Source organism: Aythya marila (assembly GCF_965140915.1).
Source record: "Aythya marila genome assembly, chromosome: Z".
NCBI classification, from domain to species: domain Eukaryota; kingdom Metazoa; phylum Chordata; class Aves; order Anseriformes; family Anatidae; genus Aythya; species Aythya marila.
In genome coordinates, this window is record NC_139080.1 from 64,978,404 (window position 1) to 65,050,492 (window position 72,089).

The 72,089-nt window shown below is 37.3% G+C and overlaps 1 protein-coding gene across 4 annotated transcripts; it reads left to right on the top strand.

Moving 5' to 3' along the window:
* Nucleotides 1-1,656: 1,656 nt before the first annotated feature.
* On the top strand, nucleotides 1,657-41,803 carry CEP120 (centrosomal protein 120). 4 transcript variants are annotated; one of them, XM_082783523.1, is made up of 21 exons: nucleotides 1,657-1,803; nucleotides 3,610-3,766; nucleotides 4,697-4,811; nucleotides 5,758-5,899; nucleotides 8,952-9,100; nucleotides 10,849-11,046; nucleotides 12,727-12,954; nucleotides 13,170-13,386; nucleotides 14,658-14,771; nucleotides 16,012-16,189; nucleotides 18,324-18,473; nucleotides 19,291-19,473; nucleotides 22,304-22,400; nucleotides 22,484-22,636; nucleotides 23,118-23,207; nucleotides 23,772-23,864; nucleotides 25,520-25,681; nucleotides 28,609-28,731; nucleotides 30,187-30,285; nucleotides 38,929-39,074; nucleotides 39,727-41,803. In XM_082783523.1, exons 1-21 carry the CDS (start codon nucleotides 1,752-1,754, stop codon nucleotides 39,965-39,967), a joined length of 3,087 nt encoding a protein of 1,028 aa, XP_082639649.1. In that variant the 5' UTR covers nucleotides 1,657-1,751; the 3' UTR covers nucleotides 39,968-41,803. The 4 variants fall into 4 exon arrangements, with proteins under 4 accessions (XP_082639649.1, XP_082639646.1, XP_082639648.1 ...); XM_082783520.1 differs by lacking the exon at nucleotides 14,658-14,771 and having other exon boundaries at nucleotides 39,727-41,802; XM_082783521.1 differs by lacking the exons at nucleotides 1,657-1,803; nucleotides 14,658-14,771 and adding an exon at nucleotides 3,058-3,107 and having other exon boundaries at nucleotides 39,727-41,802.
* The last annotated feature ends 30,286 nt before the right edge of the window (nucleotides 41,804-72,089 follow it).

Sequence of the window (72,089 nt, forward strand, 5' to 3'; positions counted from 1 at the left end):
GGGAAACCTTATTGCCCTCTACAAGTACCTCCAAGGAGGTTGTAGAAGGGTGGGGTTGGCCTTTTCTCCCAAGCAACAAGACATAGGACAAAAGGAAATGTCCTCAAGTTTAGGTTGGATATTAGGAAAAATTTCTTTACTGAAAGGGTTGTGAGGCATTGGACCAGGCTCCCAAGAGAAGTGTTTGTGCTACCATCCCTTGAGGTATTCAGATGTGTAGATGTGGTACTTAGGGACATGGTTTAGTAGTAGACTTGGCAGTGCGAAGTCCATCCATTGGTTGGACTTGATGGTGTTAAGTGTCTTTTCCAACCAGAATGATTCTATGATTGGACTGAAGAGAAGGTAAGAATGAAAGTGGAAAAGTCTCTCACAGGATTAGGAAGGTTAGAGAGACAAAATACAGAAAAGTATGAATTAGTGAAGGAAGACCACAACTTGAAGTGAAAAAAAAAAATTGATGAAATATAGTTGAACATTATGAGGAAATGGAGACACCTTTTCCTGATTAGAAAGAAACCTTAAGTAGCTGTTTCACCTAGAAAAAGCACTAGTGCCTTTAATTTCAAGAGCAAACGTTATTTAAAAAAATAAATAAATCTTTGTTTACTGACACTAGTTTATTTTGACTACAAGCTGAAGCACTTTGATATGGAATAAGCTCATGTAAATCACCAGAAGATGACGTTATTTCCAGGAATCACTCCAAGAGAAATCAATTTTCAAATGAAAGAGGCTGCCAGGTAAATTGTACATTTTGTCAGCTTCTGTAAACATGTCCCCTCTATAGCCAAAGCTACTCACTTTTCAGCAGTCTGCCTCCAGGCGTTTTTTTTTTGTTTGTTTGTTTGTTTGGTTTGGTTTTTTTCCCAAAATATTTAGGACCTAATTTTCAGAAGCTTATATAATGTTAAGAATATAAGAACCATGACTGCAAACGTGAGGTAGAGGGCTGTAGTATCAAATGCAGTGCTGTACAACAGAAGGTGCCATGACAGAAAGCACCAGACTCATACATTCCATTCAGAATTATGAAAATTCATTGAACAGTGCTTCAGTACTAGAATCAACCGCAGCTAAAAGAAGGTGGTTCTCCATCTCCTTATAATTGCAACTCGTGGAATATTTGTAGTATTTAAATTGAAGTTGTACTTAAGTGTTATTTATGTTAAGTATGTTTTAAATTGAAGGTTTTTGTGTCAGGACAGAGTTATTACTACAGTCTGTCATGTGAAAATAATAATAAAAAATCAACATGAAGGTTTTCTTTTGCATTATAAAGTCAAAAGAAAAAGGTATATGTGTAAGTTAAGATACTGGTGGCATGCACTCCTGTTATTACTGCTGAATTACTACTTCACATTAAAGATTCAACACCTTAGAAACGACGCAGGAGCGACAACGTTGCGTTTTGCTAGAATTTATTCAGACTGCCCTGCCACAGAATGCAAGGAAAAGGGCCGTAACGCCTCAGCGTTACCACAGGAAGATTATAACGTGAGGGCTGCGAGGGACCCAGCCCCGCCATGGCCGCCCCCCGTCCCCTCCCCGCCATCACCGGGCGGGAAGAAGCTGCCGGAAGTGCGGGCGGAGCGGCGGGCGGGGCGCGCCGTTGCCAGGCGGAAGTGCGCCGGGAGGCGGCGGTTGGCGTTTAAAAGGCCGTGAGGCGGCGGCCGTTGTCCCGCCGGCTGCGGTCGAGCCCCGCGGCACCCCGAGGGCGGAGCGGATCCGGATCCGATCGGAGCGGGGCGATGGTGCCCAGGGCCGCCGACCGGCTGCTGATCGTCGTCTCCATCCTGGAAGGTGAGCGGGGCGGCGGGGGCTCTCCGTAGGGTTCTCCATCCGCTGCCAGCGGTCTGCGAATGAGTTTGTGAGTGCTGGCGTCTGTGCCTGACTGTGCCAGTGAGGGCTTGTTGTTGCTGTTGGGGGCGTGTCTGTGCTTTCTGTTTGTAACGTGCTCTAATTCTACCTAATTTTATGACCTACTTCACACAATTATTTTTTTATCAGGCAGTGTAGCAATAAGATAAGGAGTGACAGATATAAACTAAAAGAGGGTAGACTTAGATTAGACAGTGGGAGGAAATTCTTCCCTCAGAGGGCAATGAGGCGTTGGCACAGGCTGCCCAGAGGAGCTGTGGATGCCCTATCCCTGGAGGTGTTCAAGGCCAGGCTGGATGGGGCTTTGGACAACCTGGGCTGGTGGGAGGCGCCACAGAATCACAGAATTTCTAGGTTGGAAGAGACCTCAAGATCATCGAGTCCAACCTCTGACCTAACACTAACAGTCCCCACTAAACCACATCCCTAAGCTCTACATCTAAACGTCTTTTAAAGACCTCCAGGGATGGTGACTCCACCACTTCCCTGAGCAGCCTGTTCCAGTGCCTCACAACCCTTTCAGTAAAGAAGTTCTTCCTAAGATCCAACCTAAAACTCCCCTAGCACAACTTTAGCCCATTCCCCCTCGTCCTGTTACCAGGCACGTGGGAGAACAGGCCAGCCCCCACCTCGCTACAGCCTCCTTTAAGGTATCTGTAGAGAGCAATAAGGTCGCCCCTGAGCCTCCTTTTCTCTAGGAGGCTCCTCTTGCGTCCCTGCAAGAGGGCTGGAATCAGAAGGTCTTTAAGGTCTATTCCAACCCAAACCATTCTATGATTCTATTTCTCTGGCTACTTATGTTGTTTGCCAAGGTAATTTAACTTAAAGCTTAAGATTCTGTCTTCTGAAAGGCATGTAGCCCCTTCCCATTTGGTGAAATATGCAAATCTTAACAATTCATTTTGCCACTGAAATTATTAAGCAGAATATAGGATGGTGATGAATCCAGGACAAATCATAAAATCATTCATGTTGTAAAAGAACTCTAAGATTGTGCAGTCCAATCATTAACCTGATACTGACAAGTCTACTGAACCACTGAAAGATGTCTCTAAGCTCTACATCTACATGTCTTTTGAAGACTTTCAGGGATGGTGACTGGACTACTTCCCAGGGCAGCCTGTTTCAGTTCAGCAGAACCCTTTCAGTAAATAAATTTCTCCTAATATCTAACCTAAACCTCCCCTGGTGCAACTTGAGGCCGTTTCCCTTCATCTTGTCACATGGTATGACCTTAAACATTCTGTTAATCCAATAATGATTTTTTTTTTTTTTTTTGAAATCACAAGTAACTGGAAAAACACCTTTCACTATGCTCATGAGGTCATGTTCCCTGCTTCGATGTAAGACAGTGATCAAATCTTTAATGAAGGAAGGATGTTTAAACTTTCCTGTTTGTTACCTTTTGGCTTGATCTCTTCCTCGTCATAGATTTATCAAAATTAAATCATACTGGTTGCTGGGTTTATTAATTATAATTAATTGCAATTCTGAATTATGTTAATTATTATGTGTTACTTAATATCTCACTGTTTCTGCGTGCTTCACAAATGGTTTGTTTTAAACTTTTAAATAGTAAGAACACATTCTTAAAATCCAATCTTAGAGTATATCAGGGAAGATACGAGAAACATGGGAAATATTTTTATGTAATCATTTAAGATGAAAATATGAGCTCTCAATTTTTTTTTTTTAGTTATGATGTCTTGCTATTACACTCTGTTGCAGGGCGCTATTTTCCAAAACGACCAAAGTACATGCTTATAGTTGAAGCCAAGTTTGATGGTGAACAGCTGGCTACTGATCCTGTAGAGCATACTGATCAGCCAGAATTTGCCACTGAATTGGCTTGGGAACTTGATAGGAAAGCACTTCATCAGCACAGGTAACAGTGGAAAGTTAAATCTGAAATAAATTAAATTTGCTCTGGAGTTCAACTTATTTTTCTTGTGCTTACAGCTACTGAAATACAATGTTTGTATTATTTTCACTTGAGCTTTTTTGGATTTTTCCTTAGAAGCCTTCTTTTAGCTATATGTTGATCTACCGTTTTGTTTCCACAGCAAACTAAAGTCATGTGTGAAAGATAAGTGAGTTTAAAAGCTTCTAAAGCTTCCATTTATAGTACTTTTAAAAAAAAAAAAAAGTCAAATGAGAAAAGCTATAGTTTAAGCATTGGATTCAAGCTTCCCTTATGTATTGTATTCTATGACACAGAATTAAGTTAACTTTAAGCTTGAAAAGCCTATGTAAAATCTCTTTGAAGATTTCAAATAAAGCTGAGAAATTGGATTTGATTTCCATACATGTCATTGGTTTTGACTGAAAATATTGAGGTAGTACTTTTATGTGTCAAATAAGTTCAAAAGGCTATATAAACTTTGAGGAAAGAAAAATGGCTGAATGTATTTTATGCTAGACACTTCAGCTGTATTTTTAAGAACTTCTAGGTGCTTTGCAAAAATCTTTTTCTCACAAGTGTAATTGCAGTTTAATGCAAGTTGCATTACTTATTTCTTGCACATCGATAAGATTGGGTTTATTTAACATGACTGTTCTTATTAATAGCATTTGAGGCTTTGTGAGATTCCCAAGAAACTCTTCTTATAAAATTATTCATTTGCTCATTCTCTGTTGCTTCATGCTGAATTTTTGGAAGTTCAGTGTAAACTCAGTTGCTGACCTGTTAGAACTAGCTATGTTATGAATTTCAATAAATTGTTTTTGGTATGCTTGAAACTTGTGAAATACTTTTTGTGAGCTAACTGCAGAAATAACTTCAGCATCTTGGATTTCAACTGAAATGTTCTTACAGGCTGCAGCGTACACCTATCAAACTCCAGTGTTTTGCATTGGATCCTGTATCTTCAGCTAAAGAGAATATAGGCTATATTGTACTTGATTTAAGGGCTGTGCAGGAAAAGAAACAGGTATAAAGACTTTACAAATTGATGTTTTCACAACAGTGCTGCTACAGATAAAGTAGAATCTGAATCGAGGCAAAGACATAACTTTTGAGTCTTGTTTTGAAGGAGTATGAGTCCTACTTAAGATCTCTTTAAAAATAAAGTGCTATTGACTGTGTAAGAACATGGGCAAACAAAAGCAATTTTGTACTAATCTTAACAGAATGATCTACAATATGAGAAAGCTAAGTATGTATATTTAAAAAAAAATTGTGCACTTCTGAATTTGAGAATTTAAACACTTCTAAGCAACGTATTAAAGCATTGCTATCACTTACCAACTACTTCAATAAGTTTTTACAAGTTATTATTGAGCAAGTGAATTGAGTCTCCATCAAATCAAGACTTTAGAGCCTGAAGTTGTTTTTGGTGTGTGTGTTTGTTTTTTTTAATGTGTTTCTGTGCAAGATGTTGTAGGGGTTCTAGCCCCTTACATGGCAGGGGGGTTGGATGGGGAGGGACAGACATGGGACATTTATATTGTCTATATAAAAAGCATTCATGAAAATTCTGTGTTGTGCTTGATCAAAAAAATTCTGACGTAGATCATGACCTGACCCTGGTTTCTTATTTTAAATCACAATTCATAAGGATTTGTGATTCATATAATGCATTCTGCACCCTTGCAGCTGAAAACTTGAAAGTTTTCTCTTCTAAGTGAAGATTTATGGTGTATTTTGCTTGCTAACTTGTCTACTGTGCTGATCAGTTGAAAAGAATGTTCAACTCTTTTTCCATTCTATGGCATATTTAGTGTAGTAGTGTACTCAAAACAGACTCATTTTAGAAATGAATGCCAAGGTACATTTCTGTAAGTGACAAGGTAGAAATACTAGAGCACGTCTGTTCTCTGTGACCATATTTTAATTATCCTTCTGCTTTTAAAATGCCTTTGTTTTTGTTTATGCAGACACCAAAATGGTACCCTCTGCTTAGTAACAAGTACACTAAATTTAAATCCGAAATACAAGTAGGTGTGGTGTTGGAAACTGATACAAAAGCATTGGTGGATGGTTTTAAAGCAAAGGAGGCGCCCCCTAGAGAAGGGAGGGGTAAGTAACATGCTGTTATTGGCTTTGAATTAAAGGTGTTCCTGTGACACAGATCAACATATCACTTGTTGCAGACATGTTGTTTGAGCCTGAAGATATTTTTTTTGTATTGTAGCATTAACTAACACTACATGATACATACAGAAAACATGTCTTGTGATAATAACTCATAGGATTTCTTACTTTGGTAATAGTGTGATTTCAGGTGGACTGAGATGCAAATTAACTGGTCTTTCAAATCAGGATCAGGGACTCAGTACTAATGGCATTTCACTCTGGTTAGATTTCAGGGCTTTAGAAAGTTCTGTAAACATAGAAATAAGAAAGCTTCACAGAAAGCAGTTTCACTAGTTTGGACTTGAAATTGCAAGTCCTACAGTAGGGTACTGTACTGTTTGTTGGGTAGACTGCTTTTCTTTTCTGATTTTTTTTGTCAAGTTGAACCACTCACATTGTGTTCATTTACAAGAAATATTTGTAGCATCTACACTAAGTTAACTGTTGGGACTAGTTCTGATTCCTTTGTACTTTCAAAAAGTAATTAGTGAAATGTGTCAAGTCTGTTAGAACTTGAGTATTACTTGACAGTAATATAGTAGCCAGTGTCTTAATTTGTGCTGTGCTGATCAGTAAGTCTTGTGTCTGGGAATTTTTTGTGAGTTGTTTATTTTCTTTAAATCCCCTTAAAAGTTTGTGTTTAAAACAAAAAAGCATGTATTTACCTTCCCCCACCCAAAAATCTATTCCACTTAAAAACTGAGCCTTCGTTAGACTGGTGTATTTTCTCCTGCATTTGTTCTGATACGTTGTGTTCCTGCCCTGAAGGTAACTTTTTTGCAATTCTGCATTAGTAACTTGTTTATCATCATCATCTACATCAGTGGTTTTGTAAAAACAAAATACTCAGTTGCAGTGTTTTTCCAAGATTTCTGGCTCTGACTTTGTCTTCTCAGCCACATTGCAGGAGTAGCTAAGGAGTTCAGTTACTTAGCTTTCTCCTTTCATGTTCACAACAAAGCACCAGGAATTTTACGTACTCTTAAGTTTATAATAAATTAACAAATCATGTTCTTTTCCTCTACTACCTATTTTGTGACCTTTTGATCTACAAGCTGTCTAACCTGTCATGACACTGGTAGATGATATAGGAATTTCCTTCTCCTTTCGCCCCGCACTGTCTTCTACTTCTTGTTTTTTGTGGAGATAGAAGTCAAACAAGTTTGCAAGCCTCCTGTGTTTTTACCATCTAAAAATTAGTCAATGCCATACTTACACAATGGAGGAAAACAAGCATGTAGAATTTCACAGGTTTAAGGTTCATGTTCTAAGCATTGCATATGACAACACTAGACCACCCAGTTCTAGTTGTGTTGGATAGCTAATGGGATGTTCTTGTTTTTTGGATTCATGCACTTTGATTTTCACTTCACTGACCTGAGTGGTCTGATGTTTACAGTGTCTGAAACTGTGCCTTTTGGCTCATCAAAAGAGCTGTGCGATTATTAGTCTGCTGTAATCTGAGGTGCTTTGAAATGTATTGAATTACTGGTACTATGGAGTGGTAACTGGTAAACTAGAGTGGAAAGGGTTTATTCTTGAGTAGTCATTCTTTTTTTAAATCCCCGATTTTTATATCGTATCTTTTTTTAAAAAATGTAGGATGTGGAAACTAGAGATATGTATTTTAAGTAGTATTTTAAGTGTGCATTATGTACAACTACAAGCCCTGCATGCCCTGTCTTCTAAACATGCATAAAATACATTGTATAACATGTTTTTGTAAGTATTATTTTATTTAATTCAGTTCTGATTGCATCATTTTACTGTTTCAAAGTATGTGTAAACTATTTTGTTAAATACTGTCTCGCTGTAGCTCTACAAATAACTGTGGTTTCCCTGTTTCCTTGCTTTCAAGAGCTCTTCTGTTTATGTTTAGCTCTGAAGATGAGTTTCAAAATTACATTGGATCATAAGTGAATTCAATGATTTTAGATGTATCGAGGCTACTGGGCTACCTGGCTGGGGCATGCAGCAGATGTTAGAAATTCTGCCTGTCCCAGGAATTGAACTGGCTGTTACACTAAGTAAACTGTCTTTTTCAGTCTCAGCTGTTTAATAGTCTGTGGTTCTGAAGTCTGACCAAGAGTTCAGATTTCACTTGTTTCACTTTAGAGTTCGTTTTTAGAGGTTGAAAGCATATGGGCTGTCAGGATCTTACAATTGCAGGTGGAAAGCAGTGATCCATAGGCAGTAGATAGTGTTTTTCATATTGCATATTTGTTCAGTTTTTATTTTTCCTTCTGATAAAGAAATACAGGTGAGAAAATCAATGCTTCTTTTTGTTGTTCAGTGACTTGACCAGTCAGCTTGTAGTCCATGGTGTATATAAAGTGGCATGATTTTAACTCACACTAAAATAAGTTAACTACAGCTCTTTTTAACTGGCTTTACTTTAAATACCTCTATGTTGCTGGAGGCTAGCTCATTAGAAACAGTGACCATGGAGCTTGCACCCTGTAATCCCATTCACCTGTGTCTGAGTCCTGTTGTGACCATTTTCCTCTATTTTCTAGAGTATTATAAAAACCTCTAACGCAAGTCTCCACTATTTTATACACTGAAGACTTCATCTAAGTCTTCAAATGAGACATTCGAAAGCTCAGTGGAGTGAAACATCATGCTTCTGTCAACAGTTAGTCTGTCATATGCAATTACTGTCTTGCATTTTTTTTGACAAGTCAAAGAAGAAAGAGTGTGATGGACTCAGCCTATGAAATTAAGTTCTCATCATTGTAGCAATTAAACTAACATTCTTTATAGTAGTGTGCAAAACAATGTGTCCACTAAATAGAAATTATCTAAAAAAAATGTAGCTATTGTGAAGTATACTTAAACTTTTGCTTTGATGAAATGCTTTGAAAACAATCAAAAGATCTTCATTGCATGTGTGGTAAGAGAAATTACAGGTAAGTAAAGGTAAAATTATGATTATCAATTGCTGCAGGAATCTTGTATAACATCCTAAGTTAGTAATTTTTCTCTTCCCTATTAGTGTCTGCCTTTCTTTCTGGACTAGACCCTAAAAGTATTGTACCGGTCCTGATTGAAGAAGAGGGCTATCATCAGATTGGACCGGCAGAGTGTTGCAGAGACTACTTTGTTTTGTCTGTAACCATTGCATTTGCCACACAGTTGGAACAGGTTTGTTTCATGACCAGTTTAGTTTTGAAGAAGTACTATAGAAATATGCCTGTATTTTTGCCTTCCTATGCCTTATTTCTATTTCTAATTTCTAGGATATTTGAAGATACAACTTCATCTTGTTGCTTGTAATAAATAGCCTTGTCCCAATATTGAATTAATAAAAAATTGAATTTTGAAACATTTATGTAGTATTTATATGTCAAATTAGAGATGAAAGATCAGAATTGGGGGGGAGGCATTACAACTGTAATTTTAAACTATGCATTACATTAAAGTGCATAATTTATATTGTAACATTAAAAAAAAATGTGTATGGACCACAGCAGATTTACCTTATGAACTATTCTACAAAAATGTAAAAATGTCAATATAGCAAGTATGGTGGAATATTAAACTTCACCATCAGAGCTGCTTTCCCTAAAGGAAAGGGGCCAACTTCAAACCTTCCCAGACTGGCTCTTGAAAAGTTTGCCTAAAATTAGAACCAAAGGTGATCTTGAACTTAGGAATTGGCTTCAGTTTTCTGTTTGACATATATTCTTTTAAGAGTGCAACAATACAGGGTTTCAGGTCCCCGGTCACCCTGCATGTTAAATGATTCAAGCCCCTGCTATTTTGTCAAAAGGATTTGGTTGACTCAGACAAAAATAGTGTGCTTTGGGGAAGCTCTCAGGCATATTGTATACTTTGCTGTTTTTCAGAGAAAGTCCAGAGGACAGCAGCTAAATATAGTGACTGTTTCTTCCAGGCTAGTTGTATGGTAGGCTTAATTTTCTACTTGTACAGCTGTTAAAAACTGAACTCAAAGTAAAAGCCTATCTGAAAGCTGATAAATCTTAGTATTCGATAGAATGTAGTGGCCATATGCAAAAGTTCTGGAAAGATTAAATACCTTTTAAATTCAGTCTGTATGAAGTGGTAGAGTTTATATGTTGCTTAAGGGAAGGACTTAATAGCTTGGATAAAGTGTCAGGCTAATGTGATTAATTCAGCTTTAGACAGCTGCTGTGTCCAAGCTGTTCTGTACCACAACACTGATATGCTCTTCAGGTTTCTCTGCATTGTCTGATTTCAAAGTACAGGCTTGCCCAAGTTATGATGGCTGGAAGTTGTGACTTTCATAATGGTCTGGAATTATTGGTAGCTCAAAGTACATGACAAACTTTGCTTGGTCATATCCACTTCAGAGAAAATAATGTGACTTTAAATGCCAGAATTACAGGGGTGTGTGAAATAAATTCACTGATCACTCCAGAGCATTTGTGCCATTTGAACTCAACGGATGCAATGTCTAAAGAAGGGAGAAGCTCTGTTTTTGAATGTTCCAATGTTTTATTCAGTCATATAAGTTATGCTATAACAATGCAGATTGTTACATAGATACGGAATTTATTTATGCTATAAATACTTTGTGGAGGTGCTGTTATTCTTGAATATTTGTACAGGGCTTGCCATTATTGATTATATTGTATCATTTACAGCCCTTGGTTCTGGTATATGTTGCTAGTAGCTTGAAAGGGATCATTTTGAAAGTTTCTGGTGTCCTTGTTAACTGTTTTTGAATTCTATTTGAATGTTAACATGAAAATTTTCTTTTTAATTTTGTTGGAGCTGTAAACTGTGGTTCAGGATAGCTGCTCAGAAGTGTGAGATCACGATAAGCCCTTTAGTTTCCAAGGTAGTGCCTGAAGTTTGCTGTAGCTGTACAATAATGAAAGATTCCTTCTTTTCTGTTTCTCTCTTAGTTAGTTCCTAGTACTATGAAGCTTCCTGAACGACAGCCTGAGTTTTTTTTCTACTACTCGTTACTGGGAAATGACGTAACAAATGAAACTTTCACTGATTTAATTAATCCAAATTTTGAGCCAGAAAGAGCTTCAGTTCGAATACGTAGTACAGCTGATGTTCTTCAAGTTTATCTTTGTGCACAGTCAAAATTGCAGGTAAGTGTTTACTTTTCAAATGTGAATGGAAAACAAATTAAATGATGAAAATAAAAGAAACAGAATCTATCTCTGGTTGAAAGGGAAAATATTTTTTTCTGGAACAAGATTGTATTATAACTTGGTTTTCATACTAATGAGGGAAATGCTATAGCAGCAAGTTTTCTGTGTAGATGAAGTGCTTTTTTTTTTTTTTTTTTTTTTTTTTTTTTTTTTCTTAAATGATGGGTATATAGTGAACTGGGTTCCACATCATGATGTAAGGTAGAATGAATGAAACAGGACATTCTTGAGTGCTCTGAAGCCTCCTTGGAAATCAGATCATCTCAAACCCACAGCCCTGATTAGTGCTGCCTGTTAGAACCTCATCCATGCCAGCCATGGAGTGAACTCTTGAATAAGTTCTATAATCCATGCCATCAACAGGGCTTGTGAATAATAAGAGGTCTGGCTTTCTCCCAGTTCTCAGCCGAATGCTTTTTTACATACACTACAGCAATATTTGGGCTGTTAAGGGATGTGGCTTATCTTTAGCAACAACTTGTTGCTTTAACTTTGAATGTTATGTAATATGACAGACAGTGTTTATGATGATCTGCTTTGGCTTACACTTACGTGATCACAAAATTAGACAACTTTGCTGAGGATAGTACAGGGTTTCTAAACACAGCTGGTAAATAAGACAGTGACAGAATGTAATTCTGAGTATGGGCCCTCTGAAGTTGTCTTTTTCTTCTTCCTCCTCTGTACTGGATTATAGGATTTGAAGTTGTATAGACAACTTTAGTTTTGTTATCTAGGTTAGTTTAAAAATGTTACAGGAACTTTTATTTTTTTTGTTATCTTGAAATATTCTTCTAATGCTTGGAGAAACATGGGTACTGATGTGTTTGGGAATTTACCCTAGCCTATTGCCTTGAAACAAAGTATTTAATATATGTACACACTGTATTCTGATCTTTAATATAGTAATATATGTATATACACATAGTTTTACACCTCTTGGCATTAATGTATTCATTTTCTGGAAAAAAAGGTATGTTAAATGTTAAGGATCAGAATAGAATGCTGTGGTTTGCTTTTTAAAAAAGTTCGGACAAACGAACAAATTGGTGTGTAAGTTTCAATAATTAACTTTCACTGAGTGACTTCTAAAATTTTAAGATCCTTCCTTTACTTATATGGGCAAATATTATACTGCGGAAGGACGAAAGAGTTGAGACAAGGTTTGAGAAAGGAATAATGATCCTGATAAAGAATTAAGAATGTGGTGACTTAATTCCAAATATCCTTGCCATTTAAGTGGAGTCTAAATATAATAAAGACAGAGCTTTCAGAGAACTTGCTTTAATTGTTCTGTACATCATGGTTGTGCATCTCACATTAAGAGCAAGAGTTTGTAGTGTATTTAAAAAGCACAAGCTACTAAATTTGTCATCCAGAATGGATGACATGACAGGTCATCAGAGGGCAGCCAGCAATGATCTGTTGCTGTGCTAATACTTGACAAATCCTACCTGCTCAGCATTGAAATATACTCCTCAAAATATTTGTTGTCAGCATATAGGGACTAGACGAGGGATGAAGATATTTTTGTTGTATTTGCTGCCTCTAGCAGAGCTTTGACAGACAGTTCTGGTGGAAATGCATATGGCGGTTACATTCTGGTATGTCATACAGATCCATCTTTGCTGTGGTGACCAGTCTCTTGGAAGCACTGAAATACCCCTGTCTGGACTACTGAAGAAAGGAAGCGTGGAAATTGATCAGCACCCTGTGGCAATAGAAGGAGCATTTGTCCTTGTTCCACCAAATAGAGCTAAACAAAAGATGCCACAGTTGCCCTTGGATATGGCTCCTACCGTGGGTGTATCTGTAGTTCTGCAAAAGGAGAGCTTAAATGTACAGGTATAGGCTATTCATTATTTTTGATTTAGTTATTGTTGCAGTTTCATGTCTGAAGTTATTTCTAAGTCAGTTAAGTACCCATTTGAAAAAAACTTGCTTTTATGAGTAATCTTTTCATTGTTTAACTTCTCTGTCATAAAAAAAATCTCAAAGTTAAATGTTAAAAACAGACTATTTCCATGGAGCCATGATAAATGAGGACAATATCTCTTCAGCCTCTACAGCCTTTGATTCCCCTAAATGCTCCAACTGAACCTAAACAGCCACAGAAGAAAGTTCTTTCACCTGTTAGTGGAAAAACAGAGGGCCTGCAGCAGACATCCAAGGATGTCCCATCTCAGAATGACCACTCTTCCCCAACAGAAGATGAAGCAACAGAAAGTGAAGTGGAAAGTCTTAAGTTTGAAAAAGGCACAAACCTGAAAAAAACAAGTATGTGATACGATTTTTTTCTCCCTACTTGCTAAGTGCAGTCATTCTTGGATTATGTACTGCTCATTTGTTGTCATAATTCCTAAGCAAGTAAGAATTATGTATGTAGAATAAGTGATAGGATGAAAGTAAATGTAATTTGAACATGGTAGTTGTTGAAAGCACATGGAAGATCTGAACTGGAGATTTGATGTGTGGATTACAAGTGATACGGATGATCTTCAGCTTGAAAAATAATTCCAGATACACTTGAAATTACCTGAATTTGAAAATGCAAGTTTCAGTGCAAACCCGTGAAGAAACTGATTTCTTCAGGGAAGAGTAGCAGTGGTGTAAGGTTCAAGTATATTATTACATAAAACAGTAGGGGAAATGTAGGATTTTTAAGGGAAGCTCAAATTCTAAAGAAATGAATTGTACTGGGTCTGGCTGGGATGTTAACTTTCCCTGCAGCAGCCCATACAATGCTGTGCTCTGCACTTCTAGCTAGAACAGCAGTGGGTTTCACACCAGTGTTGTGTGTGCTGCTGAGCAGTGCTGGCACAGCATCAGGACTGTCTCTAACCCTCGTAGGGGGTGGGCAAAAAAATGAGAAAAGAAACATCATCAGGGCAGCTGACCTAAACCAACCAAAGGGTTGGTTTATATATACCATACCACATGATGTCACACTCAGCAATAAAAGACAGAAAAAGGAAGGGGGGGGTGGGCTCTCGTTCAGAAAATGTCTGTCCTCCCAAACACCGGTTACGTGAAATAAACGGTGAAAAAACTTTATTGTTACATACATGCTTTGCCCTGTTTTACTTAGCTTGTAGACTGACTGGGGGAGAAATTGAGAAGCAGAGACAGGAGGGGAAGAAAAACCATAATGAAAGCATAATACTCAAAACAATCCTTGTTTGCTAAATTTTACTGGATATGCATAGTCTTAAGAGATTGTATACAAATAAAGCCTAATAGTTATTTTCTAATAGCATTTGTATCACTGTTGTTTTGATGTTGGTCCTAAAGAGGTCCAGGTCTGCAGAGGAAAATCTGTGCCCTAGAACTTGTTCTCAGGATTTATCCACTATTTCAGACAAGTTTCTTTTAATTCTAACAGTTCCTATCTAAACATGGATTATCTTATATATAAAGTTTTGATACTTTCTATAAGCCCAGCAACCAGTTTGGGGGAGAAAATCCCAATTATGCTTTTTACTTATAGTAACTTTGCTACTGCTCATGCTTCTGGCAAAATGAATTGTCATTTTACAATTATCTTTCAGGGTTGGTGACTGAGTCTTGCAAAGAGGTTAACACAGAGTACACCGAAGAGATGCCAGTTATCACATTGCAGAGCAGAACAAAATCACCACTATTGTCAGATCTGCAAAATTCCAGTAATGCAAAATAACTTATCAAAATCAGTTAGTATGTTGAATGGAATCTTAAGTATAGCAGCAACTTAAATGAATTTTAACTGAAGACTATATGCAATTTTATGTTCTCTGTGAGAGCCTTAAAGCTCTACTCATCCATTTAATTGCACAAAGCAAAATTGTGACAAACTCTTACCTAAATGACTGAAAAGATTTAATTTCATTACTACACTATGCTGATTATCTGATACTGAAGTACTGAAACTTTCTTTTTTTGTGTTGATAATGTAAACAAAAGACTTCATAAAACATCAGGAAAACCGTCAATGCTAGTAGTGATATATTTTTTCCACAACAGTGGAAACATCTTAGATCAGAACAACTAGCAGTAGAAGGCAGAAGCTCTCCTCTGTCCATTCTTGCCTTTTTCTCTTCTTTAGTCTTACATGTTTCTGGGAGTTGCATTCTGGAGACATGTCTTTAAAACTTGTAGTTTGACATCTTGCTTTTTGAAACAGGTAGTGGGGAGGCTAAGACCCCAGTTTAAGTACATGAAAAATCTGCATTACTTCTGTGACTGACTTGATACAATTGAACAGGCTACTTATAGCATGGCTTCTGTTGCCCGAATTATAAAATGGGTATAACAGGAGCAATCCTGTCAAAGTGCATGCATGAGCAGATGTGCTTTGCAGACTTAGAGCAGTTCAGTTTTTATTTCAAATTAATCCTTAGCCTGGGAGCAGTAGTTGTGTATGCTTTCTTACACAAGTTCTATGGTTGACCAGGTGCTCTGTCCCTTTCAGTTCCAAACTAAATTGTTTAGTTAATTTGAAGAAAGCTAAATTACTATTTTTTTTTTTTTATAAGCCTGCCTCTTCTGTGTGCCCTTAATTTGGCAAGGAACAGTTAAGCATACTATTGAAACCGAAGCCTTATTCAGTTCTGCAGAATGATGCAGTATGTTAGATAATAGTTTTTTAATTTCTTGGAGTAAAATATACTTACATATTACAGAACTTCTAAGTTTTAAACTATTTTTATTTCTTCAAGAAGATTTAAAGTATATTTATTTAGAAGCAATAATTTAGAGTGGCTACTTTTCAATGTTATTTTAGTATTGGTTTATATTACAAGGAATTGAAATGTTTCAGGAAGTAACCTATTTGTACTTGCATACAAAATGAGATGTGTTTAATATATAATCTTTAATAATTTGTTATGCCCCAAGTAATATGCACGTTCTCTTCTGTGTTTTCAGCTGATGCTGCACCAGTAGCTGCATCTCAGTCCAACCCAGTGGGTGCATCCAGTTCTTCTGAGCCTGTGTCAGCACAGAAAATTGTCATTCCAGCAGCCTCTCACCATTTTTGTTTTTCAATAGACTTACGAAGTATACGTGGTCTGGAAGTTGGTTTTCCAATAAATTGCATTTTACGGTATGATTTATTTTTGTTTATCCTATTCTTGGTAATAAGTGTTTTTCTTCTCAAAACAGTATCTTTATAGTCAGTTTGCAGGCTAATGCCTTATTTTTATCATGAGTAGCTGAATGCTTTAGGATTTTCAACTAGTTCATCACTAAACTTCTGAGCACTGCAGTATTAAAGACAGCATATAACAGTTTGCCTGCAGTGTTGTTTTATTATATCTCTCACTTGAATATCAGAGCCCAGGAGGAACAGATCAATATTCAGTCTGTAGGAGATGAGTAATCCTCTTTAGGATTAAAGGAAGAATTCAAATCTTAGTAGAGAGAAGTAGCATCTTTTGGTTACACTGGTTCTTGGAGTTGAAAAAAAAAAAAAAATTTGTTTGGATACATGAATTTTGTGCCTTAGACAACAGTACAGAATTTCAGTGCTGGTTTGTAACAGCTTTATAGAAATAAGCTTGTTACTGCTGTTAATACAAAAGAAAAATTTGGGAGTATTTCTGTAGCATAAGCTCCAGAGAATATAAATTAGCAGGGAGGAAAATAAATTGAAGGAGTAAAGACTAAAAGATGTTAAAATTAAGGGCATTGAAGCCCCTATTTCTGTATTCATGTTGTGTATTTTTAGTTTAGTCTTTTTTTTTTTCCACTCTGCTAGTGAAGAGAGAGACTTTATCAGCTTCTTACTTTTCTTCCAGGTTTTCCATAGAATTTAGGGTCAAAAGTTCATAGATACTGGAATTATTATTATTATTATTATTTTTTTTTTTTTTTTAATGGAGAGGTGGGGAATAATTCCTGGTTGAATAATATTTAGCTCTTGACAGCATACATGTTGTTCATAGCAGTTAGTTTGTATTCTGGTTTTCATTAGGGCCACTTCAGTGTACATCTCTAATGTATGATTCTGTTTGAAGAAGTTAGATAATTGTAGCTGTAAAGGTCTGCATTTGCTTGCCACTTGTTTTAACAGTCTGGTTGAATATAGTTTTAGCTGGTCACTGGGAAATCTGTTCTTGATGATAAATTCTTGACGGAGTTTAAGCTTTTTTGAATGGGGCAAAAAGATGGTTGGAGGAATACTTTGAAACACAACTAATATAGATTTTTATCGTTAATGATTTTTCTGTTTAGGCTACATTATAAAGTGGTGTGCATGTAAAACAACATAAAATGGCTATGAATTTCACATAAAAGCAGATTCAGATAACACTTCAAAATTATTTTTTTCAAAATAGGGATAAGAAATAGGTTTTGTTCGTTTTTGCCCTTCAATTTTTAGTCTGATGTATGTGGCAATAAATTGAAAGGAAAAACATCACACTTAAAAACTACAATCAGCTGCAGGGTAAACAATTGCATTTAACAGCATGTTGGGAATGTTGTTTAATTCAGGTTTAAACAAGCTTTTAACAAATCTGCCTAAGCAGTTAAACTTTATAAGTGGCAGCTGTTGATACAGCATTTATTTTTATTTTTTTATTTTTTTTAGCAACTCAGCTTACAGCTAGCATTATCAGTTCAAGCAAATCAACGTTCAACAAGTTCTTGACTTCCCCTTTTTAATTTATCACAAACTCAATTTGCCAGTACAGTAGTTTTGGGTGACATTGTAGGTCTGTAAAAGGATGTGTCTTTCCTTTCAGTCAGTTGAACCGTGGACATTTAAAAACTAAATGCTTCAAATGTGACTCAGATTTTCAAGCGATTCTGGTATATATTTATACTTTGGTTCAACACCAGTAATTGATAAGTCTTAGTTGTAAATGGTTAAAAATGTTTTCAAATAACAATCCATATATGAGCACAATACTTCTTCCTTAAATTATTTTATAAAATGAGAGATACAATTTTAATTTGAAAAGAATAGTTCAAGTTTATAAACATCCATACAGATTACAAAAGCTTTTTTTTATCAAAGTAACAGTAAATATAAGTGAAGTTTGATGGGTATTGGTGTAAACGAAAACACATTATTTGAGAGATGAGTTCTACTATTAGGTACATTTGTGCAGTTTTTACTTTTATGTTACCTGTGTTTCAGTAAAAGGATTCTAAATTAGTCTTATTTTTGCAGAAGTCTATGCAGAAAATGTCTTAAAGTGTTACTTTACTGCTTTTGTTATTGCCTTTATTAGGTACTCGTATCCGTTTTTTGGCAGTGCAGCGCCTATTATGACAAGCCCACCCACAGAAATCAGGAAGAACATGGAAGTTTTTCTTCCACAGTCCTACTGTGCATTTGACTTTGCAACTACACCTCATCAACTTCAAGATACATTCTTCAGGTGATAATTTACATTCTTTTATCTTAATTAGCTTGAATGTTTTATCTTTCACTGTAAATACAGTCAGGTTCAAGTATTTTACTTAAGATCTTGAGTTTGAGAACTTAGGAATCAACATGAATATTTAATGCACTTCTCTTTTCACTCCTTCTTTATTTTGAAAGACGAGGACTCAAATTCCTGGTTTTATCTCTGAGTATTTATGCAGGGATCATTGCTTGCTGCTGTTGTAAGCTTTTAAATTAAAGGTTTGATAATTCTTCTAAGACAGCATATTTATGCCAGTTGAAGTCTGTTGGCTCTGTTTTCCTTTTTTAACTTGATGGCAGTCATATCCATATTTCATCTTTGGAAATATGAAAACCTGGAAGGCTGAGTACAGTTGAGTTGTGAATTCTGACACAGTTTTCCAGTAGTCCCACATGCTTTTGATAGGGGATTTAGATGTGGTTAAAAGAATCATTGTAATTGTTTTGATGTTTTGAAAGGAAAAACACAGAAGATGTATTCCGTGAGTGACAGTGACTGAAGTTCACATGTAGGTATTTATAAATGAAGATCTAGGTCTGTTAAGATTATTCAGTCAATCATTTTCATTGCAATGTAGTTCTCGCTAATAAATGGAGGAAAGAATGATAACTTCAGCGAAGTAAGTGATGAAAAAGACAAAGTTTGTGAATCTCACTCCTCTGAAAAGCAGTAAGGCTGTATCATTTTGTTGCTTTGACCAGCACTGAGATTGGAATTGCCTTTTTGAACATGAGGTCCCATTTGTCTTCTGTTGGTGACTGACGTGAAAATCATTTCATTGTTTCAGATTACCTCTGCTGGTTGAGTTGTGGCACAAGGATAAAACAACTAAAGACATGCTTCTAGGGATTGCCAGACTTCAGCTTTCAAATGTTTTGGCTTCAGAAAAAACCCGTTTCTTGGGTGGTAATGGTGAACAATGTTGGCGTCAGACTTTCAATGAAACAGTCAGTGTCACAGCAGCACAAGGGTAATAACTAATTAAAAGTTTTTTACTCTGTAGCAAGCCTTGAAGAACTATTTGTTTAGTATTTCTGTGAACAAGGTCAAACTTTCTCGATTATAAATTTGAAAGGTAAAAGGTAAACATAAATTTGAAGAAATTGAGAGTACTTATAAAGGCTGTGTTTTGTTTATGTATCTGCATTGGTAGCCCTGCAGCAGAAAACACGACAAAGAAATAACACTTAATTTTTCACCTTTTAACAATTACTTGCAACACTTAGGTTTTCTTGATAAAAGCAGAAAATAAGTAAGAGGTTTTGGTGATTGAATCTTAAAAATCATACACTTAGGATTACTATTGATGGAAACTTATACATACATGTAAATATTTCTGTCAATGCATACATACTTAAACCTACTGTTAATATATCAACTTGCTTGTTTTCATATTAGGAGCTCTGGAGAATAAGATACCAAAAATGAAATAGAGAAGCCTGAAATTAAAACAGAATAGTGGCTATCAACAGAATTGAGAGGTCTCACAAAGTGGGCTGGTGTTATTTGAAGAAAATCCTATTTATTTTTAAGTGTAAAATGTTTTTGGTGGTCTGTAAGTATTTTGGAAATCAGTTGTAAGCTCACATGGTTTTAGATGAAGCCAAATCTATATTTTTTGCCTGGCAAGTGAACAGTTTGGGAAACAAATTAAAGGACCAGAGAAAATAACTGAAAGTTAAATATGTCATTTAAACTTAGCACTTTTTAACCTGAGCTTTCCACTCTGAGGCCAGCAGAATGGTGATTTGCTTTCCTCATTTGACATTTCACTCTATAGTTTCACAGAACACAAATCCATCACTTTCACATTGGTTCCCTTACCCTGCAAATTTACCCCCATCCTTGCACTGAAGTTTGTCTTCTAATAGCTCACATTTGTGAGACAGTGCTTTAAATTGGATGGCTGAAACCTGTATAGGAAATATTCTTAGTAAAGAGTGCTAACTGTATTGGTGAATAGGGGTGTGTGTGGTGCAGTGGAGTTGGGAGTAGGCATCCAAAACATTAAAAATTTAATTACCACAGATATATTGTGCAATCCTGCATTGATACTAGAGTATGCTGGTTTATATCCTATAATAATGATCTTGGGTAATCTTCACACACAGATCAAAGAAATAAGTACCCAATTAAATAAAATGAGGGACTTTACTGAGAAAGTTACTTAAGAATTGTGAATAGCTGCTGATGTTCCGGAAAGAGTTAAGTCTGTGTTTATCCCTAGTATGTTTTTAGACATACGTGACTTCAATTAAAGTTAGGAGGACAGTAGAGAAATTTATATTTTCAATATTATACACTGATAATTGCAGGGTTTTCAGCTCATGTACATAAGAATAAGCGGTAGTATTAGTGTGTGAATGTTAATCCTTCATGTAAATGAACACTTATCTTTTTTTATATTTATGTACTTCTGTCCTATGTCCTTGTTGAAAATGTGAACTGTGCTAGAAATCGGTGTGTAGACCCTCATCTTCTGTATGGTGAGGACTTAATTATGCCTTTAAAAATAAACAAAAATTCCACTAAGACTGAGGTCAGCGTTAAACCTCTAATCCTATGAATAAGTAAAGCATGCTAACATTTGACACAAGAAACTTCAGGGAACTAACACAGCCTGTCTTTCATCCTCCTAAACTTGTATTAAATTGATCTCTGTCTCTCTTTAAATTTTTGTGTGGCCTGATTCAGTGGAGAGTTGGTTTATGATCTCAGCGGACACTAAGGTTGACACTTTTAACAAATAAGTTTGCTAAAATAAAACCTGCTTTTGCACAAAACCACTAGATGGCATTCTCAAATTCATGTAATTGGCTCTGTGTTTTGCTGTTCTGATACCACTATAAAAAATATTATTCCAACAAGAGCAAAGCTAGATGGGTATGTTAACTGACTTAAAATACAGACCTCAGAATTCTGAATAATTATTGCTACCTTTATTATTTATCTTGCTTTTTATTAGTGACTGATAGGAAGTTATAATAACTCAATGCAGTAATTTGTTTTCACTTTGCATAAATTAATGTAGCCCCTCATTTCCCTTGAAAAAGAATGATAGCGTAGATGATTGCACCTTTGTAAAAATATGTTGTCTACTTATATTTACTGGAAGAAGAAATTCCAGTGAAAGAAACTTCACTGGTGAATTCTCGAAGCTTTTTTGTCAAAAACTGCAGTTTCCAGGTTTTGAGGGATATTGTTCTGGACGCTTTCTCACTGTACTAGGACAGATACTTACCATACTTACTGTAAGGCCCCCTCTAGGTGGATTTAAGGTTGTAAATTGCCTGTGCTGAAACATCTGGAAATGGTATTTTTTTTTTAGGAATCTAAGGATGGATTACAACAAATGATGTTATCCACAATATATTGTCACCTGACATTAGAAAGTTATGGTTAACTAACACCACCAATACAGTACTAATGAAATTGAGTACCTTAAAAATGAATTCAGTAGCACAATACTTTCAAGAGGTAGACTTTATTAAACAGATTTATGACTACAAGAACAATATCTCTATCATTCTGTTCTTACAGGGATGAGTCAATTGTGACAAAATGTTAGTTAAATAGGTTCTCAATTACAAGTTGTTAAGGTCAGAAAAGCTTATTATAGTTGCACAAATTTGTACTTGTTAACTCTATATATGGGAGAGCCTGACTGTGTTGTCACAGACTTTAGCAACAGTTGCCTGACATTACACAGAACCTTCTAGCAATTCAGCTTTGTTGCTTTACTTGTCTTAAAGAACACTTTGAGTATTTTTGACTGTTTTTCGTTCTGATACAATTTTCAGGTCAGGCAACAGAATAGCAGAGCTTTCATATGCCATCACTTTGGAAGACTACGGGCTTGTGAAAATGCACGAAGTTCTGGTGTCAGATTCTTCTCAAGTAAATTTTGCATTAATTTTAGCATTTTTCCTTGAACGCTTTGAAATGTTGGTTTTCTAACTAAAGATCCACTGTTATATCAGTGTGTAGGTGCTGGTCAGCAGCGGCATGCCCCCCATACTCAGCCTCCTTGTGTCCCAGAAAACCAGCCAGAACCTCGAGAAACTCTTGAATACAAAGCAGCACTGGAGTTAGAAATGTGGAAGGAAATGCAAGAAGACATCTTTGAAAATCAGGTCTTTACTCCTACTTCCTAAACTGCCCAACTGTCACAATTCTTTCATGACTTATGAAATGCAGTAGGTATTCAATGTGAAAGTTATTGCTGTTAAATATTAACTATGCATTTATTTATTCTCAGTCACTCTACTGCTGTTCTTCCACTTATTAAGTCATTCCACTTATCCTATAAATGCTTCCTTCAAAAGTGAAGATTGTTACAGTCTCATCTGGGTTAAGAGAGTGAGAATATGGTTTCTATTAGTTGATATATTTTTCCTCAAACTTATGCTGGCTTTGCAATTAGTTTTTAAGAGTAACAAATGTATCAAAATCATTTGAGTTACAGTAAGTCAGTGTAAAACTTGTAAAAACTTTTTTTTTTTTTTTTTAACTTCACTGCTCCAGGCTTCATTTTTTTAGTACTCTGTAGAAGTTGTGCTATCAACAATTTTGATTTGAGTTTCTGTTTAGGAACTCTTTTCCTTTTATTAAAAGCTTAAAAAGAAGGAGATGGCCCATATGCAAGCACTTGCAGAAGAATGGAAGAAAAGAGACAGAGAGAGAGAAGCATTAGTGAAGAAGAAGGTAAGGAAACTAGTTTATATGCTTGCTGAAGAGTCTCATAAGTCTCATTACTGCAAATTTTGACAAGATTCTTTGACTATAACAAGGGTCTGTGATACCTCCTTGTGACTTAGAGGTGCGTATGCATTTAGACAACAGTACAAAAATTAAAATCAGAGGTCTTTTACTTCATTTTAACACCAAGGCTAGTGGTACATTTGTTTAATTTTGAACTAGAAGTTGCTAGGTTGTTTACCTTTTTTATGATGATATGTAGACAGAATATTTGTTACTGTAAAATCCTGTAGGTTAGCTTGCTGACTCCAGGGGATTTTCAGCTTTGCCGGCTTCTTGCTTGCATGGTCAAAATCTTCAGCAGTCCAATTGGAGCATACTATTTTCACTAATAAAAGAAAAGCTCTCCACCATGATTTCATGATTGAAAGCTGGAGATTTGTTTTGTATGTAAACTTGTGAACCAAATGTTGTCCATGTTTTATATCAAACAAACAATTTTAAGTTCTTCAGCTGTCTAAAGCCTATGTTTTATTGCAAGAAAATGTTTTTTTGTTTGTTTTTGTAAAGGTAGCAGAATATACTGTTTTGGAAGAACAACTTCAGAAAACCTTGAGGGATCTAGATAAGCGAGAGCGACATCTTTTTAGTGCTGAATCAGAGGTAAAAGTTGCTTGGTCACTTTTTCGATTAAGATGCTTCTATCCATTCTTTCATATGGAGGCAGTTATGACCTGTGTATAAGAACTAAAAGAGCAACATTCATACTAATGCACAGATGAGCACTAACAATTGCAAGCTAAATGTTTGTTATCTCTATACATATTCAGTGAAATAGAAGTTAAGCAAACTTGTGCGTGATTTGTTACAAGTACAGAACTGTAAGCTTAGGTTTCTTAACAGAATTAGTGTCAGTGGAGAGATTTATGTAACATTATATCTCAATTATGTTTAGTATTCTATCATAGTAAACATTTTCCATATGTACAAGAGTGCCTTACTTCAAACAGTAATTGCTAGACCTACCACTGTAACAAATAGGAGGTGCCAAGGAATGCTGGGAAGAACTGCAATTGTGCAAATTTTGTCATCCAGCAATATGATAGAATCGTTATTTTGTATTTTTTGGTAGTGACAGGACCAAAGAAGATGAGGGAGAAACCAGTAGCTACCACTGTTTCTGGATGTCATTGAACACCCCACATCTAGGGAGCAAGATGAGTCCTCAGGAAAGCTATATATGGAAAGCATATGGAAAGAGAGAGAAAAGAAACTTCCTGTTTACCTACTTCAGAAACTTCAGAACAGTCTCACAACTACATAGGTAGACTGTTGTGGTGACTTAGCAGTCCAGTGAACTTTTTTTTTTTTTTTTTTTTCCTGTGGTTCAGCTCAGCCTCTTTATCATAGGAAACCCTCCTTTGCTTGAGAACAAAGCTACAATTCCCAGCAGAGGCACTGGCAGGCTGAACATGTTTCCAGTTCTTTACTCAGAACCTCTTTATTGTCCTCAGGATGTAGCTTCTGCTATAAATTGTCTGACTTTACCTATAATTTAAACACACAAAATCTGGTGATTAAATTTGGATGCATTTCAGTTTGAATAAAAGTATTTGATTCTCATACACGTTTGTCTCAAAACTTGTTCTAAATGTAGTGAGATTCTAACTCAATGGTTTAGAGATAACAAAAATCTGTGGATTCCACAGGCATCTAGACAAAATGATAGAGAGTTCATGATTACATTTTGAGGGGACAAAATGGTCGATGTGGAGGAGTAAGTAGGCTAGTATGCTAAGTAGGCTAGTAACATTTATGGCTAGGCTATGTAAGTAGGCTAGTAACATCTTCCTGAAAAGTTCAAACATGTCAAGGATGGTTTTCCTGTTAAGCTCAATATGAAATCCTTTCACTGTACTCATTTTGAAGAGTGAGATCCTACTGAACAAAATACATTTTCTTGGCTGTAGGAGTAATTTAATGTTTTCTGTAGTGAAGAGATTTTAATTTTTAATTTTAGTAGGAAACTAAATTCTGTTTGTAATGTGGTTTAGAAAGTAATTAGAGACAAAAATATCCCTGTTTTTAGTAGTCAAGTAACAATATACTTGTAGGCCAAATATATGAATTTGAAGATGATTAGTTAATCTGAAAGCCAACAAAAGGGGGTATATCAAATATGTAGGTAACAATGCAATTTCTAGTGCTTAATTTCTAAAATATATAACTTTTGTCATGAATGAATAGTAACAGCTTTAAGAGACTCTTAAAATAAAGATTCTGAATGTATGAATTGATGTAGCTGTCTCATTCTTAAGCTTCAAAGAGTAAAGAAGGAGTTGCAAGCAGAGCATGAACGAAATAAGCAGGAGTTACAGGATTCTGTGCGACGTGCAAGAGAAGAATGTGCTCACCAAATTGAGCTAGAAAGGTCAAAAATCAAACAGATGGAAGAAGACAAGCTTCGCCTACAGCAGCAGGTATTTAAATGTTTAGTCTCTATCATTTAAGTTTTATATTATTTTAAGTAAGGATGTTAAGTTGAGCAATGATATTGAGGCAACTTGGAAAATATTTCATCTCCAGTTGTTCAGTGAGCTACATGCTGGATCCACCTCTGTCAATCTTGCTTCATAATAGGGCCAGTTGGCAATGCAGTGGTTATAATTTCATTTTGTAAATGCTGAAAATCAAACTGTGATTACAAGCGTATGTTTGTAGAACTGCAGTGTACAATTCTGTAACTTTAATAAATTGTTAACAATTAACATATATGAGAATATCTAGGAAGCTTGACTTTGAAGTTTGTTTTATGATTCCATTGCAAAAAAAATTACTTTGCCATCTTTGGGGGGTGAGGAAATTACCTTGATGTTATGTTCTTCTGTTTTGATAATGGAACTTTAATTAAACTGGGAAAACTTATGCTATGTTCTGTTGTCCTGTATGCTATCTTTTGCATTAATGGCAAGACTTGCCTAATTATTTTTTTTGTTGGCTGTTAAAGAATTCTATGAAACTTCAAGTTACTACCAGCCTTTTCTGAAGCAGTTACAATATTTAGAAACTTAACTATTACTAAGATCTAATATACTTAAGTATTTTTCTTACTTAAGTACTTAGTTTATGTATGGGAGGTACCTGCTTTGGTGTTTTTAAAAACAGATATACTGTATCAGACCAACAGTTTGTTGAAGCAATGGCTGGATTTTGAGGTGTAAAAAATAAGAAGGACAAGTAGAAAATACAGTCTTTTGCTACAACTAGGGTTACCATTGAGTTACATATAATCTGACTGAGAGGCTGCATTTCATTTTTACTAGCCATCAGTGAAAGTATTCATTAACTCATCTGATCCCTGTTTAAAAAAGTTTTACTTTTAGAATTGCAACATCCTGTGTCAGTGAGTTCTGCAGTTCTGTGCTATTTAAAAAAAAAAAAAAACAAACAATCCCATGTTCATTTAAAGCTTCTTGCTTAATATGAATGAATAATCCTTAAGTGCCTGTGTTACATGCTATTCATGATTTCATAAGTCTGTCATGTTCGTTTTCCAAATATGAGCATCTTTGTGTCTTGTCTTCCCTTGTCGTAAAGTTATGCTCTCTAACTGATCGTCCTAGTTCCCTTTTTGTGCCATTCCTACTATTTTGCATCTCCCTTTGTGCTTCAGTATGAGATGTAGTTGTTCACTTAGTCTACATGAGACATCAAACCCCCTTGTTTTGTTGAGGAGTTAGGATGGTTTGTCCTTCACTGTGGGATAACTCAGTTTTTAATGTACACAGGCAGAATTTTCGTATTTCTACCAGCTCTGATGGTGTTATCATCCTACCTTTTCAGATTATGGGGTTTTGTTTTGTCTTTTAACAAAGAATATTCTGGAGTAAAGTGGAAGAATTCTAAGGCATATACTCTAATTCATCCCTTACCCTTTAGTTTGAAAGCTATGTGTATTTACACGATTTTCACATATGAAGATCTGTAGAGGTTTCTGAATGTTTAACTCGTTTGAAGATGAGCCCTACAAGAGATTAGTTTCTGAACCATGCATTTTGAAGAATATCACTTTTATTCTCTGAACAGACAAGTTGTGCTTTTGTATGGTTTGTGCACTAGCTTAACAGTTTGTAGTCTGAGGTCTCATGAGAAATTCCATTATTTTTAAAGCATTTTCAGAAACAAACTAATTAAACATTGATGTGGAAGTTCTAGGGATAGCTTGTATTTTTCACAGCTAACAAAACTGGCTGCTGTTCTTATCATTGATGTCATATGCCTATGTTTTAAAAAGAAATTGGTAAAAATATTGTCAAGAAGCAATACTATATCTGTCAAACTAGTCTATCATCTCTTTCTGTGGAAAAATAACTGCAGTGAACTATGTTTTTGTATGGTTTTCTTATAAGGCATCTTTGCATTCTTACATAAGTTCTATAAAAATAAATTCTATAGAAAATGCAGAAATTTCTTGTGGAAGAATTATTGAGGTGACTCAATTAGGAGATCAGAACTAAAACATTGATCTACTAATAAAAGAAAGCTTTTAAACAAAGAAATTTTCTGAAGCATTTTCACCCACTATTCTAAACTTAAATACAATTAAGGAAACATTTGCATTAACTAGTTAAAGATGAAACAAGTTGTTATCATCAATTCTGTGGAGGAAAGTATCACTTATGTCAGGTGTATTAAGGGCTTTCTAATTGAGTAACCTTTATTCTTCTACTGTTATATTATTCTATCATTAAAACTCTCATATTAGATGTTTTCTCAATGTTATTAATACCGTATAATGAAAAAAGTAGCTATTAAGTGTTTAACTTACAGTGTTTTTTGTAGCAAAGTAATACAATCATATATAGTAGTACAATCATACATGTACATCTTTCAAATTACCAGTTTTAAGATGAAAATCAAAGCTCAGTTATGGTATCTTTGTGAAACTCTGGAAATAGTGAGGACAGAGGTACATGTGTTGAGTCATTAGTTACTGAAGTCTTTGTTTCAGCCTCTTAAATTACTATTTGGCTGTATAAAGTATTAGGTATTTCCTCTCCCAGACATTCCTAAACAAGTTATGCCTGTGGAAGTGTGTCAGTAATAAAACTTAATACAGCAGATAACACTGGCATTCTTTAAAAGTTGTGTGTAAGTCTAAATAGTTTTGTTTTCTGTATTTCTTTTGCAAGTCCATTTTAGAAATGTGAACAGAAGTGTTTATAAATCTTTCTGCTTTGTATGAGGAGAGACTGCTTTTCTTCTTTTCCAGTACAAGCAAAAATCATCTTTAAACTTTTCCTTATTAAAACATTGCTGTATGACATCATCAAGAAATTATTAATTATGAATATGTAACTCTCAATATCTGTTTTATATCTATTTTAATGTATCTGTTTTAATGTAGCTTTATGAAGCAGAAAATAAGCATAAAATCTTGGAGAAGGAGTTCCAGCAATACAAAGAACAGCAAAGTAGTAAACCAGAAATCCAGCTACAGTCGGAAATAAATCTCCTCACTGTAGAAAAGGTATCTTATTAGTCATTAAAAACTGTCACAATTCCTTGGTGAGGGAGATGTAGAATAATCTTGCATGAACCTGGCTGTCTTGTCCATTTTGTTTTACTTTTTCCAACAATGTCTCCAAACTAAATATTCACACACAATGAAAGCCAACAGTGGCCTTATTTCTGTAGAGGAAGCTGTGGCGAGGCTAAGGCAGGAAAAACTGACCATATATAGGTCAAATGCATTATTAGTGCCATGATTTGTACTTGGGACTCTAAGCTTTCTGTTCATAAAGTTTAAGAAGAGTTTCTTCTGAGGGTTGATTGAGACTGTGTGTTTCTCTTTAAGTATTCCTGAAAAGAGGTTGATTACTTATCAGTGGAATGGAATTACTATCACAAGTTGATTTCTTCATATGCTGCACATGCCTTCAGTAGAGGATACTCTACTTCAGATGCCCATTATCTGTGGTTTTAATTATGCCCAGAATTACTGAGAGGTCTGAATAAAATAGATTATTCTGAAAAAATTATACCATGCTTTTTTTGCACAAAGTGCACTCAGTTATATAGTGTATAGCTAGTCTGGATATTACTGTATGGTTAAATAGCTTTTAATAATGCAAGCAGGTAATTCAAAATATTTGCCTGTACAGACTTTTTAAATTCCTAACTAAAATATTGTTAGGCTTATTTTTAACTTAAAAAAAAAAAAAAAAATCTTCACAAATCTAGTGCTAAATAGTTCTTGTCCGATTTAAAAAATACTGTCTCAGATTTTTTTGATTGAAATGCTTCATTTTTTCAGGTAACCATGTTGTGTACTTCACACCTATTTTCATATGCCTTTTAGTACTGGAATATTTTTTGCACAATGCAATGAATATTTTTTGGTAAATTGCATAACACGTTTTGGGGTAAATTGCATAACACGTTTTTAAGATTTATTGTTTAGACTGTAAAACCAGAGATACCAAAAACGTATACATATATTTTAAAGAATGGTTAGAACAGAGGTGCATTTCAGAAGAAAGAATGTAATATCTTCCATCAGCTCCAGAAAAGGGGAAAAAAAAGTATACACCTTTTTAAAGGCAAGATTTGTCCATCAGCATTCCTGCTAAATTAGAGTTTATAATCTTATTTAAAAAAGAGAGCATGGGAGGGTGGGGGTGGAGAGGGGAGGTTACTAATTTGAGAATCTTAAATTTAAAAGGTTACATCAGTAGATTTAGTGCTAATAACTAATCTTTTCCTTTTGTATAGACAGCTATCCAATAAAAATAAAGCTATATTTTAAACAAGAAAATGTTCATGTGCCATAATATTTATGTTACATTATATAACAGCTTTAGATGATGTTGTATGTTACGCTACATAAACACTTTTCTTAAACCAGACCCTTTGTATATATACATCTTTCAGTGATTGTTACTGCTGTTATTGCTTCAGCTGATATGGTTTTAATTGCTTTTAGGTTGAACTTGAAAGAAAGTTGGAGTCAGCTACCAAGTCAAAGCTCCACTACAAACAGCAGTGGGCAAAAGCTTTGAAAGAACTTGCAAGGTTAAAACAGGTATACATGTTTTCTTCTTTCATCATATGAGACAACACAGTTCATGCAGTGTTGGAAGCTATCTACAGTTACTGTTAATTACTGGCTGTTTCATTGTTTTAGTGTTTTGTTTGTCTGTAAAATTCAAGCTCGGAGATTTTTGCAGAAGTTAGTAGAATAGCTGAATAGTAGAATAGAGTTTTCCTTTAAATTCAGGGAAGAATACAGCTCAGGTCAACAAAGAAAGCTGGTTTAGCTGAAAGCAGGTGTGGCTCAAAAAAAAAACGTTAATTAATCTCATTCCTGGTAAAGCTCAGTCAGCACTTTCAGAGAACGTGCTTTGACCATCCTGACTATTTTGGTCAGTAACATTCCTAACTGTTTTTTAATTGTAAAATGAATAAAGAGTAGAGATTAAAACCAAAAATTGAAACAAGGGCTTAAGACTTGCTGAATGCTGTAGCATGAAGTAAATTTGCAGAAGAAAAGTGAAATTTAAAATGAAACTTTGCTCGTGGTATCGGAAATCCTAATCCCTGAAACCAATGCAGTGAATGTACTGAACGCATTGAATGACTTTTGACTTTTGTCATTGCATCTTTCACTTATTGCAGTAAACTTTAACTAAGCAGTATATGTAAGAGTGGCAAGCATTTCGATTGTCAGTGACAAATTAATAAATCACTAATCCAGGTTGGTGAACAAACACTGACACAGACCTAAGCCTTCATAATTTTAGTAAAAGGTATTTATTACTTATCTTCACACTTCTTGTGAAGTAGGAAGGTACTTCTTAAGGATTATAATTAAGCAGGCTTCATTCCTGTTGTTTTTTTATTTCTGGAAAGTAAAAACTAAACCCTCCATTTTCTAATTGATTGTTGCTTTTTTAATCCTCTTTATTCAGTATGTTAGCTGTTTTCAATCACTATTAAAAACTAAACGTTATCTGTCTTCAAATTTCCTTTTTGCCTACTGATAAAAAGAGAAATTTTCCTCTAATTTCTGACACGCTGTGCTTGGCAAATATGATAGAAGGAAGAACATAAATCTCATAAATTTCATCTTTCTGATGAAGATTTCTTCAGCAGCCATGAAATATCCTAGTTATTTTTTCTTAATGCCAAATTTAAAACTTCCCTGTAGAATAAAGGAAAATACTGTTAGTTGCCAGATTAACACAGAGTATATCATCATCAAATTCTTATTATGAATTTCATCACAGACCTGATGATCTGAATTTAATAACATATGTAGATGGTTTCAGCTGACCCCCCTTGATGAAAGTCTGACCTATAAAATAAGTTGGCATATACAGTAAATTATGCTACTTAAGGCTTTTGTAGGACAGAACAAACCCTTTAAAAGTGGTTTCTTGTGTTTTTATACTCCCGTGTTTCATCTTATACTTGGTCTATTGATAAAGGATTTAAGTGACTTTAAAAAGCCAAGTAAAAGTTAAAGCAGAGCTGATCAAAAAACATTTACTGTGTTTTAAATATAAATTTGGAAAGTGTTGCTTCAAGAATTCTAGATCTGCTTTAGTTCAGATGATTTGTGCAATTGCACATAGTTTGACCAATTTCTTGTTTAAATTGGATTAGTACCATGTTAATTTTGCATTGCCTCTGGTGAATAGCCACAGGGCTGTAATCTGTGCCAGTAATTTGTCACACCAAAGCTCTCTAGAGAACTATACAAAACATTTGTGTAGTGAGGATTAGACGCTGAAAGCCATATCTTAGATTGTTAATAAATGTTAATGACAAAACCCAGCTGGTAAGTCTTGGAAATGAGATCTAATGCTTTGTGCCCATTGCCAAAAAAATGTTTAAACAGAGATTTCCATTACTCAAAGGTGACCTAGTACAGTCAATTTGTGAATTAAAGAAGCATAATCTACAGGCTAAGCATTTAGTAAAATGCTCTTCTGATTTGCAACCATAAAAGTCAATGTTTCCTTAATTAAAAAGTTTCCTTTTACTTTGGGACTAGTTGTTAGCACACATCTGTGATGGCTTTATATTTTACAGAATGAGATATGCACTACATAACTTAGAAAATTATGGGACTGTTAATAGAACATGCTCTGAATTCTCCATGTCTAGTAATTTGAATGTTTAAAAACACAGTGCTGGTGAAAACAAAAGAAGATCTGAGCAAATGAGGGCACGTGTATATCACCTGTGCCTAACAAAGCACAGAAGTTAATTGAATTTAAACACAGTTCGTAAAGCTGAGTGAAAATAGTAAGCTGGGTCACATTCTGGTGAAGTCTTGTTTAGTCCCTCGTACTTTTTGCAACTATATATAAGTACTTCACTTATATCCCTATTCACCTTTAGAAAGACAAAAACTTTGTTATCTACATAGTTGTGCCTATCCTGGTAGGTTTTGTTATTTCCAGGGGTTTCAAAAGCTGACTTCTAAAGCTTACTGCCAAGGAAAGTCTGAACCTACACAAACAAGACGTGTGTAGTTCTATATATGTGAGCATTATTACTGAAAATAATCAAACCACTCACACGATGTTGTGGATATCTCAGGTACTAAATGGAGTGCAAGAAACATATTTTAAAACAAATACCAAAGCTAGCAGGAATTTCATTTTCAGCAGATGATAGTCTGATAATCTAGAAAACCAAACTATCTCAAAGTGTACATACATACATCATTCAGTGTTCTGGGAAAAATATTTTTTAATGAAGTCTTTATTGTTTTTGTGTCCTACAGATCTGCTCAAACTAACACTGATGCATTTATTTAAAACAACATAGATCTTGCTGGCTGGTTGACATTTACTCTATCTTGTCCGGCCTCCTGCTTATCCACTCAGTAATTAATTTGATTAATTTATAAGTAATTTAGCCAAGGATGGGTTATAAATCTTTGACTTTTTTTTTTTTAAAAAAAAAAAAAAAAAAAAAAAAGGAAAAAAAAAAAAGCAGTTGGAGGTCCAAGTCTTGGTTAAAAACTGTGTCTTGAAACCATCCAGGCCCTCCTACTGACTTGTCAGCTCTGGGTTATTTTCAGAAAACTTTACTTGAGTTCCTTAGCTTCAATCGTAAGTTTTCCCACAGACTTGCATGGTATGTGTGAGTGGGAGAGTGAATAGTGGCCGCTATTTAGCCATTGTTTAGTCTAGTGTATGTATGTTTACATCTCCCTTTTGGATTTATAGGCAGCTATGGCAAAATAAAGATTGTGCTTCCTTGATTGAAGAGCCTCTTAACTAGAGCACCTGGCGGCACAGAGGGGTTCTTTTACAATCTGATTGTAATTGAAATTTTTGTTTTCTTAATAGTGGCTAATTTTTATTTAATGCTGATTATTTCTCTAGTACCATAGGCTTCAAAACATGATTGAAGGTCCCACCATGCAAACTCCTAAAACAATATTCTTGCTCTCAAGTACTACATTAGAGATGCAAACCGATGAAAGAAGGCAGTAAGATATAGAATTAAATAATCTGATAACTAGCATGGGTCTTAAAGGTATTGTTTGGCTTGGCTTTGTTTGGGGTATGTAAGAGAAAGATGGCAAAACATCATATTAATAAGGAAAAGGAATATTGAAAAGTTTCCTTTTTCCCCCTCTTTTTTTTTTTTTTTTTAAAAAAAAAAAAAAAAAGCAAAAGGGGATAGCATGACTGACAGTGCTGAGAAGGTAATGGAGGAAAAGGTACCTGTGCCAACTAGGTGTATTACAATAATAATATCCAGATGGTAAAAATTAAAAGTAATTTGCAGATAGTCTTCTTGATCATCTGTTATTGCCTTGCTGTGGGATGGTGGGTGTTGATAGTAAGGAGGTAATGCAAGACCAGAGTGTTTAGAGTTTCTAGTGGGTCTTACATTCTATCCACATAGCTGCTTTTAGTCCAGCAGCTAATAATTCTGGAGTGGACCCTTACCTGAAATCTTAAAAAGCAATCTTCAAGTTTCTAGAAGTTGTTTAAAAATCTAGGGGTTCTTATTCAGGCTTCAAACAGCTCGACAGGGGTACAGTAAGAAGTTGGGAATAAATCTAAAATGTACCTTATTGGAGGATATATTGTAGGAGCATATTCTCTGTGAAATAATAAGACCTATCACAAAAAGCCTTCACAGCGTGAATTGTGTGTGTATGTATACGCTTATGTGCCCTGAGGAACAATTAAGGATACTTTGTATTCAATTATATCCTTGTCATTAAACTTCAGCATACACAGAATAGAATGAAAATGTTACACATGAGGCTAGAAATGCTGGACTTCACGTTACTATTGTTTTATTAATATTTCTTTTTGAAGATTGCACAGTAAATTCTGGTAAATTTTAAGTACTATTGTGAAGTAGAGTTCCTTCTCTGGTTTAAAAATAAGCAGTGCTTATGCATCATTAAATTGTGATTGGGGAAAAAAGGGGATTTTAGAGCCTGAGTATCTCTTATAAAGTAGTACCAGTCACCTCTGTGATGAATAAGAAATACTTCTTTTTCTCCCACTGTAACAAGTCTTATCTGTCTCTGAACATATCAGAATAAAGCAAATTAATCCAAAATAAGCATACTTCACTTTTTATCAAACAAGTGTTCTAAGTTTTTTGCAATCTTCCTGTATTGATGAATTATTAAGAAATAAGTTTCTATTGCTGTTCTAAGCATCATACAAAAAAAGTTTGCTGTTACTCACTCTAAAACTTCTGTCAGACTTAAAGGAGTCAAAGATGAATTTTGGAAAATACATTTCAAAGCCTTACAATATGAAGTGTGTAACATTCACATTACACACAGGATCCATCATAAATGAAACTGCAAAATCTCTTGTCACTTGCTTTCATGTATTTTTCTGAGTTTCTAGTCTTATGCTAAGTGCTAGGGAAATCTTGCCTCAGAAAACACTTTTTTTAATAAAGTAGTATTTTCTAGTTAAAGGTCATATTGTTCAGGGTAATCTGTACCTCTTAAAATGCTACAGAAATTGTTTTTCACTGATACAGGGCTAAAATTAATCTCATAGTTTCTCTCATCACTCCCAAACAAGGAAATTACATGGAATATTTGTCATATCTATATCATAATTGTATTAGTAACCACATTGAACATCAAACTGCACTTTTCTGAAAGGAAGTCTTATGCAGTGTTGTCTTTGGAGGCAAAATACACTGATAAGAGTTTTCTCCTTTTCTCCATAAAGTAGGAAATGTAGCACTCTTTATTCACCCTTACGTCCCACCAAATCTAGGGATATCTTGAGCAATGAACATGCTCACTAGGAACATTGATTTTTATTTTCTTGAACACTTTTCCAAGCATGAAAAGGAACACAAACTGAACAAAAGTTTCTTCAGGAAGGGTTTTTGTTCTTGCATCTTTTGGGCTTTCACATTCTTTAATTTTCCCCTTTTTTTGGTGTTACTAAATATCACTAAGTATGTTTTTTCATCAAAAAACTTACTGTTCTGAAACTAGGTAGTTCAGTGAGGGCAGAAAGGATGAAAACACCAAATGGGATTCCTTCTGCTCAGTCAAAGGATTGTGAATTTTCTGTCATATGCCTGAATGAGTTTAGGACTTTCTGTTAATCTTCAGAGAATGTACTTCTTTCAGACTTTAAAACACTTTGCTGTCGGTCTGCCACCAAGAACATGGTGCTGAACAATATAAAGGCCTGGGTCATTGACATTTTCTGCCTCAAGATAGTAAAGTATCAATTTGTAAGGAAATTTCTATTCTCAGGCCAACACAGTTGTCTTCTGCATTTGAATTTTGTTTATGCAGTCTATACCGCATTTACAACAGGATCATATAGAACAAGTTTCTTCAGACTTACTGTCCAATCAAGAAAAGTAGCAGGTCAGCAGACCAAGTTACTAGATTCTTTACCTAAAGAGACAGACAAATAGAAATTTCTAGGCTTTATCTACATGTACAATGCAACAATTCTTCTCCTGAGATTAAATATAATTTTGAGTAGAATTTTACATTAAAACTCTACATTGTTTTATTTATTCTAATCCCTAAAGGAAAGCACAAAACTGACCATATAATCTGAACACTTTTTTTCTGAAATGGGGCTGGCTATATGTTAATTTGTTCCATTTTGAAAAGGGTTACACTTGAACTTGGAACTAGTGAAAGCACCAAGAACAACGATGGTCTTCAAGTAAATATTGATCTGTTCTCGTATTTCTATACATCACACAATCAGGGTAATCAGATATGCTGTCTATATTCTGTAAATTAGTTGTTATAAAAACTGAAGTTGCAGTACAACCTATTTGAGCATACATAACAATCAGCATTTAATTTTACTGCTGGCATTTAGCATTTATATCACTCTTAGCCCACTGTATACTTGAAATTTAGCTTTATTGCCTGGAATCTGTTGCCTATCCAGATATTTGGAAACCAGAGAATAATCTGTAAACAAGGCAGCCATATCACCAAGTATATTGAAGATCAGGTTCTTGTGCATACCACTGCCACCTTCTACCTGCTGTGGAAATGATCAAGTCCTGTCCTCACTCTGGTCTTACTTAACCTGAGTAATCTGAGAGAGTGAGAGGACTTCCTTGGTGACAGATTAGTTTTGTGGGTTGCTTGTTGTTATTTTGTTTTTGTGTCTTAAGAGAAGTGGAAGTGTGACTTTTCTACGAAAACTGGATTCATTTTTCCTACTATATCCACGCATCCTGCTAGTTTTGTTTTAGTTGCAGTTTCAACCAATTTCTTCATAAACCAATTTATTCACTGTGGAAATAAGTCTTAGTGGTAGATCGCCATTAGTCCAAGTGCCTCAGAGCAGGAGGAAGGAGTAGTTTTATTCCATTCTATTTAAAAAAAAAAAAAAAAAAAAATGGGGGGGAGGAAGGGTGTTGGGGGTGATGGAGGGTAGTTGTTCTTGGGGTGTCAACACCAGTTTTAGTAATGGATTACACCTCCAGTTTCCCTTCAACTGTGTTTGGATTTCCTTAGAACTCTTGAATAAATATCAGTTGGCTATAGTGATTTCTTACAATTTGCTTTACATATTTGTTGGTTCGTATTCTAAAACCTATTTTACTTAAACCTATTTTACTTCAATTTGAGCCTGCTCTTCAAACGTGTACCACAGAAAAAAAATGCTTCTCACATGGTAATGTTCTTTTGTAAATAATGTTCTTTTGTAATTGTAATGAACTCTTAATGAGGGAGGAAGTGCTTTTTTTTTTTTTTTTTTTTTTTTAAATACAATTTAGCCATCTATCGGCTGTAGACTCTTGGCAGGATTCCTGCTTCTGTTTTTTTTATTATGTATCCCCTTAGCAAATTGTTCTGCAGTCATTTTGGTCTGTCTCACTGAAGTAGTAGCATTTAATTTGCTGAATGGTATACTGGATTTACTATTAAAATATTTTGTAGTCGGGTGCTATGATTGCATGTAATCTTGTACAAGTGCTTCTGTATCACATTGGCTGCTCACATAAAAATGACCAATTAGAGCTTTTGTTTATATCAATTCCTTGTGAAATTTGAATTTTATTACTTAATGATAACAAGGGAGTGCTTAATATGCTTGGGACTGAGATTCAGAAAACTGCTTGGATGAAATCAAGGATTGGATTCCTCCAGAAATTATTAGGTTGGCTGTATAATGAATATATTCATGCGTATAAAGCAGTTGTGTTTTTTTACTGCTGTAATAAATATAAAACATTGTATTAACGATCAAATATTTCAGATGAAAGTGATGTCAAAATTACAAAGGTAAGCTCACACTTCACAGTATGTCTACATCCAGGATGTTTGTGTAACCTCCTACTTTGTTTTTCTAACTACAAGAAAAAATGCCACTTTCCCTCAGGCTTTCTGTTTCATTGAGTGTAAGACTGATTTTGTTGAGTTAGCACAGGAGGTCATACGGAAAATGACATGCAGAGAAAGGAACATGCTTGTCATTCAGACACTTCAATGTCAGAGTGGAAGTGGGCTACAATTCTAGTTTTGTGGCTCTATACAAGGCACTAAAACAAAAAGTAAACTTAGAACCAAGTAACTAAGAACCTTTAGAAAGATTAGTTGGATTAAATCCCCTGAATAAGTTACCTAAGGCATTGCATAGAGCTGGAAAACTCTAAAAGGAAATCTCACCAGTCACCAGAATTTTAGGAGTTCAAGGCTTAATCTTAAACATGAATTGCAACTTCAGCAAGTCTTTAAGCTTTGATACTATGCCTTATGGGGGCCAATATTGGGATTTTATACAGCTACTTACCATTTTGTCATACATGGTATAATCTATATATATCACATTACTAAGTTATAAAAAAAAAAAAAAAATGTAACTTGTAATACTGAGACTGTTTTGCTATATAATATCTTCAGCAATTTCACAAATAACTTTTATGTAAACAAGCTTAACCGAATATTTGTGAAGGTTTGTTCCTCTGTTCTTTCACTAATGCAAACATATCTGTGACTGAGCCACAGCTGCTCCAGCATGGATAGGTTTACTGCAGTTTTTAGTATCTATAATGCTGCAAGCCCAGTGACTATCACAGCTAAAGACATCCTGTTTAACATCTTTCTACTTCTACTAGAGACCTAACTGTTGTGATTTCATTCCTGAGGTTTTGCTTGTGTCACTATAATTAGCACTTTGACTTGTCAACCAAGTTACGTTTTTGTCCTTTCACCCATAAGCGTGAACAAGAAAGTGCAATGGCTCACCTTAAAAAGCAGCAAAAAGAGCTGGAGCACATGAGGTTGCGCTATTTGGCAGCAGAAGAAAAAGAGCTGGGGAAAACAGACCGACAAGAGCTGGAGGATATCAGAAATGAACTTAACAGGTATTAAAACACTTGTAAGACTCCCTTCCTGCCTCAGAATAAGAGAAGGTTCAGTTAAATCAAGACTATAATTGGCTATCAGTCTAGTAAAAGAACACATTTTAGTGTCCCTTCGGTAAAGATGGCACATCTATAAAATTCAGCAGTACTGTATTATAGAAAATCTATGTGTAAGGCCGCATTGTTTTTTAAGCTAACATAGGTGTATGACACTAGGCATCTTTTCTTCTTTCTCTTTTGAATCTTCAGTTCTAGGCATTTTAAGGGAGTTTAAAAAAAAACAAAACAAAAAAAAAACTATCAATATTTTGAATACATTAAAATTCTAAGTCTGTGTAGTGTCCAATGGCTGTCTGCAGTGATTCTGTACACTGAAGCCTCGTAGCTTGAGTGGTATTTGCACTATCAAAATATGAGCTTTGGTAGCAATTACTACATATTATGTATGCAGTTTAAAAAAAAAAAAAAAAAAAGTTGTCAAATTGTAGCTATTATGTTGTCTTTCATTTATAGTTTTCCCTTAATTTTACAACAGAGAATTTGTTACCGATTCCTTTATTTTACTAACTACTTCAATTAATGTATTATTTCATCTGAAAATCGAAGCAGTTTTTAACAGTCATCCTCTTACCTTCCATTTTATTAATGCCAGGCTAAAGCAACAAGAAGAAGAGAGAAAGCAATTGCAAGATGTTAGAGATAATTCTGCTGGTAGAGTGGATAGTCCTCATTCTAGAAAATTAAATGAGAACATGGATGATTATCTCTCTCGTCTGATAGAAGAGAGGGATACCTTGTTGAGAACAGGCGTCTATAATCATGAAGACCATATTGTAAGTGAACTTGATCGTCAAATCAGAGAAGCTATGGCAAAAAGGAATACCACTAGATAAAAGTGTACAAAAAACTGTTAAAAAGAGACTAAACTTGAACAGACTAACAGATTTTTAAACCACCTTCTGCAAAAATGTATAGTCATGCTTAAATTTTGCACAATTTTAGCTATTTTTGAAGTCAAGGTAAATATTTGCAATTTATGATGTTAAGCACAATTGTGAGTTTTACAGGGAATAGCTGGTTTGTAATGTTTTTATACACATATATATGTGAATATATTTATCTTGTGTATTTTCCTCTGAAATGTTTTCTACCTCTTTGTACCACCGTGCCTAGGTTTGTTTTTAATATTTTTAATAATTATTCTAAGCTTTTTGGTCAATACTGTCATAACTTATTTAAATTTTTGTAAAAAGGATTCTTCAACTATTGTAGGAAAAAATTACATTAGCTATTTTCCCTGATAGAATTCTTAATTCTGACCCAAAATGTCACTTTCTATTAAATCACAAGGCAATCAACCTTTGCTTTGGTAACTGTAGTTAAGATAGCAAGTTCTGTAGTTAATACTCTTTCAAGAGTCAAGGTTTTAAATGGAGAAGAAAACTCAAACCTTATGAAACTGATTGAAATATTAAGTAACTAGTATGAATTGTACAGAATAAAAGTCCCTTTGTCCTAGCAGTTTTGCACATACGCCTGTAAGGGTGAAGACAGGACGGTAAAGCCCTGGTTCAGGAATAAAAATGCATTATATTCATCCCTTAAAACAAAAGATATATAAATTCACTGAATTAGTACCTCAAAGGTCGAACACTTGCATAAGAAAGCTTGTCTAAGTAAAGATTTTTTCCTTAATCAAGACCTGGTAATTTTATGATTCCTTAACATATATTTCAATGCATGTTGTCTTATTGCCACTTAAATTTTATGTAGTACTTGACTGAAGTATGAAAAAGATAACCTCAAGGTGCTGAATGCCACAACAGAATTCAACGAGAAATGTTAGTATGTGTATAATCAGTTGAAATAGCTGTGTTTTTTTTTTTTTTTCCCAAACTTCATTCCATGTCAGTTATTTTAAAATCATTCATGTGGATATAGTTAATTATATAAACATACAACACTGTCTTTTCAATGGGGATTTTTGTCTGTCTTGTTGGTACAATGTTTCTGAGTATTGAACAAGTCTTAGATATCTTTGTTCATCTAAAGCATAACAAATCCCATGCAAAAAACAAAATTACATAAAATCTGTGAACATCTATAGACATGTCTGTATATGTATTGCCTTCCTGTTTTGCATGGTATGAATTATATAGAAAATAGACTTAACATTGCATCTGACTTTGTGTTTTTTCTTTTCCTCCCTACCATGGGCTTCTCTCCTGCTAAATAAATTGTTATTAAGGGCCTATAAAGTTTTAAACTAGCCATATTAACTCGGATATCAGATTCTATAAGGAATTACTCGTTATCAGTGTCAGACTTCTTAAGAAATGCTTTTGTATTGCCTTGCACACTACTATTTTTTTCAAATTAGCGTGTTTAAAAAGATCCTACCAGTAAAACAAGTAATGTCTTCATAAATCCAGTACAATTCATAACATGTAGTTTTATGGTTTTTTGTTGTTTTATCAATGATGCATGATCATATGCAATTATTGTAAATGAATCAGGAGGGTTTATATATTGACAGAAAGACTTGCTCAAGACATTCTTCAAATGCTTGCTTGTGGTAGAAGTGCAGTTTCTTTTTGAAACACTGGGGGGTGTGTTAGACTTAAAGATCTTAAAGATTGTTTACTAACAATTTTCATAATTGGATATATTTTGAACCGATATTCTATGACTTTTCAGGTGTTACGTTATTAAATAAAACTCAGATTTTTATTATTAATGATTTTGTGTTTTTTTCAACTATGTATTTGAACAAAAACTTTGTTTATTAATATAGATAATAAGTCAGTCTTTAGTGTTTGAAGCCATAAAGTTGCGAAGTTGATTTTCAAAGTTAATTTCATTTATGAATTTCTAATAATCTTTTTCATGGCTTGTAAAGAAAACAGCAGTCATGCTGCTGTAAGTTTTTTTTGTTTGTTTTTGTTTTTTTTTAATAAATAATTGTAGCTTTTCTAGTAAATCAGAGTACTTAATAAAAATCAGAGTATTTAGTAAAATACTTATTACATCACTTTATCTTTTAAAATATATTTATAAGCATGCTATTTAAAGCTGTTTGGGTCCACTTTGTCCCTTGAAAGATCAGTAAGATCAGGATTAGAAGAATGAGTTTTCTAAGTTTTAAATTTAGATTTTTTTTGGTTATACAGCTATTAGTCATCCTGTTCACTGTTTGTATTGTACACTTTCTCATCCTAAAGTACTAACTTTAGGCTTGATGTTTTGATGTAACTTTTGCAGGAAAAAAAGTGGAAGTGCTTCAGTCTAAAGTAGTCTAGAAATCTATATTTGTAGTAGATATATATAGCAGAGGGGAGCTCAGTATGGCTTTTTTATTTTTACATTGAGTTCCATTTGGCTTTTTATTGCTACAGAGCCATTTTAAACATTATAACAATTCAGTGGAATGACTATGTACTGCTTTTATCCAAAAAAAAAAAAAAAAAAAAAAAAGACTTAATTTTTACTTTAATCTTCTTCATGGCAAGAATAAATACCATTTGAAACAGACGCATGAGATAACAAGCATATTTTAATTTATCCAGCATCCTACTGGAAACTGTCTTCAATTTTCTTCAATTTCAGCCTTGCTTCCATATTCATTAAAGAAGGGGGATGGGAAGAGGAGCAACAGTTAGGCCATGCTGGCATTCTGGCAGATTCGTACCATTGATTTTGATGCAGCCAGATTTCACTGGGGAAGTGGATGAAATTATTTCATAATAAGTAATTTTACTAATATCTTTGTTTAAACTCAAATGCCCATAAAATTTAGTAAATGGGGTAGCAAGGGAAAGGAGGTTTGTTCTGTTGACAAATTGATTTATTCAGGCACACAATTTTCAGTTTTGTCTGAATAAGGAGACTTCAAGACTGAATTACTTCCCATGTTTGTCCAAATTCAGTCTCTTAAAGACAAATCATTAGGCCATCTGAAAATGAGGACATTTAGAAACAGTGTTTATGTTAATCCAAAGTCAGAGGATCCCCCACCTGCCTCCTCAGGTGCTATAAGTAGTTATATGACTAGTTACAGTGGTGTGGACTTCCAGGTATTACTGATCTGTACTATCAGAATTAACTCAAATTACTTAGTGCAGAATTGAACGCAAAGCAGCAAATCTACACATTTCTACTTATGAACCTTCATGTGGAACATTAACTAAGGCTTTGAGAATCATTTATTTAAAACCAACCTTTTTTTTACCTTTTAATTATTAGTCTATTTGAAAATTTGTCTCTTTTTTGTTACTTGAAATGCATTGAGGAAAAATCTAAAAAATTACAGAAATAAGAAAAATGTTTTGCTTTGAAGCTGGTTTATTAAAACATGTAGTTACAAGACTATCTTTCCAGTATATTGTATTTTAGGGGGAAGCTTCAACTATTTTTTATAACTTTTTAACAGTTATCCAACACTTTCAACACTAACACACTTTATAAACTGCTGTTGTGGAAAAGAAGCAATGTTATGTCTGGCACTGAGCTTTCAAGTATTCAGTCCATAGCTCTCCTTCAGTGCTATTTAAATATTTCTCCCTTCCATCCACTGAGATAAACCTTAATGCACAGCTAAAGACGGAAGTTCTTTATCACATCTTCTAAATGCTACTGAAGTATTTGTACCAGTTATTACATATTTACAGAATTATTTATTTTGCTACTACTGTGCCTAAATGATCGTGACCTGTGTCAAGGCTTGGATAGGAAGCACTAGTCCCACTATTGTTAAAGACAGAACTGTAGAAAGGCGGCTGCATACTTAGATCTCATTTCATTTGTTTCTCCAGGGGGTTGTATTAGTAGTGTTTTCATTAGAAATGTTTTTACAGATGTCGGCTATCCAGATATGAAGTCTCTGTGGTGGAGAAGCAGTCAGGAGTTTGGCATTCAGAATAGAAAGAAAAAAGTCAACTTTGAGAGACTAATTTATAGAAAAATAATTTACTGACTTTCTGATGTACAGTAACCCCATGGCGGCTTTAATGTAGAGTAATTGAATTCTTGCAAGTACAGTTATTTTCTATTCTTAAGAAATGCTACAGCCTGCCATTCCCCATCACCAAAGACTAAAATAGTCCTCATTAATAATGCTTCTGGAAAAATGGTACCCACTGCTTTGTAGTCCAGTACTTCTTTTTCCCTCAAGTGAAATACTTGTAGTAGTTTGACAGAATTTTAAACAATTTATGTATTGCTACAAAAAGGTTTGTTCTAACAATATACATAGCAAGTGGATCATTATGGAAGTGTAGTATTACAAATATTTGACTGGGTTTTGATGCAGTTACTGGGACATAACTATTGACAAAATAATGTGGCATCCATATTTAGAAACGGGCTTACTCATGGCAGAGAGAGTAGAACATGGCCTGTAGCCTAATACTGTTTAAACAGCTATTGTACATTGCTCATAGCTTTAGCTGTACTGTGAGAAAAGTAAAATTGTTTTCAGAGACGCCTGTGACTTACTGTCACTACCAGAGGGTCTTCAGGAAAGCTGGGGAGGAACTCTTTACCAGGAGGTGTTGTGATAAGACAAGGGGTAATGGCTTTAAATTGAAAGAGGCTAAACTGAAAGAGGAAAGACTTACATGTAAGGAAGAAATACCCTACTCTGAAGGTGGTGAGGCCCTGGCACAGGCTGCCCAGAGAAGCTGTGGATGCCCCATCCCTGGAACTGTTCGAGGCCAGGCTGGATGGGCCTTTGGGCAACCTGCTCTGGTGGGAGGTATCCCTGCCTATGGCGGGGGGGTGGAACCAGGTGATCTTTAAGGTCCCTTCCAACCCAAAGCATTCTATGATTAGGACAGCAATATTAAATCATCCGGTTTTAAGATGGGCAGGCAATCAAGCTAATAAATGTTTTATAGAATTTAGGTGTAAGAGGTAATGGTAAGTCTTCAGCGTTTTTGTGCTCCTTTAACAGCTTAGTGTAAGTGAGGGGATTTTTTTGTTGTTGTTTCTGGAGATACAGAAAAAAATTTATTGGTCTCACTAGGAGACATTAGTTATACAAGAACACATACCATCAGTGTTTTCACCTGAGAAGGCTATTTTTGGCAATGAGATTATAATAGATGACACAGACAAGGGCTGAAAGGTACTGTAAGCCCTTATTTGCTTTATAATCAGAGATACGCCTGAAGGTTGAGTCCTACTCAGGCACGAAGTTGACATGCACCTTCTCTTCCAAGTCAGACAATTTAATGGTTTGTTTTTATAGCTAGCATACTAAGCCAATACTGCTGATATGTTTTCATGATTATTAGTGCATATTTGGTGCAAAGTTGCTTCTTCTCTAGGAGTCATTCAAGCAACACTGAGGATCTGTTGTTTAGACTGTTTAACATTTTTAACACTTCTACAGCAAATAACGTTTTTGACTGCACTTTTCCTGAATGCAGATGCATATGTTGCTTTATGCATTCTTCCTTACTGATTTATTTATTTATTTATCCTAATTATTCTGATTATAATACAATTATTCCACTGAAATAATGGAGCTAATAACCCAAAATGAATGAGGAGGAAAAAAAAAAAAGGCAGGATGTAAAAAAGCAAGACCACGCCACTGCCCCCAAGGAATTAGTAGGCATGTCTCCATAGGTGTGTCTACCTCCATGAGAGGGCACTGCTCTTCATGGAAAAACTTGGACTCATCAACAATGTGCTTGTACACATCTGCAGTGACTTTTACTTGTCCCATCCTACCATGTGCTGCAGAACAGCTGCTTTTTTTTTTTGACTCCATGACTGTACTTTCTTATTGTATATGTAAAACAAATGATTAAAATGAGCCAAAAGTTTGATCAGAATGAATACTTTTATGAAGTCCTATTTCATTTATGTATATTATCATCAATGCAGATAGCATGTAATAACCTTAAGCAGAAATAGGGAGCCTTAGCAAGAGGACATTGTAGAATTCATTGTCTTTGCACCACAGCATAAGGACAAAGCAGTGCATGTGTAGCAGTAATTCATGCAATATGGCAAAATCCTTCCTGAACCATTTGTGTGAAGGGGCAGACTGAAGATTGGGTACTGAATGCATGGTTTCTCTGCCCGTTTTGGTTGTAAGAGGGCTCTGTGCCTCAATTTCTCAAACAACAATATGAGAAATTCTGTGATTCTGTGATTCTGTGAGAAAAGGGGAGAGTCTTTCTATATAAGTGGTTCACGAACTGCTTTAAACTCAGACTGCATGTTGTGCTGGATATGCATTTAATGCCCTGAAAGGGGTAGTTACTAGCTTCTAGCAGGATATTTCTTCAGCAAACAAGTAGAAATTACTTATACTCTTTAACTCTGCTCTTAGTAGGTAAATCAGTATATTACATTTTTCTAGCATATTATGAAAAATTCAAAAATATTCAAAAAAGAAAAAAGGCAAAAATATTTTAATCCTTATGTATGACTGATTTCTGTGTTAAAGAAGCTAAGTTAGTCCAGGGCTGATGCCTCTCACAGAAGGCTACATTAACCATTTTAAGAGATGAATAAAATCAGCTGGGGAGTGAGGGGGCAGAAAAAAGTGCAAAAAATGTGGAGTTTTGGGCACCCCTTGGACAAGGCTGCATCTGGTGTGGGGCAGTACTGTATTGGTAGGATGAAGATTGCTATTTGTTATTCTCATGTTACTCTGATGTTTTGATGAACCAGTAGTTAATGCTTGGTTGTTACAGATGCATGAAAAATAAAAGGTCAGGCATTGTTTGCCATGTCCCGTATATTGAGCAAATAAGTAATTGCAAGTGTTTTAGTGAATACTTTTATAGGAAAATCATTTCCTGACTTATTAGTATTGAAATACTAATAAAAGCAAATCCCTATTATCCTAACCAACATGACAGATATTGTTGGAGATGAGTCTTGAAGGTAGGGGGAAGCCAACTCTTCACAAGACAGCTCTCAAGTGCTGTGAAAGCAGTTGGCTGCAGCTGAGCAGGATGCCCCCACCCCGGTGCCAAACGTAGCTGTGCCCATGAAGTAGTCACAAGGTCCCCATCCAGGTCTGGAGCTCAGCATGAGAACTCGGGGGGCACTGGGGCACAGAGAGCAGGGGGAGGAAGCAGCACCCTCACTCCACTGCACTTGCCATCATGGGGAAAAGCCACTGCTATTGCTGTTTGTTTGTAAAACCTCTACATCTTCCTGCATAGCAACAAGATCCTGATTTTTTTTTGTCATTTTTGACTCTTCCCCTTTTTCTTCCATTCTATTACCTGTATGCACAATGAAGAGAAAGGCAGATTTCACCAGCAAACATATTAATTGGGATGGTTTGCTTATGATGAATGGCAAGATATGTATATTAGGTATTACGCAGAGATTTACATGTGTCATTTTATATACGTTATACTGAAAGCAATCTCAATCAGATCATTTAAAAAAAAAATCACCATCTGCAAAAAAATAAGTTGTATGAGTGTTTTAAAAGGAGTTTTCACGCATTAACAGTAGTCTTTCACAAACATCTGAGGTGTTTTGGGAAGGGATTTATTTTTTTGCACTTACTTTCTTATTTATTGAATAGATTATTCACAACATCTGCACCATCACTCCTGGAAATGTCTCACCACTATAGAAGGAAAGTATCTTAGCTTTAATAAATGCTTGTAGAATAAATAAATAAATGACTGCCCATGTCTTTATTTTGCTTGCTGCTTATTTTACCACTCCAGTTTCAGATAAAAACACATTTCATGCTTTATGGAATGCAATCTGTTACAGAGCATGAACAACATACCAACTTGTGTACCAGAAAATAACAAGCTTGTATAAGTACAGGCAGGGCTGCTGTTTATACTGCCAGACTCAAACTTCTAGTTAGATAATTTTTGGCAGTGAAAGCACCCAGCCTGTTACTCATACACCAGTTAATCCTGACTTAAAAAAAAAAAAAAATCAAGTCCATTTAGGGCCTTTAAAATCTTAGCTTAACTTTTACACTGTGGTAAGAGATGACTTAGGGTATGTCACATTAATTGCTATAATTCGTAAAATCTTTATTGTGTGTTAAGCATCAGGTCTTTTATCACTGTGTTTTTATACCAGTTTGCAAATGAATACTGAATCAAATGAACTACAAAGCAACTTTCAGTGGGCTTGGTTTAAAAATTTGTTTTATTTGAACTCACAAGAGAAGAGAAAACAGGCATTTGGAGTTGTTTTCTTACAGAGGAACAAGGTCTATTGTGAATAATAACAGTATGAAGTAAATAGACTACCCCATGCGATTTGAACATATATATGTGTATTTAAATACACAGATGAAAGAGGGAACACAGTTGGGAGAATCCACCCAGTTTTTCTTAAGGCAGAGAGGTTTGCTTTATCTTACAGCACTTTCTTGATTTTCTTCTGTTGTACAGAGCTGTATTTCAGTGGCTTAGCATCCAGATTACATAATGTCATTTTAAGAAGAAGAAGCAGCAAAATTGTCTTTGGGAACATGAGAGGCAACACAACCTGGCTCACAGTATCTTTCATTTCTGATTCTCTTATGAAATTAAAAACAAGCAAACAAAATCCCACTGTCATTTGGAGCTTTCCTTACAGACATTTTTGAAATCTTGCATTTATTCATCTAAGACTCATAAATATATGTTTTTAAAATATTGCAACCTCAACTCCCTTTTCTAGCTCCATTTTTGTTATCACAGTATCTATTTTAATGGCTATTAAGCTACAATGTCCGTACCTTATCTTTGTCAGTTAATGTATCTAATTCCACCATCCCAGAGGGAATAAACCTGAAGCTAAAGCCTGCAATATATTAAAGAATCAAGAACGCTTATGCAGAACAAACAGAGGATTTAGCTTGGATAAACAGCAGAGAGCTCAGTGTCTTTTATGTCCAGAGCTCAGGACTGGAAGAAGAAAATGACTATAAATCATCCCTGTGAAACAACATAACATAAATGTTGTATGTTTATTTAAAACTTTATACAATCATTTATCTGGGCTATAGCTCAGTTTCAAAAAGTGCTCTGCTGTAATGAGGTACTGAGACTAGCAGTGATCAAGAGCAAAATGATATATAGTCTTCAACCAGAATTTGCTTATGGGAAGAATGGAAAGCACTTAAGCAGACACCAAGTATCTATAGCTAGTAGATCAAGCAGGAGGATAATGCAACAATAACAAAAACTTTGATAAATTTTTTCCTGTTTCTCTTCAAAATATCACATTTCTTGTAATGTGACATTGTTTTGAGAGCTAAGCAGCCAGCAATTTATGCCTTAATTTTCACACTTGAATAAAGGCTGATTTGTTTTCAATGCTGCTCCACCAGACTTTAATTTTAAAAAAAAAAAAAAAAAAAGATTAAATCTTTGTCTGGACTTGCATTCCAGGGGGAAGCACTCTTTAAAATATGTTGCTGCTTCTTGCTTATAGCATATGTTCCTGAATATTCATAGCTAGTAGTGGCTATTTATTTAATTTATGGGAAATTAAAAACTACTGATTACGTATTTACTGAGTAATGAGACAGGCAAAAAATGTAACTCAGCATTTACTGCAAAAGGAGGATTTTACCCAAGTGTTTTGTACCCACAGTCTTCTAGAGGGGAGTTTGAAGTCTCCCAGAAGATGCCAGTGCTTGGCTCCCAGAACTGCAGCCCCTGGCACCCATTGGGCACTGGGAGAGGGCTTCACCATCACGACGTCCTGGTTGCAAATGTGCCCAGTCAGGACTGAATTGACTTTCTATTTTGTGGGCACACTCTTGCACACAACAATTCCCATTGCCATATTTCTGTTCCCCTAACATTTTGATGCAATTCAGGCAGATCTTCCTCTGGGGAAACACATGCCATGACACTGGAGATCCCATCCGATGCCTCTGGCAGTGGCAGTTTCTGCTGAGGCTGCAGGCACCATCCACCTCCCCAGCTGCTGCATGCGAAGATTTTCTAGGCTGCCTGACATATCTCTGACAGTAGACATCAGTCCCAAGGCTTCTGATTTTTTTATGGCTTCCAGAGCTGGTCTGGTGGCATCTTAAAGCCTAAGCTGCTCTGCATTATCAAAAAGAATTATTTCAGTTTGAAAGACCAAATTTCATAGTGGCCCAACAATTAACCATTACCAAAAAAATAAATACAGGCATTTTTGGCACCTTGTTATTTATTATTTTATTTTATTTGATTTGATTTTGTGGCCCATGAAGAAAAGAGCCTGCAGAGATGAAGTGGCTGAAGCACCACATCTGCTGGCAAGAACATCGGAGGTGAAACCTCCTTCTCTCTCTCCATTTCCCCTCCACAGCTGACAGTGCCCTGTAAAACAGTGCTGTAAAGAGCACAGGCTCATAAATTCTTCCGTGCCTACGCAGCTGTGGATGTTTTGAAGCAAATATATTTATTATGTCAATAACGATAAAAAAAAGATGACTTATTCAATAATTCATAATGGTTTCAGAGCTGCTGGAGGCTAGTATGGCTCACTTTACTTTAGATAACTTATAAATGTAGATTATTTCCATGACAGACTGAAATTACTTTCTGGTGAATATTTATTTGAGCTTTAATTTTCTTATTAACCCAATATATTCTAGAAAAGAAGATGACAGTGCTACTGTCTTCCTCAACTCTGCTCTCCCAGATGCAAGTAACAAAATCTCCAAGAAATGGTTCACGGAAACAAGGTTTTTAAAAGTTTGTCCATGCCACTGAAACCAGAGCAATACAAATAACTCCTGGCATTTGTAGTTGTTGTTGTTTTAATTTAATTGTTTTTACTTATGTGTTTATTTCTGTAGCACCTGGGTGTACCTAACTTATCCCTCTGACAGGAAGAGGCAGGGCTGGGTTTCTGACCAGGCCCAGCTCACCCTGGCTGCACTCCCCACAGGAGCCGCTGCCAAACCCTGGGGCAGCCTGGGCACTGCTGCAGGCTGAGGGCATTTTCGGCAGTGGCTGAGGGGTCCCTGCCCTTTGGTGGTGGTTGAGGCAGCCAAGGGAGGGCTGGCGAGGTGCAGGAGTGGGAGGGGGCCTCTGGGAGCTGGGAGGGTGCGCTGGGCAGCCACCATCCTCACGCACCAGGTGCCGTCACGGTGGGACAGAGGCTGTCGGGCCCCTCTGCCTGTCCCCATGCTGAAACAGAATTGACACTGACATGAAAATGGCTCTGACTGCCTCTGAAGTTTCCACCTCGCAGTAAAGAAGAAGTGAAACTTCTCCCTGAGAGCAAAAGCCAGGCACAGAGAGCTGCGGGGAGCAGGCAGAATGCAGCAGGAGGAGGGGGGAGCCCCACACGCCAACACTGACCCTGTCCCTAGGGCAGGCTGGTTTCCTTCTCTGTTTACCTAAGTAAAATACCCAATATACTCAGTTATGGACATACCTATACCCTGGCAACCCCAGCATTTTAGGTGAGTTCAGTTCTGGTGGTGTATGGATGCTAAAGAAACATTTACTGTACAGGCAGGAAAACATACAGGGAGCAAACTTAGGATAACATTTTTAGCTTGTTGTTGTTTAAAGTTGATCTTTATAAGCTGATGGGCTTTGAGATTATTAACAATGATTTTATAGCAAATGGGAAGCACAGATTCTATAGTTCTTAAATACGAAATTGCTTTATTGGTTTAATTTTGCGCATGCAAAAAATATGCAGCTGAGGGAATCCATAAATACAGTCCCGGTTAAAAATAAACCTTGCTCTAACACCAATAAAAGCTAGCAACAAATGTTTGAAAACTTGAACTCTGTACAAATATTCAAGACAGCCGCGTGGACCCTGGTCGGAGCCAGCTTGGAGGCAGAGGCGGGCGGTGTTGGGCAGCCACCGAGGCCACATGCCCTGCAGTCCCCAGGAGCACCCTCCTGCCTGCCTGGCCGTGCCGCCCCGTCGCCCTGCGCTGGCGTGGATGCAGAGCACCCTCTTGCCTTAATCACTTAAGAAGTTACTTATGATACACAGCTAAATATTTAGTTGTGCAGAGGACAGCTTGTCACAGACAGCTTTGTTGGTAATGTATACAAATGCTGGTATGGCGCTGGCTTCCTCCCTGCGTACACAGAGATACACACGCACCGACCACAGCCTAAATAAGCTGATTTATTTGTTTCAGTTATTTGATAAGTGCATCATACCTCAAACCCTAGGAAACCACTTTAGGAGGATTATAAGTTTTATGATGTGAAAAGATTACCCTGAGTGTGCTGAGCAAAGTTTATATTTGGAGCCTGTGAAGGAGGTGAGACATTCACAGAGGTTGGGGAAAGAGGACTTGATAGCTAGAAAAGGGATTTTCTTTGTTGTTACACCTCTAGTTGGATTTTTTTTCTCCCTTCTTCTATTAAAAGAGTAGCCCCAGAAAGACCCTGCATTGTGGCTCTCTGCCTTCCACTCATGAGCAGGAGTTTTGGGATTGGCACACTTTGTCAACACTCACAAATGAGGGAAGGGAGGAGAGGCTGCAAAGGGTAGCCACAGGACCCCACATGCCACCCTCAAGTGCATTGCCCAGGGATGCTCACCCCAGCCCTGGGGGCTACCCCTCCACCCTGCCCCACAGAGGCAGCAGAGTGCTCCCGGGGATCAGGGGAAGCAGCAGAACCAGGACTGGGGCTTCGCTTCCAGCAGCCAGCTGATGCTGCTCTACCAAGCATGCCAGGCCTTGCCAGGCTTTACACTTGTGCCCTGCCATGGCCAGGAGTGGGCTCTGTGCAGCAGGAGTAAGGTGGTCATTTCAGCCTTGTTGCTGGATGTCTGGCACACACTCAGGGCACAGTTGTAAAGTGGAGGTGTGCTAACTGACTAAGTGCTCAATGATCATTTGCATCCATTCTTGCCAAAACCGTGGACTCACAGGGCAAAGACTGGACATCATGCTCCTGTGCTAGGACTGTGGTGCACACAGTGTGCTGCTTTTGGAGTGCTCCAGCATGGGTGCACAGCAACACCTGGGACTTTCATTCTCCAACCAAGCACGCCCCTGATCCCACCACCAGCCCCACCACAGCTGCAGAGGCAGCAGGGTCCTCCTCCCCACTCCCTGCCTCGCCCTGACCCTGTCTCTCCACTGCCCCGTGCTGCTGTGCTGGTGGCATTTGTGTTATATTATATATAATATTATATATAACATTAATATAACCTTACGTATAATATTATATAATATATACATGTTATGTTATGTTATGTTATGTTATGTTATGTTATGTTATGTTATGTTATGTTATGTTATGTTATGTTATATGTTATATGTTATATTCTGCCTCCTGCACCTTCCAAGAGGGAATTTTTTATGTGTCACCAGAAAATACTGGGTAACACACTTTATTAGCCTCATGATACTACAGACCATCAATACTTGTCGGGGCCTGATGAGATCATGCTATGATTGTTAATCAGAGCAGAGAAAGGAGGTGGGGGAGTGGGGAATACCTTTAGGAAAGAATCAATTTTAAAAAATAGGACTGCAGGTAAGCATGCAAATTGTTTTAAAGCACGAAACAGCAGGCAGCTGGTCAGCCTGTCACTGAAGTTTAAACCTAGCTTCCATTTAATATTAAACATTTCCCTTTTTTTCAAGAAGGGAAGAGATACCGTGCTAGCAGAATATGCTCGTGAGCGGCAAGAGGCTCTTTTAACCACTATCAGTCTCCTTAAGACCCATTACTTAGGAAAGCACTTAAGTGCACAGCTGGCTCTAAACACAGGGAGCGTTACTGGAGCAGTCTCATTTATTCTTTGCTAGGCTGAAAGGTTTCAGCTTTAAGAGGTTGTCGGATGCATCTCTGCGTGGATTACTCATGTGGAAAGGTGCTCCTGCCTTGAGTTTTAACTCCTCAGCCAGACACTGTGTGCCCAGGGCGGGAAGTGATTAGTAGTGGCTTCCTTGCACCTTCTCCCTAAAAACCCCACGCTGGAGTGATGCTGAGGCTGCCGCAGAGCAGCCCCAGCTGGGGCTGGGTTTCCAAAGCCCCCCTGCAGCTCCTTCATGCTGGCAGAGCACTGTTCACCCTGCTGCCTATTTCCAGCCTGCCTGGTGTCAGAGGAGGTGTTTTTACAGCAGAGGAGTGGAGGCTGAGTGGCTAAATGACTTCTCGGACTACAGCAGAAGTCAGGGTCAGGTCTACAGCTTGGGAGCTGACTCCTTACAGGCTCCTGTTTCAGTTCTTGGAAAGCCCATTTAGATTGTGGTCAGTGGAAAAAGCCTGAGATACTTTGGTGTCACTCCTGGTGAAAATATTATCATTTGCAGACCTAGCTTAGCATGAAACACGGCACTCAGTGTTTTACATCCCTCCAAGCAATGCCAGCCTTGCTGCTGATAGATGACAGGCTGCCTTACACTGCCAGCCTAGGTAGTGCTTCGTCACGTGGGAGAAGTACAGATATCTGCACCTGAGACTCTATTATTGGTTTGGTGCCTTGCAGAGAATTTCAGGAAAATAAGATGGAAAGAATAGGATAAAATCCCAATAAGTCAAACTGGCAGGGTGCCTGCAGCACCTCTCTCCATAGTGCTCCATGGATACAAAAAAGATTTCATTTTACATATCTGGAGCCACACATTGCCTTTTGTCAGCACAGTGTTCAGACTTGCAGCAGGAAAAAATTAGAAATCCTATTGCATTGCTGTTGGTACAGCAAGGTCTCCCTCTGCTAACTTGGGTCCAAGGATCATCACGATGGGAAGCAAACAGGTGTTAAACAGGCCTAGCAGAGCAAATGCAGAGGAGAAAAATAAGACATATGCAATAATTCCTGCTGGCACAATAGCTGTCACAGCCAAAGGGACCCAGCTGAAAGATTTCAGAGATTCTCGAGTTATTTTAAGAAATTCTCATAGAAAACCCTTGATCTGAGCCATGTCAGCACTTCTGAGAGTCTCCCTGGAGACTTCTGGCAGAAGGTACCTCCTCCACGGTTAATAAGGTCTCTATTTTCACAGCACGGTGAATGTGCTGTTGTGAATGTTAGATACAGCACCAAACTCAGGCTTTCATTAGAAGGAAGGAGTAGGTTTTTAAGAGTGCATTTCTCCCTGTCTAAACTAAATGCATGAGTTCGGTGACTATAGCAAGAAGAGGAAAATCTCCAAAAAATTCCACCAGGTGGGGAAAAAAAAAAAAAAGAGAGAAGAAGAAAGAAGGAAATAAGGAAAGAAAGAAGGGAAGAAGGCAAAAAGAGAAGAAGGAAAAAAGAAAGAGAAGGGAGGGAGGGAGGGAGGGAGGGAGGGAAGGAAGGAAGGAAGGAAGGAAGGAAGGAAGGAAGGAAGGAAGGAAGGAAGGAAGGAAGGAAGGAAGGAAGGAAGGAAGGAAGGAAGGAAGGAAGGAAGGAAGGAAGGAAGGAAGGAAGGAAGGAAGGAAGGAAGGAAGGAAGGAAGGAAGGAAGGAAGGAAGGAAGGAAGGAAGGAAGGAAGGAAGGAAGGAAGGAAGGAAGGAAGGAAGGAAGGAAGGAAGGAAGGAAGGAAGGAAGGAAGGAAGAAAATGGCAATCAAAAATCAGCAGCTGCTGTTACAAGCCAGTTTCCTTAAAAATCACTTGCCCCTACTTCTGTGAATAGAAATAAGCACATCTAAATGAGATGCAAATATGTTTCCCCATGACCTCTAGGAGCTGCTTATCCTGCTGGGTATATGCATTTCTGTTCTACTCTGCAACAAACATACTTTAACAATAGCAACCTACTTCCAGGGCTCTCCTGAAACAGAGGCAGAGCCAAAACCACTCCTGTGCAAGTCCTGACGTAAGTGATGACTGCACTGGGTTCAGGGACAACAAAGCTGTTTAAAACCATAAATTTACTGCCCATTGATTAGCACAATTCCTGCAGGTCCCATGAAATTCTTTTAAATGGATATCAGATACGAGAACAAAGCTGAGAAATCAAATACAAATCTGCTTTGCTCAGGGCAAAATTCTGTGTTCATAGTTTATTTCTGTTCCACATAGAACTGTTCCAGTTAACAGTCCATCTGATAAACAGAAGAAAAAAAAAAGGGGGGGGGGGGAGAAAAAAAAAAAAAAAGAAGAAAAAAAAAGCATTAAATATGCCTATTTGGGTCAAATATCTGAGTACAGAAGGGGCCATTAGATTACATAGCCTCACTTCTGTGTATCAAAGGGCTCTACATTTCATCCAGCTATGCCTGGATGGAGCCCAGTAACCTCTTTGGTGGCAGAACACTCACCTTGGCTAGAGCACATCTTCTGGATCTTCTCTCATGCTTAATTTGGGCAGTGAGCATTTTGCCTGCAGTCATGCAGATCCTCCGTATCTCCACTAGGATGATGGGAAGGGAGCTCTTCAGCTCTTCTGACAGGGCCAGATCCTGAAGCAGCTAGAGGCAGAAAACTTTCATAACCCCATTTGCAAACAATTTTCACTAAACACTTCTGTAAACCTTCTGGGTTCTGTAATTCAACACTGGTTTTGTGCTCCAGCCTTTTACTGGTGATGTATCTTGGCTTGATCTCATGCTTCCAAAACTGGGAGCCAAGTTCTGAAAATTAAACTGTTGGGTTGACTATGGGTTAGGTATGCCCTTGATCCAAGTGCAGCAATCCTTGCATCTGTTTGTACAGTGAAAACAGCCTTTCAATGGCTCTGTGTAGTTTTTCCTCTATTTCCATCAGAAAAATAAATCAGTCACTTTAAACAGCTTTGCTTTCTACCATATTCTGGAGTCCTTATGGATATAAGTCATTCTGATTATTGTAAAACTGAAGTTTCCAGTAACTCAGAGCTGTTAGGTAATTTGCATACAGACATCAAATGAGGATTTCATATGAATGAAGTAAAAGGTGTCAGAAAACATTCACAAAAGTCATAGATATACAAGTTAGGATTCTCCAAAATCAAATGACGGAAAGAAGGAGGGACAAAGATTTCCCCCACGTTTACAAGAAACTATCCCTCCTAATCAGGGCAACAAAGAGGCATAACACAGATTTTGATATTAAACTTGCAATTTACTTGTCATGAGCAAGAGAATTTTGATGAGGTGGGGTGTTTTGTTTTGCATACATAGGAGTCTCCATACAACTTTATGTTATCATCTGTGGACTATATGGGATATGTCCCTGAGCTGCCTCCATGTGTTCAGTCATGACCATACTGTGACACTCAGTTTCCATTTTGCCTTTCTTTCAGACACGAGGAGTCTGCTGGTTTGCTCCCAGCCCTCAAGGTGGTTTAGTATATCGGCACCAAAGTCAGCAAATGGGGCTTCCTGTGCCCTCTAAACACAATGCAGGCAAGAGGCAAATGATGAAAGATTTGCCACTTTTGTCTAAGGGTAAGAATAGCTTGAGTCAGATAAGTTATATATGTGCATACAAAACATGTATATATGCATTTCTGCTCTTTTTTTTCTTTTTTTTTTTCTTCTTTTTTTTTTTTTTTTTTCTTTCTGGCTTGTGTAACTCCATTTTTGCTTGTCTAATAATACAACAGCATATTAATTTAAAGCTAACTTAGGAAACTATGTAGCATCAGGGACTCATAACTTCTTATGCTTCTGGGAAACTTCTGGGGCATTTGAAGTGTTCCCACAGTAAGGTGGACAAAGTGTTTGTTGGTGAGACATCACATGGCAACTTTGAGATGCCTATCATTCATCATGAGGGTTTTCTATTTTTTCCTAACAATTCATTAGGCCTCTTGGGAAAGTTACTGTACCTTAGCAGAGCTTCGTGGGGGTAGATTGAGATGCTTTGGTCTAGTAAACGGAAACATGACGTTTCAAGCACTTTCCCCACCCAAAGTACCAAAGAAGGTCAATTGCACAGCTCTCCAGTCAATCATCCCCATCAATCAGAGAGGCACCGCACTGCTTTGCACTCATTTAAACCAGGATGTGTTTGCATTTCTCATTAATTTGTCAACTTCCATTTGGGAAGCATTCTCATACAATCAATGGAAGTCAGCAGGTAGGCCAAAATATTTGCACAGGCTATACCTAACAAGATCATTTAGTCAGCAGTTGATGGGAGGTGTCACAGGGACAGGAATCCATCCTTGGGAAAAAAAGGGATGCAAGAATGTGCACAAACAGATGTGCCCTCCCCACACAAGCACACACACACTCCTTGTTCCCTCTGCAGAAACCCAGGACCTACATGGGCATATGTGGCCATCATACACATGCAATGCAAGAATGATGCCAGAGCTACAGCTTGACTTCCTCATACAAATGAAAAAAAAAATAATTATTTAAATACAATAAAAACACGCAGAGTTGCATTGCCAAGTGGTGCAAGGTCACATTGCAATGTGTCGGCTGTAAAGATTTCTAAGGAGCCTGTTTTCTTGAGTAATAGCAGTTGGAGAAATGCACTTATCTGAAGAATGAGACTGTTATAGGTTTCTGTAAATCAAATCTTAGCCAAGGAGCAGTTCCTTAATATCCATTTTCCACTTCACCACTTTGACTGTAACACACACACTGGGCTAAATCCCGCTCAGCTCACATAAGTAGTCGGCTTAAATCAAAACGGGCATGACTGTGTGAGCACAAGAGAGGGACGGACCCGAGGCAGGCGGTTCTGCTGAAAAGAGGCAATGTGAAGCTGAGCTCCTTTCTTTTCGGGGAGCACTGGGGCAGGCGAAGCCCTGGCTGCACCTCTGCGGGCACTGGCTGGCAATCTGGCACCAGTGCAAGAAGGAGCAGGCAGCAGATGGCAGTGGAGCAAAAGCACCTGCATAGCAAGCACACCCCCACCCACAACGATTCATTTTGCAGATGCTACTGAGTGCCTTTATTTGCAGGAAGCCTTAGAAAATCAAATGCTACATTCACTTCTGAATTATAATAGATGTAAAGTCTTTTTCTTTCTTTTTCTTTCTTTTTTTTTTTTTTTTTAAATCATTTTAATGCGATCATTTGTTGGGCCTTAGGGTAAAATTACATTCACAGCTCCCTTGTTCCCATGCTATGGTAAAAAAGAGATTGATGTCTGAAATTTCAACTGTATTTGTCTTACAAATTTGTCTGACTCCCTGGAGAATAATTGTCTCATATCATTTGAAGGCTGGTAATTCCTTTGGAATGACCTCTGTGTTATAATTACAGCAAGAGTACTAGCATGTAGCTAGGCAAAGTGAAAGTTAATGTTCTTGGTTTCTAGCTTTGTTATTTTTATTAAACCGTTCCCCTTTAAAAGAAATACCTGGAGATATGGAGTCTTACTCTGGAGGACTTTTTGCAGATAACACAGAATGTCTTTTTTCCTGCAGAACACTTACACGCATTAATGGTTATCTGAAGGTTGCAATGTATTCTTAAAGTCATTGCACATTTCTGGAATATATTAGCAGAATGGTGACTTTAACATGCCATTTACCTCAGGATTATTTTTTTTCTTCTCCCACTCCAAATGTTTTGAAATTTTCTGAAAATATATTCAGCCATGGTTTATGTCATTTTTCTGTCATGATATGGGATTGAATTCAGAATAACTTAAACATGCATTCTTCTTAGGAAAGAAAGTCCTGCAGAGCTAGGAAGTCTAGAGAAAATAGTGAGTGGGTCAAAAAACACAGAGAATTAGGTGTGCTCTCACAGCAGTAACGCAAGAGACGATGCAACCCGGAGTAGTGCATTGTCCTATTTGTGCAAGTCTCTGCGGACCACTAGAAAGTGCTTCAGAGCCCATGACTTGAGAGGTGCTGGGCTGTGAGGGAGATGGACAGCTCTCCCAGGAGCTGAGGGGTGCTCTCACCCCACTGCAGGCACTGCGACGGAGAATTACTATTACCATTACTAGGATTTACATGCTCAAATCCTGTCTGCCTCAGCAAAGTGATAAATACCTCAAAATACTATACATTATAGGGTCTATTCTGTTCTTGATTTACAAGGCCAATTACCTATACTAACCTCTGTTAATGTGGGTGGGAATTTATTTTATAAATCTTCAGCGCACTCAGAAAAGACATGGGAGTTAATCTGGTGTGATTCTTCTCTCCAGACAAATCTAGTGGCATGCACCAGTGTCTTACTTCCTTTAACTCAGTTCTTACATGTGTTTTTAGGGTGATATTTAAAGGTAAAAATGCCATTTGTGCAGTCTGATGGGGCCGCATGCTTCATTTAAAAAGTAAGCATAGACCATGCTCACCACAATCATAGTTCTAAAATGGCAACATTTATCAGTGTTTTAATAGTGTCTGAGACTAGTGTCAGTACTATCAGTACTATATATATATATATATATATATATATATATATTTAAGTCTCTGCCCATAGAAGCCATGATATCCTATAGTGGATATTCATTATTTATTAGTGGATTTTATATGCACTGTGGCCTTAGCTCTTTCCAGTTACACCACCGTCTGTGCTCTGAACACTGGAGCTCTCAAACACCAGACAAGCACATCTTCAGTATGAAATGACACATATCTGTGTTTGGTTATGACTAAAGCAAAGTAATATCCTGTCTATTTTTATTTTTGCACTTTCCTGTACAACATCCACAGCAAATATTCAGAATTGAGACTTCTAGAGCTGTCTGATGAATATTTAGGGACAAAACACGCAACCCAGTGCTTGTAGTCAGTAACAAAATCTTAATCCTACCACAGCTGAATTCATCTCTATTTTTTCCTATGTATTTTCTGATGATCCTGGAGTGTTATCCCTAGTTTCCAAGATGGTAATGGCACTATATAGCTTTGCATTTTTCAGTTGATTTAAAACATACATGGGTTTTGTTAAGTTAGGAGACAAGGGCCTTAAATTTGTGCCATAAATGGCCTAGCACATTCAGAAATGCATAGGCACAAGCCCACTAAAAAAAAAAAAATCTTCCCAAAGTCCTTTTAGTTAAATGATTTGATATATTTTTAAAGCAATCTTGCATGGAGGCAGTCTGGTGACAGAATTAGAGGAAAATGAGAAACTTTGTTGAAGTGTAATGAGAATTAATGCTTTGGCCATTGCACTTGATGGATATGTTGGAAAAATAGTTAAAGTGCTTGCTGTGTTAATGTCAGCTGACATAACAATTGTTTCCAGAGAACCAGACTTCTGAATTCTCATATAAAGCACTGGGGAACTTGAACAACACAAAAGAATGTAAGGTTTGGAGGGAAGGGGGGGCAGGGAAAGGAAAGAAAAACATTATATAAGTTCAGCTACTTCCAGCTCATTTTTCCCCACTGAAATAGCGAACATAAGCATGTCTCAGCTGCAACCCAAGCCAAGCTGGGAGGCAGCTCCAAAACTGCTATCTTTAGTGCATGAAGCATCCTGCACACTTATCAAGCCACACTGAAACAGTTTGTAACCCATGCCTTTAGTCCTACATCAGAATGAAAACTGGTTTATAAACTGAAAGGTAACACAGACTCTGGAAAACAGCGAAACCCCTGCCTAGCTGACGGCTGCTCCCGTTGCTGAGCACAGGGAGACAAGGGCAGTGTGGAGCAGTGGGCACAGTGCATGCATAGCAGGGAACAGGGAACTGATCTTTTTCAGCAGTATGACCCTGCCACTGCCCTGCATCCCTCAGAGCAGTGCTCCCCTCGGGTGGTGGAAGGAGACAGGATGCTTTCCACCCTCATCCCACCTGGAGCGCGCTTCAGCACCCTGGCACGAGCCTTGCCCCACAGACACCCTGGGCTCTCAGGAATCGCACACCCTTTGTCAACTCCTTTCTCAAAGGAAACGTGTCTTGTTTTCTAAGTGCATCATACAGTTCAAGATGCTGCAGAGCAGCTTTATTTGGTCTGGATCGACTGGTGTTTGAGCTGGCAAGTGCCCGCGGAGGTCCTCTGCCGTAGTTCTCGTGTTGCATGCACTCATTAAGACACCTCCATGTAAGGAGGCCTGAATAAAATAACGGGCAGGATATGCATAGCATTACCAGTTTCCACAAGTGAAAAGCCCAGAACTCAGAAATTACCAAAAAAGAAAGAAAAAAAAAAAAAAAAAAAGGTATACAGCACTGCAATAAAGAGGAGACACACCTAATTTCTACTGTGCCAACACCAAGTATTCAGTATGAGGAGAGACATGTTCATTCTCACATCATGCATGCAGAAAAACATCTTAATGTTTTCCCATAGATGGGAGACTTATTAGCAGAAAATGCAGGAAAATATATCATCTCTGTCTTCTCTTCCCCCTACACATTTTGTTGAAGCCATGTGGGAACCTCCGTGTCATTTATCTGGAAACGTATGTATATCATGGCAGAGGGGGGATCTAAACCACGTAGCTTGTACAAGGAGCAGCTTTGTAGCTCTTGCATCAGCTTCAGCACTCAGCTCTTGTGATCCAGTACAGCTGAAGAGGGGATTTTGATGGGATGGCCCTTGGTTCCCACCCACTACCAAGTTCATGATGTGTGCAACTGTTCTTCCAGTTTATTGCAGTGGCCCCAAGAGGCAGCTTTGAATCACTGTGAAGTAGAAAATGTCCTTACTCTGTGTTTTTTGAAAGACCTGACCCAGTGGGAAGACTTTCGTTATAGACTTAAAGATTAGGTTTTAAGCTTCCCTACTCCTCAGACATGGGAACCCTGTGGGCTGCTGTACTCCCACCATATATGCTATTTACACATGATGTCTTTCCATGGGTCTTAACATAGTCAGTTTCATTTTTGAAATTGCTTAAATACCCACATCTGGAGACTCTGTTTCACAAGGTAATGCCTCTGATTAGCTCCAACTGTGTGTACTTCGCTTTGATCATGGAAAGTGTTAGCCATTTCTAAGCATGATCTCAAACCTTGTCTTAGAGATGTTCACCTGCTCTGTCCCTACAGTGTCCATCTTTCCTCATCTGAAGTCCTCATGTGGATAGAAGACCTGCCTCTACAGCAGTGCTGCAGTGATTACTGAGAGGTATTAATTTCAGCAAGGTCATTCCTGTTTGGCAAAGGCTCTGCTAAACATCCTGCTGACTGTACTTTTTCCTATGCCAGGTATTTGGTAGAAGGCAAATGAGCAAGACACAAACATGGCCATGACCTGACTCCTCTTCTAGAGGGGTGGGGATGGCTGTGACATTGTTAGACTGTGAGGCTGCCATTTCCCAGGGCTGCCATCAGATACTCTGGAGGGAGAAGTTCAGGAACAATTTAGAAATTATAGACCAGATCATAGAGCTATCATAAAGCTTTCATCAGTCAATAAAACAGGCTTTTCTTTTCATAAAAAATGGCTCAAATTTTTTGTCTTATAAAAAGAATATTGATGTTGGAACCCTGAAAACTTTGTCTGAACTTTTATTCTCTTTGCTTCTCTTTTCATTTCCTGTTTTTCTTTTCTTTGTATGCGGTGAACTCTTTCATGAGAGCTTTAATGCTTTTTGATCCACTTATGGGTGAGGTGCCTCAAATAACACCTCCATGTTGCCCATCTCCGATTTCCACCGGCAGGTCACCAGGCAGCCAAGAACTCCAAGGAGCTGTGAGAGGGAGGTCTTCATCTGGCTCCATCTCCTCCCAAGGAGCAGAAGGGCAAGAGGTTGGGTGGCGAGGATAACTGCACTTCAAGCTCCTCTGGCATTCCCAGAGCCTCTGGAAAGAGCATCATGAGCAGTACGTACACAGAACGGTCTGCTTGCTGGCTTGGCAAGAAGAACAGCATCCTGTGAAGCACTTGCACGGCTGTCATCGCATTGTGCAGCTGTCAGGCTGCAGCCAACAGACAGAGCAGGTGTCTTAATTTCCCATCTTAGCTATCTTTTTTCTTTCTGAGTAGAGACCAGAAGTGGATTGCCACTCCTGGCTGAGTCCCACCTGACACTGAGCTGCAGCCTGCAGGCGTGCTGGTGATATCTGCGCTGACTGATCACAACTCACCCCACTGGCATGGCTGGGCACGGAGGGGAGGCCGCATAAGCCAGGAAAAAGTGCTCTGTCTTATCCATACAGGCTCAGGTCAGCATTCCAAGGACATTAAAATAAAATAGAAGGATAAAAAAATAATAAAAAAATAATAAAAAATAAATAAAGTACATAAAATAAAATAAAATAAAATAAAATAAAATAAAATAAAATAAAATAAAATAAAATAAAATAAAATAAAATAAAATAAAATAAAATAAAATAAAAACAATATTCTTTAAAAACAATGCAGTCTCTCTTCTCACTTCCTTTTTTACTTTCTCAGTGTGTCCCACAACTGCAATATGTAGTTGGTGTAGACAGACTTATTACCCAGGGCACATATCTAATCACACTGTCTGATCACATTAAGGTATTTTGGGGGAAAGATTTGGTTTTAATTTCCCATCATATGTATGATAGCTAAGCTCATTGCAGTTTAAATCCTTGCTGTAGATATAATGACAGTGATTATATCTTCTTGTGCTCTATCTGTTGGATAGTTGTCTACTTCTAATTACAGAAATTCAAAGACTAAATGCAGGAAATAGTAACAGAAAGGGATTACAGACATTGTCCTCAAAGTTTTACGTTGCAGTTAAGGCATAGACTATCTGCTATGGCTTGATTACTATTATATACTCATTTAGTATCCGTAGACATCATGCATGGCTCATGCACAAATCCTACTATGGATCCTGCTTGCATAAATACTTTGTGGCTATCTGTCAAGAAGATATCTGGAGAAATCGGTATTGGTCCATGGACAGGGGGAAAAAAAGAGAAAGAGAGAGAAAAAGAGAGAAATTCATCATATAACTTATTTGCAATGAATAATTTGTTCCACTCCATCTCTATGTCCATACAAGCAATACTGCACAGCAGCTGACAGCTCTGGGGGTGATGACAGTCAGGAAATCAGCTCTCTAAAGCATTGTCCTCTACACATGACTCAAACTTTTACAATTTAACGGTAAGGGATTTTAAATTATTGCTGGGCAGTTGATTGAAAGTTGCTGTACCTGTTTTCAAAATGTTGTAAGTAAAAATTGATGTGATTTTGAAAATGGAAAACTATTGTATGAAACTCTTTAGCACCAAGAGAGCTTCCTGGACTATGGCCATAAGCTGCATTTGTTCAAGTCAATTTTGCATTAATCAGTGTGCCTTGAAGATTACGTCTTATGTTTTTTTATTTAGTGGGTCATATATTTTAAAAAGTGCCTTTAAGTGTTTTGATGAAACACATTAAAAATCCACTGTAATGCCTAGGTGGCTGACAGTGTTAATATATAGCAGGTACATTTGCCTGTGCAGTTTAAATAATCTGGAGGAGATGCTATATTATTTATTTTTAAATTTTATCACCAAACATCCATAATATCTGAAGATCAAATTTATGATACATGTCTTCAATACCTTCAAAAATATTAATGACTGTTTTCCAGTCACTCAACCACAAAATCAGACTTTTAAACGAAGTTTTCCAACTAGAAATTGTATAAATGATCTGCTGTGCTTTTGCTCCACCAGCAGAGAGTAGAAATGAGCTGAGGAGGTCTTATTATTAGGTAGCACACAAACTAAGCATACTCTACCACTTAGCAAGAATGAAAAAAACAAACTCTCAAGGATTCATATTTTCTAAATACCCACAGGTCAGATACATTTTCTGTAGTTTACGTAAATATTTTTGGTCACAAAATAAAACTGAACATCTCACAGCAACAAGATTTCATCCAAACTTTAGTCTTTGCAGAAAAATCCTGCTGTCCTGCTCCCAGCATAATCACACTTCAGTCCCAGGTCAGGTTTCAGTCACAGAGGCAAACACTCATGGATAAAGGTTTCAGGGTTTGATCCTCCACTTTAGAGTTATGGTAAGCCCCTGGGGACAGAGGCACATCCTCCTGAAAACACATGAGATGAGGGCAAAAAGCAAAGCAGAGTTCGTGTGCTGCATTAACCAGAAAAAGCTCCCCAGACCTCACTCTGGCAATGTCTCACCACAGCTTTCCTCTCCCCCAGATTCAGAGGGAAGAGCTCCCTCCCTTGCCCAGGCTGAGAAGAAAGCAAACTTTCTGCCCAAGGCAGCAAGTTGCAGAGGGGTAGGGCCTGGGAGATGGCATCTCTTGGGCACAAGGCAGAGCTGTGCGAACAGATCTGAGGATCAACAGAAAAGTGAAGCAGCAATGGGAAGAGATGTGCTCTTCAGTCACCACTTACCAGAAATCCAAACATTTGTTTGTTCTGGGACTCACTAAAAGTATATATATATGTGTGTGTGTGTATAATAATAATAATAATAATAATAATAATAATAATAATAATAATAATAATAATAATAATAATAATAATAATAATAATAATAATAATAGTAGTAGTAGTAGTAGTAGTAGTAGTAGTAGTAATAATAACAACAATAACAATAACAAAGATGATGATGATAATAATAATAAATCACCATTTTGAGCCGCCTTGTTCATGTCCCAGCACAGCCTGTATGAGCTCCTGCAGGGAGGAAGCCTCCTCCTGCGACGGGGCCGCTGCGGTGGAAGACAGGCCTGCTGCGGGAACCCACCAGGCCCGAGGCCAGGAAGGAGGGACCCAAGCTGTGAATATGAATATTCACAAAAGGTATATACCCACAGCTAAATGCTAAGGACTGGCTCCGATTCAGTCTAGGTTCTGAGCACGGATTTTGTTTCATTGCTAGTCTATCCAAACTAATTTGTTCATCGCTAGTAATTTGCCCAGTGGGCCACGTCTCACAGCTTTTAGTCTTTATTCAGGCTATATGCCCATTGACCTCAGTGAGAGCTGTGCCAGTATAAAGATTGAATGAGGATTGCAGGCTTCAGCCTGAATTTCTTGAATATCACGTAGATATGATTTCCCATCTAAAAATCTCCATGTTTCTTTAAATAAAACCATAGAGAAGGAGGAGGATGATAACACCTTTAGTGACGTGACTCAGTAATCACCACTCAAACATATTTGTGAGACAGAGGGTAGGAAATTAACCTCCTGAAAGAAATACAGTCTACATAACACACTGGGAGTGGTCAATGGGTAAACACATTCTGGCGGCAGTGGAGCTGCTGCGAATACACAGGAATTATTTAGTACTTTCCCCAGACTATGAGCTGGACCACACAAATGCAGGCCTGTCACAAATATGTATGTATGGAATGATGACTCCAATTCGTTACATTTGGTGGAATTTCATGTGTTTTGTTGGGCTGCTGACCCACTGCAACAGCATTAAAATGCATGGGGGTGAATTTTTTAAATTGCAGAGGAAATATGAGAGGAGCCTTTAGAAGGCTTTGCACTTCAAGGCAAGTCCAGCCTTGGCGAAGCTCTCTGAGTCCGCAGTCCCACTAAGGATGAGCCAAGCCCCAGCCCCAGAGCAGACGGGTGCATGGAGGGAAGTCGTACAGCAGGTTTCAAAAGACGTTCTCTTGCCATGGCTGAGTTATTCTAATTCTGCATTGCCATGCAGCTTCATACCACTCTCCATGCCCAGAGCTGAGAGGGACTTTGCTGAGCTCAGGCACAATTTACCTAAAAGAGAGGGAGTCTGCTGTGGCTCCCACCAGTGCTTCAGGTGGTGTGGGTCTGCAGAAGAGATGACGAAGCTGCAAACAGGGGCTTTGAAGAAACCAAACGCGAGAACTAGAGACTGAATAAACTTGAACTCCCTTATCTTGGCCAGCTCTGAAGTTGAAGCTTGCGGAGTTTTCTTGGCCTTCCATCTAGGTCTGACCTAGCCTCTGAGAGCATGTGGATATTTTTGGCTTTTTAGAATATACTGCGCAGATCACGCATCAGAAAAATTACAGCTGGCAACAGCCTTACCTCATTTAGCCTGTCTGCCTGTCTGTGAAGGATCGTTCCCTGGTGTCTGTTTTTGTAGTATTCATAACACACTCTAAAACTGGTGAAAAGGGGAAAGTGTGTCCAGAGAGGTCTGCCATTTAGGGGAAGGGGAAAGGGTTGCTTTGGGGGTGTTTCTGGTTGCCGTTGTTTTGTTTTGTCTGGATGAATCACACTAGATTTGAGACAACACTCCAGCACCTCTCTGTATACCTAGGCACACAAAAAGCTTTCCATGGCTATTTATTCTTGCTGTAGTGTGCATTTCAGAAAGATCTGAAGCAGCTGCTAACCACCATCTGAGCTGATTTTCACCTGAGGTGAGAACTAAGGACCATTGCATATTATCTGAATAATGCAACACAATACAGGCTGTAATTTAGCATTTGCTCTGAATTGGCACTTCCAAGTTAAGCAGAATACATGGATAGAGACGAATGGTCTCCAGACCAAGATTACATCAATGACATGGCAACTGGCAGCTCATATAGCATGATGTGAAAAGAAAAACAGCAAACAAACAAACAAAAAACAAATAAACAAACAACAAATACCACATAAGAGTCTCTGAAGAGCCTGCAGATTCATCTAGTCAGTTGCTCCTGGACTGCTCATGTCGCATAGGACTGCAGCACCCAGAAAAGGGATCTGTTGGCAGCAGGAGCCCTCTGGGAGCCTGGCTGTGGTAGGTGCCTTCTCCACATTTCCATCTTGCAGGCTCAGCTCTATGGGTCCTGCCTGTCAGAAGGATGGGTGACAAAACAGCACGCCCTAGGTCTGGCTGGGGCTGAGGAAGGAGTGATTGTGAACAAACACCGTCACAGCCTCAGGGAACTGCATTAAGCTTCTTGTTTGCTAGGCCAAAGAACTGTGAGAAAAGTAATGTCTACATTGCTCTTGATCAGAATCATAATTCAAAAAGATAGCATGATGCTTTACAAATTGCATGAGCCCTGTGTTATTCTTGTTTTCTAACAGGTCAGACTCTGCTTCAGTAACAGAATTTATCTGGCATAGCACTTTCCCCTGTCAAATTTACCTGTTCTTAAATGCCTTAAAAGAAAGTCTAAACTGTGAGTAGTAGCTAATACTTCTCTCTGTACCACATCTGGTATTGCTTAAAGTTATGCATAGTCTCTTAGCAGAGTCATTTTCTTTTCTGCAGTACAAAATGAAGTATATTGATTATAATTTGTTTCCACTCCCTTTTATCTTTTTTTTTTTTTTTTTTTTACTCAAAACTTGGAAGAAAATATTCAAAAAGTATTTTTCTTTCTTTCTTTTTCTTAGTTTCTTTAACAAACATATTTATTTGAAAAGTAACCTTGAGTGAAGGCAAAAGGATAAGTTTTGTTGTGTTTTTGCCAAAAGCGTGTTTTCCCTTATGAAAATCCTCTAATAATCTTAAAATATTGGATAGAGATCTTACAGTTAGCACACAGAATATAAATCCAAGCATCCCTCAGAGTGCTGCAGCACTATGAAAAAATCAAATGTTGCTGTTGGGGTTATCAGATGATTTTGTGAAGCACAACATAGTTTTCAAGGTGGACCAAAGGCACTGAGTCAGGAAATGTTGTTGTGTTACCAACAACCAAGTGCAGCTGCTTAAATCTGAGAGTGCATTAAACTCTCAGTGTAGTCAGTGGGAATCTTTTTTTTTTTTTTTTTTTTTTTTCTAAAAGAGGACCTTTCAGGAAAATCTAATGGGTGGTGAGTTCTTTCTGTCCTAAGAACTTTACTGTTCTGCTCTGGACTTGTTTTTCAGTTTTCCCCTGTTTTATCCACTTTCATTTAAACTACAATAGACTTTAGGATGCAATTAATTCCTAATAATAATAACAGAACTGGCACCCAGATGATTAAAAAGAAAAAGAGCTCACTTATTAAAACGTTGCTTATTCTAATGTTCTTCTTTTACTAATTCCAAGTGTTCTTATTTACTTTCCACTTTCCCCTTCTGATGCTAAGAATCGGCCTAACCTTGGGAACCTGGGAACATGCCCTACCTCCCAGGCTGGGTGCTGAAGTGACCCATCTGACTACAGGCTACAGTCCAGGCACACATGGTCCCTTTTAGCCTTCTTCATCTCTTTCCTTTAGGTTGTCCATCTCTGCACACCCCAGCCACAACCTTGGTCCAGATGGAGAATGGGGCTCTAAGCCATGGCATGTGCCATGCAGAGCAACTTCCCTTACATGGTCCAAAGAACTAATTTAATCTCTAACAAGTTAATGAAAGCTTTGAACTGGGGTTTATATGTTTTTCTTCTAACGTGAATTTTACAAACTTTTCGCTTTCTACCTATGCACATTTCTCACTCTTTCCATACATGCAGGACTTTCTCCCAGCCCATTGCCCACACTTTTAATTGGTATTCTCCAAATCCTTTCCATTTCTTATTGTCTTCTATTCTTATCCTTTTCTGAAACAAGCACTTTTCTTGAGTTAGCTTTGTATGTTCATTAGCTCCCTTCACCTCCTTGGTATCATGTTTTATTCTGTAAGCAGAACCCAATCTGAACAGTAGGATTGGAAAAGTGATAAAAACCACTGGCACACTGGATGTGTGGATTTCACACTGGATGACGTTTGAATGTGCTATGTGCAGTTTGGACAGCAAATAAAAGCAAGAGAAACAGTAAAATGCTACCAAAAAAAAAAAAAAAAAAAAAGTTTCTATCTTCCTAATTAATTCCTTTGCTTCTGTCTTCCCTACTGTATATGAGCCTTAACAAGTAGAATAACCTTATTAGGGAGTGAGGTTATTTGAGAACAGCTTTCCTGGGCAAGATGAATAACACCATTGGGATGCAGATGTACAAGTCCTTGTCCTCATGGGTGCTGATTTTCTGTTACTAATGATGAATCCAAGATGTTTCTATTTTGATCACCAGTTTGTTGTAATGAGAAAATCAGGAAACACCTCTAATGTATGATTTTCATGGGGTTTTCATGATTTAACTTCTTGTTATGTTTATCTGAACATGAGGCCCAAACATCATGCCAGACCAACTCTACAGAATGGCGAGTAGAGGTATCCTGTTCAGAGGGCATATGCCTTCCTTTTCACAGTAAAATACTGCATTTCCTGGATGCACTTTTCATTGATATAACACATTCAGGGGCCATCAGTGTTACTCTTCAGTTCGTTGTGTTTATGGTATCACAGGATACTGTGTTCTGAAGAATCTGCAGGGAACCAGATATTATCAAGAGGATTTCACAGAGGAAAGAAGAAATGCATAAAGAAGCAGCTGAAATGTATTTCTGTTCTGAAAGTCCCCTAGAGCCTGGCTAATCGGGACATTCAGCCCATAAATATGGACTAAACTCTATTTTCATAATTGATTTGCAGTTCATCCTTAAGTGCCAAGGAGGCCAGGTGGTTCAGCAGAGACTGAAGCTTGATTTGTGTACAGTAACACCTATGCATACTGTACTCAGGCAAGTTATACCGTGGACAGTTGAGGCCAAAAAGAATCCATGTAACAGTTCTCACTCTATCATTTTCATACATTAGTGACTTACAGGCCCTGATCTTAGTTCTGAATTTGCCTTCATTTTCATTGATTTTGTGGTACATCTCATGCCCATTGCAGTAAATTACTGAGATCATAAATGATGACTCATGAAGCTCAGACTGAAGTCAATGCCACTGGGGCAAAAGAAATTAATGGACGCTGTTAGACAATCTTTTTGCTTTTCTGTATCTGTAGCTTGAACCTTTTCATTGAATCTGGACCTCAGGAAGTCTGGGGACATAATCACAAAAATGTCCCTATGGCTTGTATTTCTCTTGCACCTCACTAAAAGCGTGTGGGGGGGGGGGGGGAAAGAGGAAAAGAGCAATACTGGGGATTTTAGTTATTCTTTTAAACCTCTGTGTTCCATAGGTAAAAATATATTACCACCCCAATAATTACAGGACTGTGCTCCTCACAAGGAGTGCACCAGTAGAAACTGAAATAACAATATCAAAAGGGGTTATAAAATTCTAGTAATATCAATAATAAGCTTGACCTACATTTAGTACAAGTTTTCCTTTTGTCTTCTGTGGGGGTAAAAAAGAATCATTGCTGATGTTTCGCTTGCTGATAGCACTGCTGAACCACTCCTCGTACTGCCCACATGCCTGGCATTATCTTTCTTTAGGGGGCTAAGCTACTTGCAGCAAACAATAGTGGATCCTTTGAGAAATATTTTCTATGTTGCATAATACGCAACCCAGGAAAAACGCTTCACTAACTTCAACCACAGTGTGTGTTTTTTAAGGAGGAAAACATAATCCAACTGGGGATAAAGGAGCTT

Coding starts and splice junctions, on each gene's coding strand:
- CEP120 (XM_082783523.1), top strand. CDS start 1,752: ATGGTGCCCAGGGCCGCCGACCGGCTGCTGATCGTCGTCTCCATCCTG. Junction 14,772..16,011: donor GTCAGATCTGCAAAATTCCA/GTAATGCAAAAT, acceptor CTGTGTTTTCAG/CTGATGCTGCACCAGTAGCT. Junction 39,075..39,726: donor ATCAGAAATGAACTTAACAG/GTATTAAAACAC, acceptor TATTAATGCCAG/GCTAAAGCAACAAGAAGAAG.